Genomic DNA, 72,089 nt, shown 5'->3' with positions numbered 1-72,089 from the left:
TGGACCTCTGAATTGATGCACCCTCGTAGAAGTGTCAAATGGGAACTTTTGGGTCTTTAAATTTTTGGAAAATGGGCATCACTTTTAATTTCTTGGCCACCTCAAATGTAACTATAAATTTTGTAAACTCAGGCGTGTGACACAGAATCCACCTTGCAACATATTGAAGGAGGCATAGTCTCGGCAATCAACCCACGATTTTGTTGGCCCCACCGTGCACAAATGATCCATAATAGCTGCATGATTATAGTTCATCATGGACAGGCCATGTTGTCCAATCTACCAGGATTGCTTTGAAAGGGCCACATGATACTGTCACTACAAGGCATAGGCCCCTTTCTGACGAAAATACCGACGCTTTTTACATTAAATTTTTTTTTTTCACGAGCGCAAACGTCATTATTAAGGTCGTTAAAGCGTAGAAAAAGAAGCGTCACTATATAGAGATGCTGTTAAACGTCGCTATATAGCGACACTAATAATCGTCGCTATATAGCGACACTAGTAAGCGTCGCTATATAGCGACGCTTAACAGAACTTAAAAAAAAGCATTAGTGGGGCAAAACAGGGCCATAGCAAGCCCTTTTTTGCCCCACTAATGCTTTTTTTTTTTTGTAATTACAAAAAAAAGTTTTTAATAACAAAATTTCCCTTGCAAAAAGGGTGATACAAAATCACTCAAATGAAATGATCAAGCAACAAAAGCATATACATGTCGAACATATACAACATTGTTTGTTACAAAATTACCCTTTCGAAAGGGTGATACAAAATTGCTTAAATTAGCGGATATACAAAATGACATACATGGCGAAGTATATGCAAATTACTACTACTACTACTACTACTACTACTCATTCGAATCGTCCTCATTGTTCTCGTCCTCATCCTCATCTTGTTGGCCTGATCCTTGATCCTCGTGAGCTGTGCCTTCTCCTTGATCCTCATCACGTGCGTCTCTGATCCTTGGCCCTGGTGATCGCTTGCCTCTGGTGATGGGATGCTTGAGCTTTGACCCTAAGAGTGAACCATATAAATTGAAAATTAGATTGGAACTTAAAGAATAAAACAATTTAAAAAGTGAGATTACAAGTAGGAGTAGACTTATACCGTGCGAGCAGCCACCTCAACCCAATGGACCGTCGCTCCCATTGCCTCTTGCTCAATAAAGCACGGCTTTGTTCCTATGCAAAATGCGCATCGCGTCTCTGCATCTATAGGAAGACGGCCCATCGCAGCTTGATGTGGATCATATTTACGAGAGTTAGAGTTAGCTAAAGTGCATGTAATATGTAGTAAAACAAATAGAACAATACATTAAATGAGAAGAAGTAGACTTACAACGGTTGCCTCGAATGCCAACCATCCGCCTACACCAAAGTGCGAAGTACCTATGATGTCAAGCCATCTCTTCGCAGCCCTCCTCTGACCCTTGAACATTTCGAGATGGTCCCTATTATGCTTCTTGAAGAACTTCCAATCAGCTTTGTCTGCCTAGCTGGGTTTAGCCAACCCCTTTGTGATGGAAATACGCAAGGTTGATCTACGATGCTTTAAGACCAAACCCATGCGCTCTCGCATATAATTCTCATTAAACACCCAATTTGGCGGGTTAGGGTATTTTTGTTTGAATTCATCGATGACCGCCTGCTTCTTTAAGTCATCTTGACACCGCCCATCGGTAGCAATGGTGCTCTTGAAGTGATGGCTCATCAACCGCCTCATGGTAGCCATCACTGCTTTGCCCTTTCTATCTTTTATTATCTCTCCAGTAGTCGTGATTTGATAGGAGAGATCCTGTGATGAGTAAGGAGGACTGATGGTAGCAGAGTTAGAAGGAGTGGAAGTTGTGCGAGCGTTTTCGGAGTGAGTAGCAATGGTAGGAGAGGGCAAGGGACCTAACTGATACTATGTCTTTGGACCAAGTGGAGACCTGTAGGGATGTGAGTGTGCTGGCTCGTCTACATCTCTCGAGTCAGCACAACATAAGCTGCTGCTCCTACTCTTCCTTCCCTTATGAGAGGCACGCGCAAGTGATGACCCCTCGGTCGAAGGGGCACAAGGGGATGGCTGGGTAGTAGGTCCAGCCATTGATGTAGGGGAGGGAATTGCTGAGGTCCTCTGAGAGAGCAAAGAGAAGAATCTCGTTGCCTCCTCATCGCTCATCTACACTACAAACTCATCGGGACTCCCGACAAAGCCATGCACGGCTAACAAAGGAGTTCCCCAAGGGATAGTCGTAGTGCCACATCCGAGAGGAGTTGGACCAGGGGTAGTCGCAGTGCTAGGTCCGACACGATTCGGACCCAGGGTGGTCCCCTCAGGTGTTGCCTGAGAGGAATCAAAGTCCTCTGGAGCATATAGATCATGATGTCTCCTCCTGCGAGGCTGTCCGTACTCCTCAAACGTGTGACGTGATCCCATGTCTAACAGTGACACAAACACGAAAACAAAAACAAAAGACAAATATAAGCATAGGCAAAGGAAAAGAGGAAGAAGAGGGAAAGGAAAAGAGATTGGACGAGGGGAAAGAGAGAAGAAGAGGGAAAGGAAAGAAGGAAAGAAGAGAGAAGAAGAGGGAAAGAAGAGGGAAAGAAGAGGAGAGAAGAGGGAAAAGAGAAAGAAGAGGAGAAGAGGAAGAAGAGGAAGAAGAGGAAAAGAAATTGGAAGAGATTGGAAGAGGGGAAAGAGAGAAGAAGAGGGAAAGGAAAGAAGAAAAGAAGAGAGAAGAAGAGGGAAAGAAGAGGGAAAGAAGAGGAGAGAAGACGGAAAAGAGAAAGAAGAGAAGAAGAGGAAGAAGAGGGAAAGGAAAGAGGGAAAGAAGAGAAAGAAGAGGGAAAGAAGAGGAAGAAGAAAAGAGGAAGAAGAGGAAAAGAGGAGGGAAAAGAGGAGAAGAGGAGGGAAAAGAGGAGGGAATTAAAATAGAAGAAGAGGAGGGAATTAAAAGAGGAGACGAGAGAAGAAGAGGGAAAGGAAAAAGAGATTGGAAAAGGGGAAGAGGAAAAGAGAAGCATGAGCATATGTCTCCTTCTCTTATGCTCATGCATAAGCATAAGCATGAGCATATGTCTCCTTCTCTTATGCTTATGCTTATGCAAGAGAAGGAGACATATGCTCATGCTTATGCTTATGCATGAGCATAAGAGAAGGGGGAAAGAGAGAAGAAGAGGGAAAGGAAAGAGGGAAAAAGAGGGAAAGAGAGAAGAAGAGGGAAAGGAAAGAGGGAAAAAGAGGGGGAAAGAGATTGAAAGATTGAAGGAGAGAAGAAGGAAAGGAGGGAAAGAAGAGGAGAGAAGAGGGAAAGAAGAGGAAAGAGAGGGGAAGAGAGGGTTCCTATGCCCATCGTTGCAGCTAGCACTTAAGGCACTAGCTGCAGGCCAATGCAAATAACAAAAATAACAAATGGAAGAAAGAGGAAGCACTTACTTGGAATATTACATCCCGCTTGGTGTTTTGTGGATTGACCCTACAAAGGAGAAGGGTGGAGAGGGAGCACAAGAGCTAGGAGAGGGGTGAGTAGTGGTGAGGAGTGGAGAATAGAGTGGGAGGTCATCAAAAATATGTGGGAGGAGAAATTACCTTGCTTACAATAGAGATTAGAGAGTGCTAAAGAAAGCGCCGCATGTCACGTCGGGTTTCGGTTTTAACCCACAGCATTGTTATAGAGCGACGCTTTTTTGTCGCTATATAGCGATGTTTTTAATTAAAATATAGCGACGGAACAGAGCAAAACATCGCTATATAGTGATGCTTTAAGACATTTTATGTTCTAAGTTAAAAAAGAAGCTCATAGATGCTCTTTTATAACTGTTGATATATTTTCTTGCCACTTATGTTGTGATTTTATAAGTGTAGATGGAAGGGACGAGTGGAAGACCATCCGATGATGCGCCAATGCCCGGGAGCACAAAGTGGCTTACGGAGAGGTTATACTATCATTGCACTCATTGCAAGCGAGAAGTACGATATCAACGTCATATTATCATGCGCCACTTGCGGATGTATGGGGAGGAGACCGAACCAGTACCCACTGTTGGTGTTGCACGTGTTGATGGATTATCAGTAAGTCAAACCTATTTAAGTTCACGGTTAATATTGGATACCAGGAAATACAAGATCTTATATTTACACGAAATCTTAAAACAGGATGAGGAGGCTGACGAGGGTACGCATATACCTTCACACTTTGAGCAGGACTATAGTCTCCTGAATGATGACGAGGGTATGGTTGACATGATGGATTCTATTTTTAGGGGCACTACATCCCATGTACATGTGATGTCAGAGTCTGAGGTCAAAATGTGAGAGTTGCAATCAACACAATTTTACAAGGGTGCTAGGATGTCTAAACTACGTGCTTGTCTCTCAATCTTGAATCTGCAAGTAAAGTATGGGTGGTCGGATACAAGTGTCTCGGCCTTAATGAGGTTAGCTCTTGCATTAATTTGACTCATTATTTGGATATTGTTTGTTTTGAGAATCATCATGTATGGATTAGTGTACCGAATCATCATTGTTCGAAGCCTATGTATGTTTGAATTGTGATAGGTTGCTCCAAAAGATGTTGCCTGCATGCCCACATCAAGAGATGAAGCGAAAAAGATGCTAACAACAGTGGGTATGGATTATGATACCATCCATGCTTGCCATAATGATTGTATTCTCTTTTGTTGTGAGCATGGAGATTTGGCTAGTTGTCCAAAGTGTGGGGAACAATGATATAGAGATGACTTGCAGGGTGAGCAGATACCGATAAAGGTCTTGAGACACTTTCCCATCATTGCAAGAATACAACACATGTTCTGATGCAAATCCATAGCGGAGTTGATGACATGGCATGCATCTCATCGGTCCATTGATGACACATTGAGGATTCCCGCAGATTGTGCAGCTTGGAAGCACATAGACAATCAGTGGCCGGACTTTGCAAGGGAGCCACGCAACTTACATCTTGGGCTCGCCATGGACGGCGTGAATCCTTTCGGGTTATGCTCGACATCTTGGTCGACATGGCCCATAGTCATGATGAATTACAATATCCCACCATGGCTAACAATAAAAAAGGGACACCTCATGCTTGCACTACTTGTGCCAGGCCGAAAGTACAAGGCAAAAAATATGGACATGTACATGGCACCTTTGATAGAGGAGTTACAGATACTATGGAGAGGAGTGCGGGTCTTTGATATTTCCAGAGCTCCTAGACATACCAATGATATTTTGGTCAAGGGTATCTTGATGTGGACCATGCATGACTACCCAGGATATGGAGAGTGCGCAGGTACGTGGTTGTGTCTCTACATGTATAATGTAGGATTATGCTTTTATGACTCTCTTTCACACACATGTCTTATACTAACTCATTCATGCATGCATGCAGGACTTGTTACAAGTGGGTACCATGCTTGTCCTATTTGTGGACCGAGTTTGAAATCTCTTGCACGCTACTCCAAACATATGAGGAAAAATGTTTATGAAGGTCATGCTCGATACCTTCCGCTTGACCATCTCGCACGTGGAGGTCAGCTTGATCCACCACCATCATATTTGAAGGCAAGTGACTGGATTCAAGCTTGGAGGGCGAATGGAGAGGAACCTCCTCGTGGTATGAAGAGGCTATCGATCTTTCACGAGATTTCTTATTGGGATCAGTTACAAATCAATCATCTCTTGGATCCCATGCATATCTTCAAGAATGTGGGGGCTACTATTTGGGCACACTTGGTTGGCTCCAAAGACTCGAGAGGAGTGTGAGAAGACTTGTGTGCTATGAATAAGATGTCTCGTTTGTGGCCCCAAGTGCATGCTTCGGGATAAGTTGTCCTCCCAAAAGCAATGCGGATCCTCTCTATGAGGGAGGAGGTAGCAGTCAAGGCAGACAGTACCTCTTTTCAAACACCGACAGGGTACATGTGTTGCTTGAAAGGAGCATTTTCAAAGGACAATAAGCTTAGTGGGCTCAAGTCCCATGATTAGCACAAGGTCTTACAGGTATTCTAAGCTGTAGAATTAGTGTACCGATAATCATGATGCAGTAGCATAATTATGATTATGTTATATTGTTGACATGACTTCTTTGTTGCTTTGATAGTTCATCCTCCCAATTACAATAAAAGGGTGCTTACAAGAAGATGTTAGAAATGCTTTATTCAAGATCTGTTGTATTATGAGGTATGCTTACTATCAAATCACATTGATTGCATTTTCTTCAATTTAAGCTGATTAATCTATAGACTAATCATGAAAATATCTAACATGGACATGTGAAATAAGTGGATATCTCAAAAAGAGATCTCCATATCGAGCATCGAGAAGGCTAGGGTGGAATCCATCGAAGCCGTATTCTTGCTTGAGAAGCACCTTCCCTCGAGCATTATGACAACTCAAGTCCACTTGCTTGTGCACATAGTTGATGAGGTGGCTATTACAGGTACCATTCATAGTCGATGGCAGAGGGATGGCTTGTGCAAGAGCCATTAGTATATATCATGGAGTTTCTTGCATCCACGGATCCCATATGCCGCAAGCTTGGCATAACAAGGATGATGCACATCGTTGGTGAGGTTCCCCAAGGAAAAGGGATTGAAAGAAAGATGAGCAATGAGCAAATGGAGAAATTCAATAATTTTTGTATCCTCAATAGCCCTAAGATGTAGAAGTGGATTGAGAGATATGAAGTGGCCAAAGCAGAAAGAATAAATGCAAGGACGAGATTCAGAGTAATGTACAAGTGATCACAACCATATCCACGGGATCTGGCTCTTCTCCCCACTCACATATCACTTCATTGGCTACAACTGGCTCTACATAAAGCCGAACGTGATGGAGAGACAATAAACGAGCACGAGCGAGAGTTATCATCTGAATGTATGGTGCATGTAAGTTTCTTACCTCTTGACGTAATTAAGTAATTATTTGTGGCAATATACGCTATAAAATAGATGCATCTTCATTGTTTTAATGATGCTCTTTTATAGTACAAAAAGTACAGTGCATTATGGTCATATGGACGAAATTTTCACGTGGAACACATCGATTCAAAGAGAGTCACATATGATTGTGGAGTCATGGCTAACTTCACACAAGCTAGCCGAGCAAGTGCTTCGGATACCAATCTTCTCTCCTCACAGTTGGATTATTATGGAACCATACGTGTAATCTATGAAGTTGATTTCAGACGATTTAGTATTTTCATTCTTGATGTAAAATGGTTTAGAACTATTTACAACAGTCCCCATGTGACTGTGAGCAAAGATAGTAGCGGTTTCTTTGCAATAGACTCTACCAAACATTGGACTGATGAAAGTGATACTTTTGTTCTTCCCGAGCACTGTGAGTAGGTGCATACTAATGATTTTATTAATTGAAGCTTTTGTTTTTAAAGATCCATTGATACATGTACTTGAGCATAATTTCATATATATAATTGATGACATTTGGCACCCATCTTCAATATAGGTGGTTTTTCATCTCGATGAATCTAGCGAAGAAGATGAAGATCACAATATGAGCCAAGAGGAAGATGCGCATAATGACATCGCACAGGAGGAAGATGGAGATCACGATATTGAGGAAGAAGACAACGATCATCAAGAATCACCATACTTTATTGAAGAATATGATCAAGTACTTTTAGGTGAACATACGATGCTCGAGTACGATGATGATATAAGAGATCAACTCGGTATAGAGTTGGAGATAGACTTGTTTGGTGCCTTAGACTTGGCTCAAGATGAAACAGTTGATGTAAATGCTCTTTATTGATTTTTTTCATCTCAAACTTGGACATGAATATATGCGCTTCAAAGTCTTGATGTACATGCTCTCATATTTTTATTCTCTATGAGATCAAACATGTATGAAAATTTAAAAAAATTTGTCATTGGAAAAAACTAACTTTTAAGGCTGATATGAGTAAAAAACCTTTCTGGAAAATGTCACTATAAAATAGTATATCAGTGTCACTATATAGCGACACTTAAAAGTCGCTATATAGTGACATTTGTAATAGTCGCTATATAGTGACATTAGGCACAGTGTCGCTATATAGCGACACTTAAAAGTCGCTATATAGTGACCTTTGTAATAGTTGGTATATAGCGACGTTTGCCTAATGTTGCTATATAGCGATGCTTTGCAGGACGCGCTTTTCATACCGATGATTAGCACCCTGCGCGTGCTAAACGCGGTATGTAAACATCGCAATAGGATCCATGTGTAGTAGTGTATGCTCCTCCTTTGTAATTATCGCTTTCACATTGCCTGCCTCGTGAATACTCTAAAGTTGAGAAGTGCATGTGTGGCATGCAGCACTCATGTGGCACGTGAGTTGTATGACATGCTCGGCATCAGCATCAGGTACATAGAATTTAATTTATCAGAAAGAAACAATTTGTGTACAACTTGACATATAATATTAAACCATTTTTTTGGCATCTATAACCAATTTGCAATAATTGTATTAAAGGTTTTTTTTATTGGTGTATTGAATTCATATTCGTTTCCTTTTCAATTCTAGTTAATTTTATTTATGATGGTATATAAAAACAATTATCATTCAGTTTACATATTCAATGGAGTATCCAATCAATTCTCATAAAGCGTAACAGAGTGTTTTACTAGTAGTCCCACAATGTCGATCATCCTCGGCATCCTGATGATCATCGCCAACATGGTGCTAGGAGTCACTATCATCTAAGAATGCTTTGTGGTTTTGTATCACCATGGCCTACACATTTTATTGGGGGCTCAAGGCACCCACCAGCCTCTACTCACTGTCGCATGATCCGTCTTGTGAAAAGACTATATGGATATTGTATGGATATTGCCATCTACTGGGATATTGTATGGATATTTCCATCTACTGGATTTTTTTTTTCCTTAGGCCCACAGTTTATGGATATTGCCATCTACTGGATATTGTCATGTACTTGCTTATTTTCTCACCAGGCCCAATTTATATGGATATTGCCATGTACTGGATATTGTATGGATATTGCCATCTATTGTCTAATTTTTTTGCTGCGCCCATTTTTTTCGAATATTAATGTTTTCAAAGATGCAAACTACATATCGTGGAAACTAACATCTTGTAACTTAAAATGTATACAATATTAACAATGCTAATGATTATAATAATGCATTTTTGTCAAATTCTTATTGCATAGAGGTTGAAGTACTTGACTTGGAATGGTCATACCATGAATTGGTATTGTAAATAATGCAATGCTATTATCACACGATTCACAAAACATGTGCAATTGAAGTAATTAACATGGATGTCTAAATAATGAAATGCTATTATCATGTGACACATTATGCCAAATTATTATTATGAAGTTGTTAAAGTAAACTGTAAGTAAGGTGGATGTGTTGGAAACTGGGTTGCAGGATTGTCAAAATATGACGTGGATTAATTGTAAATAATGCAATGCTATTATCACATGATTCACGACATTGCATTATCATAGGATTAAAGAAACATGTGCCAGCAGCACTAGAAGTGCAAAATTAGTTTCACCATATGCAAACCAGATTGGCAACATATACTTCCGAGACTATAGTCAATTTAAAAGAAGGTTTGCAATGCCCCAAAACACTACTATTGATCAACAAACCCCAAAATGGAAGCAACAATGGCCTCGGCTCTCGGACCCTTGCATTTTTCATTTCCTCTATGCACATCACCCAAGAAATGCAACCTCATTATGAATCAAGAGACACTGTATTCTTGATGGCAAATATTACATATCCATTATCTGCCATCTATCATCATAACACTATTCTCCAGATTTGCGGCAACTTTGACCAAGTCTGTAGGTTGTTTTGTGCCTTCCTCAGTCTTCCTCACTCCATGTACGATCGATCAAAACCCCACCCAAGTGAACGCACTTTGACATTATACTTCACCTAGTTTGTATCGTGCACAATATTCTCTCATGTGATAGCAGATTTTGGATGTACCGAATCACTCCAATGTGAAAAAAAAGAACCAAATACGGCTAAGGAGGAAAAGAAAAAAGAGGTGGAGAATATAAAGAGGAAAAGAGAGAAGGAAAAGCGAGAAAAAGAGAGAAGAAAAGACAGAGGACTGAATATACATTTGGCTTCTCTATATAACTTCAATTTTAAAGTAATAATTCGCCGTTTATCTGTCCTTGGATACAATTTCTTCACTCAGCTGGATCTTATAATTTGAAAATGTTGCATTTAGTTGGATTCAAAGGTTCTATTTTCTTATGCTTGCTTCACTCATGACATGCGATTAGATGGTAATTCTAACCATGTCATATGTTCTTATAGTCTATCTCAACTTAATGCTAGTTCTCATTCTAAACTATTGTTATTATGGCTTGATAAACTGACTAAGTGCTAATCTAAGCTTGTGAACTAGATGCAAAGTCATTATTATTACAGTCTGATTCTAGCTCAATGCTAATCTGATCCTGTGAATTAGATGGTCCCTCATGCATAGCCATTGTTATTATAGTCTGATTCTGATTGAATGCTAATCTGAACCTATGAGTTAGATGGTCCCTCATGCATAGTCATTGTCACTAAAACAAGCTCGGTGGTCGTTGGGATTAGTATACTGTTTGGGATTTACATTTTCCCTTGTTTGGGATTTACTAAAACAAGCGTGGTGGTTATTTGGGATTTACTAAAGGTTATATTTTGTGGGGTCAGGTAATCCTAAACCAACACAAATGCATTTCATTGTCAGTGCCTACCTCCTCTAGCCTTAACTAGTGTTTGAGCTGACCCAATCACAATTGCATGATGTTCCAACCACCGCGTTGGCTTAGGACAATCACATTAAGTCCAAGCCATCCTGGGTCTAGTGTTTGAACTAAACCAGCCACATGCTTTCATGATATTCCAACCACTGGCTTGGTTTAGGATAATCACATAACTAGTGTTTGAGCTGACCCAACCACGATTGCATGATGTTTCAACCAATGAGCTGGTTTAGGATAATCACATTAAGTCCAAGCGAGCATGGTTCTGGTATTTGAGCTGAACCAGCCACACGATCGCATGATATTCCGACCACCACGCAGTTTTAGGACAATCACATTAAGTCCAAGCCAACCTAGTAAACTATCCCAAAGCTTAATCACAAATGACCACCGAGCTGGTTTAGGCAACCATTGACTTGCGTTGCATCAAGAAATGAAACAAGTAACCTATCCCAAAGCTCAATCACAAGCAACCACTAGGATGGTTTAGGCAACCGTTGACCTATGTTGTATCAAGCAAGTTATGATGTGCTTGTGAAACATCTTGTATCCCATCTGCTTTCTACAGATGTCCTTGTTATTTGGAGAAACTCTGGAGAGATGCATGAAGAGTGAAAACAATGCCTGACATCTCAATCCGAGTAGTCTATGGGCTTCAACAGAATGCAAGAAAAGGAGAGACAGCCTAACTATAGAAGTCATTGCAATAGTGGTGACGTTTTGGCATGAAAATACAAGGTATTGGAAGGGTTGTCACTCTATGAACTTTAGAATGCAGGCTAAAGATTGTGAAGACTCGAGAATGGTATTTATGTGAATGGCTTGATGTTGTTTTCTCGAATCCTACCACCAATCATAACATCACAACTCATTTTCTTCGTTCTGATGGCAATGATTGAATGCGTGCATCTGCAACAACTGCTTCTTGCTGTTGCTCTACAAGGAGTCTTCTGTTCCTTGTGCCCTGATGAAGCTTTTCAAATTTTCTATCTCATAGCCTTTGTTTGCTTCTCTTGTAAACCATGCTGAGCTACATGTTGTCATGGCAACGATCAATGAAAGATGACAATGCCAATCCAAAACAAAGAGAAGCTAGCTGGTGAGGCAAGCAAAGAATAGAAGACAACTTATCGAAAAGAAGACAATGGAAAACCAAAGTTTCCACAAGGTCACGTCAAGGTGCATGCGGGTTGTAGGGCATTTGTAGGGTGAGGCAAGTTGCAGGTACTTAATCTCCATGATTTGATGGGCGGGAGGTGTGAAAATTCAAAATCCACAGGAGTAGCGAAATTTTAGCTGTTGATTTTCCACCCTCCGATGATACACGTCAGTAGAATTGGATATCCCAAACAAGTGCAATGCGGCCTAAAATTCTTGAAAACACAAATAGGCCAAAGGACATGCTATCGGGTTTGGTGCTATGTATTATTAAATGCAATGACCTTTGGCATGCTTATGAGCCATATGGAAAGAAAGTGCATGGAAAAAGAAACAATTCAAAGTTGTAAATAGTGTTGGATTGATTAAAATATCTTTTCACATGCACAAATTGCACTTTTCCAACTCCTTCCATTCTAGGATGAATCTAGATACCAATACCAACAACTATCAATGCTTTGAACCACCATGTACTAGTCCCAATAGTTTGGATTCCAAATTTTCAATCCGTTTTGGTTTTCAATAAATCAAAAAAACGTTATGGAGCGTGCCCTCAAATGGGTATGCATCACTTTAGCACAACATTGGAGGCCCATTAACCCATGCATAATGATCTCATTTAGGTGTGTGATCCTTGGAATAAGGAGAAGATCATGTCGTGTACTTTAGAATGATTACTTGGTTGCATGTATGTATAGAACAAAATTTTGACGTTTTTGAATAAGTTGCTATATCCTGTAGTCTTCAGGATGCATGCTTCACATGCAACATAGCACTTGTTGTTAGATATGCTCAATGCCTCACCCTCCTGGTAACCACCAGTGGTCCAAGGTGCTCAAGTTGTAAGGCCCCCATATGAGGAGAAGCCATATGTGATCCCGGGACACTGGATGGGTCCTAGGTAGGGTAGGTAAGCTGGTAGCACAACAAGGCCCATTGTGTGAGAGCCCCTTGCTCTCGCTGGGGTCTAGGGGCCAGCTGGCCTGAGATATTCCCTAAATATTCCATGGATGACTAATTGGTTCCACCAACTAGGTTGACTAGTCGGTTCCACCGACTAGGTTGATTAGTCAGCTTCACCGACTAGATTGACTAGTCTATTCCACCGATTACATTAATCTGACTACGACCCTCATAGCCTATAAAGAGGCGACCTTCCCAATCCATTGCATCAGATCAAATCAGATCTTCCTGCTAGTAGCTCTTCACCTAGTATCTGTCTACATCGCCATCTAAGCTCCATTGTGGGAGTGCATGGGTGGACGTAGCCATCATTTGTACTACATCAGTATTGAAAGAAAATTTTGTTCATCTCCAATGTGCTGTATACTCTGTATTCTTTGTTTAGTTTTCCGCTATGCCATGTAATTTAACATGGTATCAGAGCTCAAGTGGCTCTAAGGATCAAAGAGTAAAAGAGAGGCGAAGGTTTCAATAGCATATAGAGTGATGGCATTAGGAAGCAAGTCGAGTTAAGCAGTAGCTGCAGCAACAATCCAGGCATTGAAGATTCACCCACCAGCCTTCACTACTAGATGGTATGAACTATACTTTGTGGAAGTTTAAAATTACTGCTATTCTAGATTTGTATGAGCTTCTGGAGACAATACTAGGGACTGACCCAAAACCACAAGAAACCCCTAACCCAACAAATGTGGGGAGAACAATACCTCCTAATGCCAACCTTCTATGAGCTTGGAAATGCAAGAACGCAGATGCTTTGTGTGCCCTCGTTAGAAGTACTGCTGATATTGTTTTGACCTTGATTCAGCATACATCTAAGGCAATTGTGGCTTGCAACATATTGAAGAGTTAGTATGAGACACGGAATTAGACTATTCTCCAAATTTGCGGCAACTTTGACCAAGTCTGTAGGTTGTTTTGTGCCTTCCTCAATCTTCCTTGCTCCATCCCTCAGGGGGGTCACTATGTATAAACCCTCTATATCACGTGCGTTCAAGGCCTATATTTAAAATCCCTTATCTGTAAATTTTTTCATTAATAAAATGTACCCCTTTTCTATACAAATCTGTAAATTTTTTCCGAAACTATTTTAAATAGTCCCTTATGTATATTTATTTCTGTAAATTTTAGAAATAAAAAATATCCTTTTGTTGAACTCACGTGATAGGGTTACATATGATGAGTGACCCCCCCGAGCTCCATCCACGATCGATCAAAACCCCACCCAAGCGAACGCACTTTGACATTATCCGTCCCTGGATACAATTTCTTCACTTAGCTGGATCTTATAATTTGAAAATGTTTCATTTAGTTGGATTCGAAGGTTCTATTTTCTTATGCTTGCTTCACTCATGACGTGCGATTAGATGGTAATTCTAGCCATGTGATATGTTCTTACAGTCTATCTCAGCTTAATGCTAGTTCTCATTCTAAATTATTGTTATTATGGCTTGATAAACTGACTAAATGCTAATCTAAGCTTGTGAACTAGACGCAAAGTCATTATTATTACAGTTTGATTCTAGCTCAATGCTAATATGATCCTGTGAATTAGATGGTCACTCATGCATAGTCATTGTTATTATAGTCTGATTCTGATTAAATGCTAATCTGAACCTATGAGTTAGATGGTCCCTCACGCATAGTCATTGTCACTAAAACAAGCTCGGTGGTCGTTTGGGATTAGTATACTGTTTGGGATTTACATTTTCCCTTGTTTGGGATTTACTGAAATAAGCGTGGTGGTTATTTGGGATTTACTAAAGGTTATATTTTGTGGGGTCAGGTAATCCTAAACCAACACAAATGCATTTCATTGTGAGAGCCTACCTCTAGCCTTACCTAGTGTTTGAGCTGACCCAATCACAATTGCATGATGTTCCAATCACCGAGTTGGTTTAGGAGAATCACATTAAGTCCAAGCCATCCTGGGTCTGGTGTTTCAACTGAACCAGCCACATGCTTGCATGATATTCCAACCACTGGGTTGGTTTAGGCTAATCACATAACTGGTGTTTGAGCTGATCCAACCACGATTGCATGATGTTTCAACCAAGGAGCTGGTTTAGGATAATCACATTAAGTCCAAGCAAGCATGGTTCTGGTATTTGAGCTGAACCAGCCACACGGTCGCATGATATTCAAACCACTAGGCTGTTTTAGGACAATCACATTAAGTCCAGGCCAACCTAGTAAACTATCCCAAAGCTCAATCACAAACGACCACCGAGCTAGTTTAGGCAACCACTGACTTGCGTTGCATCGAGAAAAGAAACAAGTAAACTATCCCAAAGCTCAATCACAAGCAACCACTAGGATGGTTTAGGCAACCGCTGACCTGTGTTGTATCAAGCATGTGTATGATGTGCTTGTCAAACATCTTGTATCCCATCTGCTTTCTACAGATGTCCTTGTTATTTGGAGAAACTCTCGAGAGATACATGAAGAGTGGAAACAATGCCTGACATCTCAATCCGAGTAGTCTATGGGCTTCAACAGAACGCAAGAAAAGGAGTGAGAGCCTAATTGTAGAAGTCATTGCAATAGTGGTGACGTTTTGGCATGAAAATACAAGGTGTTGGAAGGGTTGTCACTCTATGAACCTTAGAGTGCAGGCTAAAGATTGTGAAGACTCGAGAATGGTATTTACATGAATGGCTTGATGTTTTCTCGAATTCTACCACCAATCATAACATCACAGCTCATTTTCTTCGTTCTGATGGCAATGATCGAATGCGTGCATATGCAACAACTGCTTCTTGCTGCTGCTCTACAAGGAGTCTTCTGTTCCTTGTGCCCTAATGAATCTTTTCAAATTTTCTATCTCATAGCCTTTGTTTGCTTCTCTTGTAAACCATGCTGAGCTACATGTTGCCATGGCAACGATCAATGAAAGATGACAATGCCAATCCAAAACAAAGAGAAGCTAGCTGGTGAGGCAAGCAAAGAATAGAAGACAACTTATCAAAAAGAAGACAATGGAAAACCAAAGTTTGCACAAGGTCACGTCAAGGTGCATGTGGGCTGTAGGGCATTTGTAGGGCGGGGTATGTTGCAGGTACTTAATCTTCCATGATTTGATGGGCGGGAGGTGTGAAAATTCAAAATTCACAGGAGTAGCAAAATTTCAGCTGTTGATTTTCCCCCCTCCAATGATACACGTCAGTAGAATTGGATATCCCAAACAAGTGCAATGTGGCCTAAAATTCTTGAAAACACAAATAGGCCAAAGGACACGCTATCAGGTTTGGTGCTATGTATTATTAAATGCAATGACCTTTGGCATGCTTATGAGCCATATAGAAAGAAAGTGCATGGAAAAAGAAACAATTCAAAATTGTAAATAGTGTTAGATTTATTAAAATATCTTTTCACATGCACAAATTGCACTTTTCCAACTCCTTCCATTTTAGGATGAATCTAGATACCAATACCAACAACTATCAATGTTTTAAGACCACCATGTACTAGTCCCAATAGTTTTGAATTTCAAAAAATCAAAAAAACATTATGGAGCTTGCCCTCAAATGGGTATGCATCACTTTAGCACAACATTGGAGGCCCATTAACCCATGCATAATGATCTATTTAGGTGTGATCCTTGGGTTAAGGAGAAGATCATGTAATGTACCTTAGAATGATTACTTGGTTGCATGTATGTATAGAACAAAATTTTGACGTTTTTGAATAAGTTGCTAAATCCTATAGTCTTCAGGATGCATGCTTCACATGCAACATAGCACTTGTTGTTAGATATGCTCAATGCCCCACCCTCCTGGTAACCACCAGTGGTCCAAGGTGCTCAAGTTGTAAGGCCCCCATATGAGGAGAAGCCATGTGTGAGCCCAGGACACTGGATGGGTCCTAACTTGCATGTCAAATGAGGTCTATCAAAATGAGACCCTTGATGGTAGAAAGGTGATCTATGTGACTCTAGCCTATGGCCTAGGCAGGGTAGGTAAGCTGATAGCACAATGAGGCACATTGTCTTGATTGTGTGAGAGCCCCTTGCTCTCGCTGGGGTCTAGGGGCCAGCTGGCCTAAGATATTTCCTAAACATTCCATGGATGACTAGTTGGTTCCACCGACTAGGTTGACTAGTCGGTTCCACCGACTAGGTTGACTAGTCGGCTTCACCAACTAGGTTGACTAGTCTATTCCACCGATTACATTGATCCGACTACCACCCTCATAGCCTATAAAGAGGCGACCTTCCCAATCCATTGCATCAGATCAGATCAGATCTTCCTGCTAGTAGCTCTTCACCTAGTATCTGTCTAGATCGCCATCTAAGCTCCATTGTGGGAGTGCATGGGTGGATGGAGCCATCATCTGTGTTACATCAGTATTGAAAGAAAATTTTGTTCATCTTCAGTGTGCTGTGTACTCTCTATTCTTTGTTTAGTTTTCCTCTGTGCCATGTAATTTAACATGGTATCAAAGCTCAGGTGGCTCTAAGGATCAAAGAGTAGAAGAGAGGCGAGGGTTTCAATAGCATATAGAGTGATGGCATTAGGAAGTGAGTCGAGTTCAGTAGCAGCTGCAGCAACAACCTAGGCATTGAAGATTTGCCCACTAGCCTTCACTACTAGATGGTATGAACTATACTTTGTGTAAGTTTAAAATTATTGCTATTCTAGATTTGTATGAGCTTCTGGAGATAGTACTGGGGAGAATAATACCTCCTAATGCCAACCTTCTATGAGCTTGGAAACGCAAGAACGCACATGCTTTGTGTGCCCTGGTTAGAAGTATTACTGATAGTGTTTTGACCTTGATTCAGCATACATCTAAGGCATCTGTGGCTTGCAACGTATTGAAGAGTTAGTATGAGACACGGAATTAGACAAGGATCCAAAATGTGGAGAATCAGCTCATAGAGCAGCTGAGAAGTTTAATGAAGGAGGGACAGTGGAGGTGTTCATAACTGAAATAAAAAATCTATGTGACCAGATGGTGGGTGCTGGGATACAAAAGACTAGCAAAGAGCTAGCTCCGTGGTGTCTCCAGATATGTCCACCAAGGTTTGATGGACTGGTAACAGCACTTAACACTCAGGTGAGACCCCAACCATTGACATTTGAGTTCTATGCTTTACTTATGGAGGAGTAATTGAGGCTTACAGGTTGAGATGGAGGTGGCAATGGGGATGCTACGTTCTCTCCCACTGTGAAAGGCAAAGGTGGTTCCTCCACCAAAGGTGAGTCCTCTACTAGTGGTGAAAAAAAGAAGAAGGGCAACAAGAAGAAGTTTCAGGGAGAATGCTTCTACTACAAGAAGAAGGGCCATGTGATTGCAGATTGCCGGGTCAAGAAAGTAGATGAAAAGAATGGTACCCTAAAGAAGACAGATAAGGGGAAAGAGACAACTAACATAGCAGAAGCAGAGCTGGATATATTTCCGGCCATTGAGGAAGAGTGTTCCTCAGTTCAAGAAGCTTCAACCACTGATTCATGGGTGTTGGATAGTGGTGCCTCCTGTCATATGACCTACAAGAAGGGTCTATATTGTTCCATGCAGTATCTACAGGAATTCGAGGTATATGTTGAAAGGTGCTAGAGTGCCAAACCACTTTTGGCCTGAGGCTATCAATACTGCAGTTTACATCCTTAATCGCATCTATACAAAGGCACTCAAAGTTAAAACACCACATGACACTTAGAGTGGTAAGAAGCCATCCGTCTCCCACTTCAAAACGTTTAGATGTGAATGCTATGTGCATGTAGCAGACAAAGAGAGAAACAAGCTACAACCAAAAAGCACCAAATGTATCTTCTTAGGCTATTATGATGAGAAGAAAGCCTATAAGTTGTATGACCGAGAGGCAAAGAAGATCATAGCGAGCTGCGATGTGGTGTTCAAGGAGCAGCCACATGCAGTGGAGGCAGAGAAGAGCTCTTCCAGTTTATCATCAAGGGAAGAGGTAATTCACTATGGATCTATCCTAGGAGCTATAAAGAAGGAGGAAATATTAGATGATGAAGGTATAAGTCACCAACCTATTGTTACACCACCAGAAAAGCCATTGCCGTGATGGGTAAGGTAGCTCTACAACCATGATAACTAGATGCCTATGTCTCTTGAGTAGCATGCTGGACCAAGGCGGTCTGAAAGAATCGAGGAGCAAAGGAGGGCTTCTCCTCACATAGTTAATGTGGCCTTGATGGCTGATATTATTGCAGAAGTAAAGGAGCCTGCAAATTTGGAGGAACCACTTGCAGAGCGAGATTGGAAAAATGATGTGCAAGTAGAATATGATAGCATCATGAACAATGAAACTTGGGAGTTGGTAGATTGACCACCTAACAAAAGGGTTATTGGCACCAAGTGGGTTTGGAAGGTAAAGTACAAGGCCAGTGGGACTTTGAAAAAGTACAAAGCCAGATTGGTTGCACAAGGATTTTTTCAGATTGAAGGGTTTGACTTTTAGGAATCTTTCGCTCCGACTACCAGAATGACCACTATTCGCACAATACTATCGGTGGCTACTCATAAAAAGTGGCTAGTTTATCAAATGGATGTTAAATCAACATTCTTGAATGGTGACCTCAAGGAGGAGGTGTACATGGCTCAGCCACCAGGGTTTGAGGCCCCTCATTCTGAGACCAAGGTATGCAAGCTAAAGAAGGCCTTGTACAGGTTGAAACAGGCCCCAAGAGCATGGTACCAATAGATAGACAAATTCTTTCATAAATTAAACTTCAAAATATGTGCCTCAGATGCTAACTTATATGTGTATAGGAAAGGTGAAAAATATGCTATTATTGTTCTATATGTGGATGATCTCCTTATTATAGATGACTATGAAGACATGATCTAGCAAACTAGAAAGGCGTTAAGCACTAAGTTTGAGATGAAAGACTTAGGCTTGATGCACTATTGTTTGGGGATTGAAGTCTGGCAAGAGCCAGGCAAGATCTACATCTCTGAGCAGAAATGTGCAAGGGAGATCTTGAAGGCATTTGGTATGTCCGAGTGCAAGTAGATAGCTATGCCTATGGAGGTAAATGTGAGGCTATCTATGGAGGATGCCTCACCACTAGTAGACATCATGAGGTATAGGAAGTTGGTCGGCAGTCTCATCTATCTGTGCAACACAAGACCAGACATCAGTTTTGTTGTTGGCATTTTGAGCAAGTTCTCCAATAATCCCCAAGAGAATCATTGGAATGTAGGGATGCAAGTGCTTAGGTATGTGAAGGGCACTCTTGATTATGGCATCACCTATGGTATGGGCACTTCCTTGGCTGGTCATTATGACTCACATTGGAATGGAGATATTGATTCCAGGAAATCAGCTTCTGGATATTGTTTCTCTTTAGGTTTAGGTATCTTCTCTTGGATCAGTAAGAAACAACCAACAGTGGCATTGTCTTCTACCGAGGCCGAGTACAAGGCAGCATGTTAAATGTTGCATGTGAAGTGGTGTGGCTGAAGAGGATCTTATGACACATGGGAGTGCAAGAGGATGAGGCAACTATGCAGAGGTGCGACAATCAAAGTTGCATGGCCATTGCTAAAAATCCATTGTTTGATGCGCGCACAAATCATACAAAGATTCAGTATCACTATGTGCATGATTTGATCGAGGACGGGATAGTGGAATTGGTCTACTATCCACAATAGAGCAAAATGGAGCAAATATCTTCACCAAGGCACTTGGGAAGAATCAACAGCTTCAGGGTCATCTTCAGAGACTCGGCATTCGGCCGAGAAGGTAGTTCACCTATGGGTGGACATTGAGGGGGGGTGTTAGATATGCTCAATGCCCCACCCTGCTGGTAATCACTAGTTGTCCAAGGTGCTTAAGTTGTAAGGCCCCCATATGAGGAGAAGCCATGTGTAAGCTCGAGACACTGAATGGATCCTGACTTTCATGTTAGATGAGGTCTATCAATGAGACCATTGATGGTAGAAAGGTGATCTGTGTGAGTCTAGCCTATGGGCTAGGCAAGGTAGGTAAGCTGGTAGCACAATGAGGCACATTGTCTAGATTGTGTGGGAGCCCCTTGCTCTCGCTGGGGCCTAAGGGCTAGCTAGCCCCCAGTTGGGGGGTCCCAGGGATATTCCCTGAATATTCCATGGATGACTAGTCAGTTCCACCGACTAGGTTGACTGGTCGGCTCCACCGACTAGGTTGACTGGCTGGTTCCACCGACTATGTTGATCCGACTACCACCCTCATAGATATAAAGAGGCGACCTTCCCAGTCCATTGCATCAGATCAGATCAGATCAGATTAGATCTTCCAACAAAGATCTTCCAGCTAGTATCTCTTCACCTAGTATATGTCTAGATCGCCATCTAAGCTCCATTGTGGGAGCGCACAAGTGGACGGAGCCATCATCTGTACTACATCAGTATTGAAGGAAAATTTTGTTAGTCTCCAATTTGCTGTGTACTCTATTCTTTGTTGGGTTTTTGTTCCGCTGCGCCGTGTAATTTAACACTTGTAATGCTTTAATGGTCTCATTTAAAATGCTTATTTGATATTTATTTGCTCTCATGTTCAATTTTGGAATGTGTACTACAACTTGAAGACAAAGTTTGCTGAATTCCATTGAGTAATGCATAAGCTATGGGTAATGCAAGACACCCATATACAAAAAAGTCCCTGAGCCTAGTCACCAAAAATGGCTACACCCACGCAAACAATGACACTATAACCCGCTTATTGTCACCTCTATTGGGATTTCCATGACAGCTCGATGGATGGAAGGGGGTTTCAAGAGATGTGGTGTATAGGTTTGGTTGAGAAATTTGGTTTGCAAGGCTGATTCCACTTGAAAAATGCCATTGACGAGATAGGAGCACAAATGGGAGAGATTAGCATTACACTTTGAGATATCCAAATAAACGGAGAATCATGTAACATCCCAACTTCTATGAGTTATATTCAATTTTATTCATCTTATCTTGCCATGCCTTTGAAAGAATGTTCCTCTTCTAAGGTCCAATTCTTTTGTAATGGCCATCAAGTTAAAATTGTTGGAATCTAGATCCTAAGCCTAGGCGATAATATGGACTACACTCGAGGGAAGATAAAGGCCTACATTCAAAATATGGACACATGGCACTGAAATGGGTCCCAAGTGGAAAGAATTAGTTTCAAGAGAGAATTCTATAAGGTTCTTAGAAGATCATGGTAAAAAGGCATGCCATACTTTGATGAGGAAGGTACAGGAGCACTACTCAATGCAATCCATGGTTAGGTGCATCTAAAGCATAAGCCATCTATTTATGAAAATATATCGCAATGATGCTAAATGTAAGTAGGGTGGTATGCATCTCATGTGGTAGCTAAAATTTTCTTTTGTAACATGTTTGCAAAGGACAAATATGAACTTTCGGTGGGATGATCCACTAACAAGTTCCAGGTTGAATTATCTCTTACTTGTAGGTTCAACTCAAGTAATATAGAGTTGCATGGCATACACATATATGCTTGTCCAAGCCATTATGGAAATCCTTGACCTTCTCCAAAGATTTCACTCGTGGGTGTCTCCCATGATGAGCTCTAAGAGATAGTCATAAATGTCTCCTTTTGTGCTTATTTTTCTAGTTAGCATATAGTTGCACACAATACAATAATATAGTCAGTGGGGGTATTAGAAGTAAATCTACTTAAACAATGTCTACACTCTTTCCATGGCTTTACCTCATGGAACATAGGCAAAGTGACAATGGAATATGGGGGAATCTCTCTTAGGTCTATCCCATTAACATCATTAGCAATTCACTCCAATTTCTTGCCTTTGGATATGGCATATCAAAGCAAGTGTTTAGACTCTTTAAAAATGTCTAAACTCTTTGCATTTCTTTAACATGGAATATGGGGGAAATCTTTTTAGGTGTCTATCTCATGCATAGCATTAGCAATGGAATTCAATTTCATACCCTTTAACACTAGCTATCAAAGCAAAGTGTTTTGGTCATATAGTTGTATTTTAACTCCATTATTCCAATAAAAGATATTCGGATTGTCAATGTTTAATGGATCACAATACAATGAGAAAATGCCTACTGACAAAAAAATCATCTTTTGAATCTCAGTTGCAAATATTGAAGTAAATGTATAAGAAAGGACATCGATCATGATTTGGAAATCCATAACCTTAAAAACCATAGTGAGCTTGTTCTATATAGACATAAACTTGTAGCTACCAACTAAAGCCTTGCTTTTTTAATTTGCATATATGGGACAAAGCTACAAATTAACAATTCATGAACCCACTAGGAAACAAGATAGTGGCCTATGTAGAGTGCACCAATTGCATTAATCAAACTCCATGAATGTCTCTAGAAAATGGCCCCTCCAGGTCAGCATTTCCCTTTTACTTCACATTGATGTTTCAAGCATCACCATTTGAAAAGAAAATGTTGAATTGATGTTTGTGACTGGGTTCTTTTTGGTCTTTAGTCTCCTCTCCTTCCCCTTTCCCCTCACAAATCCTCTTGGCTATCCACCTCCAAATGCATGTTTTCCTTCTCCCTAGATATCTAATGATCCTTAAAAAGATTACAAGATCTAATATTCGCAATTGTTCCAATGGTTATTTGATTGAAATACTATAGATGGTTGCTAGCTTGTTAAATTATAGAGCTTAAAAGTTGAGATTAAACTTAATAGACACTTCTCGAGGGGGATCACTATGTATAAACCCTATATATCACGTGCGTTCAAGGCCTATTTATTAAACCCCTTATCTGTGAAATTTTCATTAATAAAATGCCCCCTTTTCCTATTCAATCTATAAAATTTTCTTCAAAATCCTTTTTACAACACCCTTCAATCTATGAAAATGTAAGAAAAAATGAAATTAAAATTTTCCTTATGTTGAACTCACGTGATAGTCACATATATTATTTAGTGACCCCCCCCAGAGACACTTTCACATTCTAATCTCAAATACCACACACATACACATATACAATAGAGGTGGCATTGAAAAGAGTTTCACTCTTGTATGATGGACTATTATTTTTTGAAATGACAAGTTTTATATGCTTTTTACTTTTTATGTATAATATTCTTAACAAAATCTCACACAATAGGTTTTCTTCTCTTTAGAACTATGATACGCCAACATTATAAACAAAGTTTTAGTCATATATATTGCCTTTAAGAAGTGGAGAATAAATGTTTAATAAAAGATGATGCTCATAGATATCATCATAACCTTGAGGTCCAAATCATAAATAAGGGAGATAGAATGGTCTTTAAGTGCCCTTTTTTATCCATTCAAGAAGAATATGATTCTTTACATTGAGTGTCCTTTTATATGTACTTTCTTGGGAGGATAACGTGCATTGTATGATGTCTAGCTAAGCACATAAGTAGTGAACATCACCTAGATTGTAAACTATCGTAGGCTATGCTTGAGTACAATTATTTCCTTTGGAAAAATTGTGTCATGTCACATATTGAAGGAAATGGTATTAGTGCTAACACATAGCATATTTGTTATTAGATACATTTGTTTCTTTATATTATGTGACTCTTTTTGGATTCTTGGTGTGGATGTAAGCAACCCTAAGCAGTGCTTAAATTTGCTGCCCATATTGAGCTTCATTAGACTTTTGGGCTTCATATGACGCCGAATAATTTCAACAGCCCAGCATTCGTGAAACTCAAGCCTATCTCCAAGACTTCAACATATAATATACATACATATAGTTACTAGTTAGAATTTATCTACTATACTATTAATATGTATCCCAAAGAATCTGAGTCCCCCTGCTCTAGAATCTCGAGGCCCTGGCATCAGTCTCGTAGTCCGTGTATGAGCTTAAAAACGGATTTGTACGCAGTGTCATCTTCATTTTGAAGCCTAAAATTTTTTCAAACACTTCACGGAATTTTTTATGAAGCGTAGAGGTGTGTAGCAAATTTAAGCACTGACCCTAAGCTTTCGTTGATGGCTCCAAAGCTTGGATAATTGGGTTTTGTTAAGGTTTGGGCCACGGAAAATTTTATTTGGTTTAAATTATGTTGCTCTTTTTTGTGATTGTTGCGGTGCCTCTAAGCAACCTTCCGTATTCTTCGTAAATGGGAATTTCAAAACAAAGCCTTTATTGCTACAAGAGAATGTTTGACTTTTCCGCGAATATATGCGTTTCTGAGCGGCAACCACCCTAACAAAGCAAGATACCGGCAACGAATCATCCGCCCACGAACCGCGATGCCGTCTTGACCAACGATGGCCATCTTGAAAAAATTCGCACCGATCTCAAAACAGCGACGCTTGATTCAGCTCATCGGTTCTCTTCGATTCGAAATGATAACAATTCGCAACCTCCACTGCGACCTAGAGATCGAATAATTCGATCTCAAATCCATTATCTTCCCACACATCCAGGTACTCAAGTCGAAGGAGCAAGGTATACGGAGTTGCGGAAGTGGCGGTAGATGATTATGCAAAGGGGTGGCAGTCGTGTTATTGGTATAAAGGAAGGTCGCTACATCATTACAGGTAACGGGGCGCCGGATGTAGCAGTGGGCAATTGGAGGTGTAGCAAAGACATTTAGTATGGGACGGCTGGAATACCATGACGCATCAGCGGCGAAAAGTTAAAGGAAGGACCCAAGGGAGGGGGAGCAGCCGCGGCACAGCTGAAAAAGACGAGAGTTGATGAGAAGGAAGGCAGAAAGAGAAGCATCTATTATCATAAGAGAATCACCAAGGAGAAGGAAAGAAAGTTGAAAGGAGTCATAGTGGGCTGGTTTGGAACGCAAGCTTGCCTTCGTGGCAGTATGCCGAAACAGCAAGCTGTACACATCGAAACAGCAAGCTTGTGCTCTCCTCTTGAGCACCCAAACGTGGGCAGCTGTCCCGGGGGGTGTGATGCGAGATTTCGTTTAGCCGATTTTCGTTCATCAAGCTCACTCTAGTAGCGAGCTGGCAGCCTTCTGTGTGTAAAGGACCTTAGACCGCAACAAATGGGTAAGCTGAAGCAGGAGAAACATCAGCAAACGCCACTGTCCTAGCGCTCCTGCGCTCCATGTAAATGCGAGGTTAACGCCCTAGATAAATGGAGATTAAGGAATAATCTGAGGTTTTGCTCGTTATAAAAGGCGCTGGCCCTTAGCCGCCATTATCAGTAGTCTGCCACCCTCAGCTCTCTCTAGGTTCCAAGGTTGTCTCTGGCGAGAAAGCTTTCCATAGAGTTCCATCCCCACACGGCAACAGCTCATTACATAGCCTTGCTACCCTCTCTCTACGTTAGATTGTCGCCAGAAAGCTTCCCGGTTTTTCCTTGCTTAGCACAGCCTCCCAATTCCGCCCTCCCCAAGCATGGCAGGTGTCTGGGTCTTCAACCATCGTGGCGTCGCTCACCTTGTTCCCAACCCCAACCCCGACAACATCGACAAGTCTGAGTCTCAACCAAGCAGGCGCGGTAAAGTCCTCGTTTACCTTCCCTCCAACCAGATCATCTCTTCTTATGCTCTTCTCGAGCAGAAGTTGACGGCCATCGGATGGTCGCGATACCCCAACGAGGAGCCCGGCACCATCCAGTTCCACAGGGGCCACTCCACCCATCTCATCACGGTGCCCAGAGATTTCAGGAGATTCAAGCCAGTGCACATGTTCGACATCGCGATCAAGAACCGACAATATTTCGAGGTCCGCGACCAGTGATCAACTGGTGGAGCTTCTATTTCAATCAGCGGTAGTTTTCTTCCTTCCATGTTGTTTCTCACTGTTCATGGAACTATAGATGAGTTTCTAGGTTTCGATTGCGGTAGCAGAAGTTACCCTCATTATCCAAATTATACTTATAGTTGGACTGTAAACGTGCCTTTGGAAATGCATAATACCCTGCTATTCTCGCAGTATCAACATGTGTGGCTCTACATAGTAGAAATGGAGGTTTAAAGTTCTCAATCATGTGTTTGGTTTGAGAAGTCTATCACTTGCTTTACGTAGTCTCTCTTCCTATGCACAGTTTTGCACTTTCGCCCTCTCTCTCTCTCTCTCCACATTTGCTTTTCTTGAGAGGCGAGTTGCATGTGCTGACAGCACGTGTCTTTGCAGGGACATGCATAGCTTATGGGGACATGAAGATATCTAGGAGCATGGTGGACTTTGCTTGGTAGACTTTTTTACATGTACAACAAAGCTTGTAACTTACACGCAGTCCATCAAATCTACGATTTAAAGTTTTTCTTGCTAACGATGTTAGAGAGATTTCATAAATGATAGGCTTCCCATTTCATGATTGAGGTAAATTACTTTTTTGTTTGAGTCCTTCTTTGATATTGCAAGCAATGCTGGGTGGAATTAAGTAGAAGAAAAACTTTTGGTTGGTTATTGTAAGCTAAGAACATTTAATTTATGATAGCTTAACCATTGATGCTGAGATAATCAAGATAATTCAATGTGTGCTCAAGCGTGCTCGTCTTATGTTGATTTATTCATTATATAAAACATGGGTGACTAAATGGGACAAAATGTGACCATTATTTTTGTTGTCTACATGACAAAAATGAATGGGCCTAAAAATAAGTTTACAAAATAAATTGAGGCTTTGCTTGACAACAAATGCTCCAATGGTTTTCAAGGAAAGGGAAAGTAGTGGTGGTTAATATGTCATATCACATAACTTTAAGAGATAATTACAAAAGTAAAGCTCATAACACTCGCCATTCAGCTAATATGTACTGAAAGTTTTGAGTTTTTTCCAAAATGAATAAATAAATACTTGACATATCCAAACTAAAAGGCCCTTCTAAATAATTGCTCTACATGTATATATTCAAACCAATTGTTCCTTTGAATACCACTTTTTGAGCTTCGTACATACAAACCAAACGAGGCAACCAATTGAGAGCCTTTGCTATGGTTTAGGGAGTGTCCTATATTGCGTTGCAATTGTATGAGTACATATCAGGGCACACTCAATAACTCTTCAATTTAGTTGGAAAGACAAACGTTTTGAAAAAATGCACTCCACAATTATGAACTATTGCATGGTGGTCTGATATTTGTGATATTTTTAGCTTACGTCAACCATAAATAAACACACTAGATAAAACTCCATTGATGCATGTGCAATGCACTTGACATATATCGAGCATTATTTATCATTTTGAATTGGTTCTTTATCAAGTCAGTACCTCACAATGAGACCCCTAAGAATGCCAAAGATGGTTCCATTTCTTAACACATAGCATTATACCTAGTAGCCAACCATTTTGCGTCTTGCCTTTTGCTTTTTCCAACTACTTTGGGCCTCTTTGCATTTGTTGGTGATGTGTACAACCGGAGGCTACAAAACAAAGCCATCAGTTTTTAACAAATTTTGACATATATTGCTTTTGCAAAAAAAAATTTCTTCTCTCGCACTAGTAAATTTCAAATAAAGTACATATTGCACACCCATGTCCTACCAGAGGTATGCAAAATGTTCTCGTTGCATTCTATGACTTGTCACTTTCAGGATTTCTACTTCTTTTTAAACATTACTTTCCTTGTTGCATCAATCTTGACTTCTTTACATTCATACATATTTACCGTTGAGGGACATTCGCCCCCAGGGCCTACCCACGACATAAGGATTGGGAAGAGGAGCTTTGAGCATTGCAAGCCCTGGTATGTAGAGAGACCCAAATACTGTGTTGCTGCAAAGCACACATAGACTTTGACCTAGCCCACCAATATTTGAATGACCTGATCGAGATGTGGTCTTACTAGAGCATTTCTTCATCAAGATTGATGTCCATGTCTTGCAATTGAATGTTCCATAAATTGGCGACTTATATCCTTTATGTGTGTGTTGCAAGGGCAAGTAGGTTTAACACACTATGTTTTGTGTGGAAGCCAATGATTTGTCCAAAGGGAGATTATGAGTGGCACAAATTGAATGCATTTGTGGCAAATTCCCATGGTATGGTGTGAAGTAGAAGCAATTTATATGCCCTAATGAAATAAAAAATACAACGTTGTTGTTGTACAATGGAGGACATTTGAAATGGTTGATGTTATAGGACCAGGTAAGAAGAGATGGCTATTGTCAAACAACACCACATCATACCAAGAGCTTATTGACTACATTAAAGTGAAATCCATCTTGAAATATGTTCTTCAAAATTTCATAGCATGCTAGAAAGGCAAGAAATTCAAGACGTGCCTTGCCAAACTTTCCAAGGACACAATTATATCTAGTATGATTGATTGAAGCTTGCTAAAAATTAATCTACTAAAAAATAAGATGAAATACAAGGTGCACAATGATGGAAACAATTTTGACACGTGTCATCTACAACCATATATTGGATTCTATGATTGATACCAATATTCTAGTAAATCCAAGGAGTTCAGTAAAGTTTAGCACACATACCATTTCTAAATTTTAGATGACCTAGAACAACACACCTTGTCTGTCCAACATGCTTTTCTATTGCATTGGGATTGGTTATCCAAATATGATCCCCAAGTAAATAAAATGATAAAAAATATACTATTACTTTAAAAGCAAACTAGAAAATCTAAAACTATTAAAAAACCAAAACTTTAAAAGGCAAAGCTAAACAAGCCTTTTAAACCAAGCATAAAAAGCAAACCTATGAGAAGGAATTGAATTCGTCTTCATGGGGAATCAAGTGCTAGGCTCATCTTGTTCTCTCCCTTCCTAGATCTCCAATGTGTACCTAGGGTGGTTTGAGAGCTTTAGGACAACGTCTTAGATGGGGTAGTTCTTGGAAAACACTCCTCCACCCTTGCTTAGCTAATTGCAAGCAAAAAAGTTCAAAACTATGTCAAAATAAGAGGTCCCGGGAGGCTCCCCATCCCAGTTTTGTCCTAGCAATGTGTACTTAACTATGTAGGTTTTAAAATTCCATTACCAATTCAACTCTCCATAGATTCCACACACAAAAGTTGGATTAGAAAGAGGTCTTTTTTTTTTTTTTTTTTTTTTGCTCTTCATGCTTTTGGGGGGATTGCTCCCTCCCCCCAAAGCATGCTTTTTTGGGGGGATTGCTTCTTCCCCCCATTTTTGGCGATTTCCTCCTTTCCCTCCACCATCCTCATCTCCTTCTTCCTCGTCGTCGGCTTCCTCTTCCTCCTCGTCGTCGGCTCCCTCTTCCTCCTCATCGCTGCAACGCCTTCGCCTTCCCCCCATTTTTGGCGATTTCCTCCTTTCCCTGCACCGTCCTCATCTCCTCCTTCCTCGTCATCGGCTCCCTCTTCCTCCTCGTCGTCGGCTCCCTCTTCCTCCCCGTTGTGGCTTTTGTTGCTCCTTCTTTCCTTCCTCGTCGTCGGCTCCCTCTTCCTCCTCGTCGTCGGCTCCCTCTTCCTCCCCGTCATGGCTTCTGCTGCTCCTTCTTTCATCACTGCAACGCCTTCCTGTCACGGTTTCTGGTCCTCCTTCCTTCATCACTGCAACGCCTTCCCATCGCGGTTTCTGCTCCTCCTTCCTTCATCACTGCAACGCCTTCCCGTCGCAGTTTCTGCTCCTCCTTCCTTCATCACTGCAACGCCTTCTTCCTCGTCACCTCTATCTTCCTCCTCATCGCCCTCAACGCCTTCTTTCTTCTGTCCGTCATCTTCCTCCTCGTCGCGGTTTCTGCTTCTCCTACCATCAGAGCCCTCGTCCTCCTTCCTTCCTCGTTTCGTCCATCTTCTTCCTCATCGCCCACATCGGTATAATTACTCCAGCAAGAAAGACAACTTCTACAATTGCTACAGCTACTCTCTCTTTAGCTCCTACGATGGCTACTCAATCATTCAAGTAAGAAAACGAAAGAAATCGAAAGTGTCCCTAATTCTTGCATGTTCTCCATTTTCTCCATTTCGGAACACCACGATTTGAAAGAAAGAGTCTTGTAAAAGTAGGAATCTCGAAGTGTGATTTGAAAGTAGGGTCTTTAGTATATGATTTCACTTACATATCTTCAAATTTGAAGTTTGAATTCTGTATCTAAGATTTTGAATTTTGAATTTTGAATTTTGAATTTTGAATTTTGAATTTTGAATCTAAGATTTTGAAATTTTCAGATTTGAAATTTGAATCTTAAGATTTGAATTTTAAATTTTAAATGGGGAGATTTGGCCATGCGGCCAAATCTTCTGGCTTCTTTCAAAACATACAACATTTGGTCGTACAGCCAAATCTCCCTAGATCTTGGTGATTTCAAAGAAGCTATAAAGATTTGGCATCACAACTAAATCTTCCTAAACCTTGCTGCTTTGAAAAGATTTGGCCACACAACCAAATCTTCCTCGACACTCGTGATTAGAAAGAAGATAGCAAGATTTGGCCGCATGGCCAAATCTCCCTCGACCCTCGTGATTAGAAGAAGCTAGTAAGATTTGGCCACACAACCAAATCTTCCTCGACACTCGTGATTAGAAAGAAGATAGCAAGATTTGGCCGCATGGCCAAATCTCCCTCGACCCTCGTGATTAGAAGAAGCTAGTAAGATTTGGCCGCATGGCCAAATCTCCTTAGACCCAGGTGATTTAAAAGAAGCTAGAAAGATTTGGCATCACAACCAAATCTCCTCAAATCCTGTTCCCTAGACCCTTGTGATTAGAAAGAAGCTAGCAAGATTTGGCCGCACAGTCAAATTTCCCTAAACCCTCGTGACTTATAAAAAGCTAGAAAGATTTCGCATCGTAGCCAAATCTCCTCAAACCTTAGTGCTTTGAAAAGATTTGGCTGAATAGCCAAATCTCCTTAAACCTAGTGCTTTGAAAAGATTTCGTTGCACGGCCAAATCTCCCCAAACCTGGTGCTTTGAAAAGATTTGGCTGCATGGCCAAATCTCCCCAAACCTGGTGCTTTGAAAAGATTTGGCTACATGGCCAAATCTCCATAGACCCTTATGATTACAAAGAAGCTAGCATGATTTGACCGCACACAAATCTCCCCAAACCTTGGTGCTTTGAAAAGATTTGGCAGTATGGCCAAATCTCCATAGACCCTTGTGATTAGAAAGAAGCTAGCAAGATTTGGCCACACGGCCAAATCTCCCTAAACTTGGTGCTTTGAAAAGATTTGGCCGCACGGCCAAATCTCCATAGACCCTTGTGATTAGAAAGAAGCTACCAAGATTTGACTGCACACAAATCTCCCCAAACCCTCGTGCTTTGAAAAGATTTAGCCGCACGGCCAAATCTCCATAGACCCTCGTGATTAGAAAGAAGTTAGCAAGATTTGGCCGCACGGCCAAATCTCCCTAAACCCAAGTGATTTAAAAGAAGCTAGAAAGATTTGACTGATTTGAAAGAAGCTAGCAAGATTTGGTTGCACAGCCAAATCTCTCCAGACCCTAGTGCTTTGAAAGAAGCCCACAAGATCTGGCCACAAGGCCAAATCTCCCCAAACTTTGGTGCTTTGAAAGAAGCCCATATGATTTGGCTACACATCCAAACCTCCCCTTCCAGTGCTTTAAAAGAAGCCCATAAGATTTGGCCGCACGGCCAATTCTCCCTAGTGTGGCCAAATCTCCCTAGAATCTAGTACTTTTTCAAATCTACTACTAGGTCTAGTGTCAATTCTAGATTCTATTTCAGATATGTTTATCGATAATGTGTTTTGTCTAACTTTAAAGATTATAAAGATGATACTTTGTATATTGCTTGGGTCTTTTACAAGAAAGACACAAATGTGAAGAAGGTTGAGAAAGTTGTAAGTGGATTTACAGAGAAAAGCATACCTTGGTACTTTGACATATATAGTATTGAGGGAGCACAGTTGACACGAGTTCACTTATTTGTTTTGTTACCTAATAAAAGTGCATACACTTGTGTTGGATCGGTACATCAAATCACTGAAGATGTGGTTGGAAAAGAGGGAGATATTGGATTGTTGATCATTATAAATCAAAATAAGAAGTTTCTCTTGGATCCCAGTGATTATGAAGCATCTCGTATGAAGTTTGATGTAGATGACAACATGCACTCAAGAGGCTGGATAAGTGTTGAATCAATTGATGGAAATGAAATTCACACAGTGACAACAATCATTCAATCATATCGCAAAGTTTCAGCAACATTAAAGAAGCGTAAGAGTGGGGAAGATAGTGGGGAAGGAACAAAGAAAGGTAAATCGACTATGGTTCAAGCACCAGGTGGTAGTGGAGAAGGAGCAAAGAAAGGAAAGCTAACTATAGTTGATCTACCACAAGAAGGAACACCTCGAGAGGGTATGCTAGCCATTGTGGAAAGAAGCAGTGGTAGTGAATTGGAGCCAAGTGGAAAGGTCATAGGAAAAAAAGGGCAAAAGAAACCATCAGGCTTGGTGGAATATGAAAAATACTACCCATTCGGGTTGCATGCAACATTTTCAATTCCAGTTGCAAGATGTCAAAAAGCTCCTCCAAGCTATGTATATAGAGGGTTGAACAAAGAGCATGTGGAGAAGCTTGCTGCAGACTTCGGTTATAACTCTAGGCCTCCTGCTACTGTAGCGGATTTAATGCCTTTCAATCCTGAAACAAAGCAGCCCCTAGAAAGGGTAGATAAAAAGGATTTAACCAAGTGCCACTACTGGATACTATTTGGACAACATTCAATATATGCTGCTAAAATATTCACATCTAATGATGATAACAGCATGGCCCAAAGAAAGAACTACTACCACACCCGTCAGGCGAGGATTGTAGTGAATTGTCCCGCACGCGTTTGTGTGGAGATATCAAAGATGGCAAACCTGGAGTCTCAAAATATCTTGAGACAATGTCCATACATTGATATACTTAAGCAGGTGAGGGGACAATGGATTCTCTTTAACAGACCCAAGAAAGCACAACAAGGGCTTGCAAAAGGACATCCAGATCGTGAGAATTGGGATGTAAGTACAGATTTTAATTATGAATCATTTTTTACAAGTCGGTTTTCTTAATTATTGCATTCTAATGGATTCATATATTTTGTAGGCTTTCATTGACACTGGCAAGGTAACATTGGGCAATAGCTTTGCCACGAAGGATGTACATATGATAATCACAAGTGATGCCATTTATGATGGTTGGATCTCCATCCTTGAGGATTACATTGCAGGCAAATATTCACAATATGGAAAATGCCGTAGGCAACCCATAGTCTCAATGTTTAGATGCTTGCGTGGATTGAGTGATGATCAAATTGGTCAAATTCAAAATGACATTAAGGAAGGTAGAGTAGTCATAGCTAAAACAAAGACTGATGCCATGATTCTTGATATTGAAGGACGAGCTATGCAGATCAAGAGAGATGCTGCACTACAAGAAGAACTTTATATGTTTATATCGGCAGAACGGCCTTCTTTAATGTTAAAAAATTGGGATGAGTGCAGATCACATTTTAAAATTACTCCAGAATTGTATCATCGGATTCGTGGTTGCTCTAACTCATGGTTAAAAGTGAAGCTTCAACAGGGCAAGGAAACTCCACCATTGCCTGATGCTGCAAAGGGGTATCTGAGGTGGATTATGGGACAAAGTGAAGGTGCAAGTCATGGACCGAATTCCACCCGGCCTTGGAGGTTCTACACAATCGGTTCAAACATGGAGGGAATGGAATTTATACATAATGTGTACCAAGAGCCAATGGCAATAGGGGTTGCCTTTTTGGATGTAATGTATGGACCAAGCAGAAGTAGAAATTGGAATGAGGATCGCTTTGAGTGTTTGTTGAAAAGCTTGACGACAATCGCTTCTCCCCCAGTGCAATTCCTTCTTGTGGTGTTCTTGACCATGGATCATGTATCAAGTTTGAAGAATGCATTAAATAAGGCATGCGGACAATATAAAATACACTTCGGTTGCCTTAATTTTGAAACTACAGATATATTTGTCACTGGATCTATGGATGGCTTAATTGCCTGTGTACTGGTAAGCAAGGAAAAGCATTTCAACGATATTGAGCGCTATACCAATGCACAATGTAAGCCATCAATATATGTTGCAGATGAAAAATATGAAAAATCAAGTGGTGCAGAAGAATCAGGTGATGAGGATGATGATGACGAGGAGGATGATGATGAATTTGACATTGAATTATCCTTGAAAAGAAAACGTTCAAGTATCATGAAAGACATGATCATGGGTTTCTGTCGAGAAGATGAGTATGTATTGGACTTGTTCTCTGAGGGGCTTGCTGCAATAGAGTCTCTTTCTTGTAAGAGGCGTGTTGTTTCAGTTGTTGAGACTTATGAGGAGTTGGCAAAGGTTGAAAGTATATGTTGCATGTATGCTTACAGTAATCATGAAATTCGACAATGGGCTGGCTTGCAAGAACCAATATTAGCAATAGAGGGGGTATCAAAAGAAGATGATACAATTGAAGGTGGAGGGGATAAAGAACCAGGACAAAAAGAGCTTCAACCCTTCAATGAAGAGCAGCGTGAGCATTTACAAAAACACGCTTCAAAGTTTTGGGAAACAGAAGAGGAAGCATCAGGTCCTTGAAATTGTCCTTTTATATGGTGTTCGTGTTTTCCATATGTTATCTTGCTATATTCTCCATATGATGTATTAATTTTGTTCCAAAGATCTTTTAATATTACTTGGAAATTCATTCTATCTCATTGCCATAATTCAAACATTCATATGTATTCTTGAATATGTTTAATTTTCTATATTTCATGAAAAGATGTGTTTGCATGTTGTAATACCTTTGGAGTGTGATACACATCCAAATTTATTTATGAGTTCATAAATGTTAAAAAGTGTGTTGAGTCTTGATCGTGATGAATGAATTAGTGTAAATTATTGTTTCTATCCTTATTCACTTCATATGAATGCTCAAATATGTTTTGGCTGCTTGGCCAAATCTTTTCTTAGTGGGAACACTCGGGCAATGCTAGATAATGTTGGACTCCACTCTATATATTATGCAAAGGTTTTTGGCATTGTAAGGATATGTAGTTTTGGGGATTAAAATAACTTGAAAGGGTATAGATTCAACAACTTTAGGGGGTATACTAAGCATATGAACATGAATGCTTTCTTTTTTTTAGTATTCCAATTTTGTTTTGAAAAAGAAAAACATGAATGCTTTCACACAAACAAATTGCATTGAGAGCACACAACCTAAAGTTTGACAATTTGGTTTTCCATCTCAATATTTAGTTTGTTTCTACTTATGAATTTCATTTCCTTGTTTATCAACAGATATTGGCCATCTCAATTTCACATCGCTAGAAGCATTGCCTGTACATGTGATACATGATCCAATGATTCATTATGTGCCTAATATGAACATTAGCATGCAAGTTCCAAGCTCAACATGGTTGATTGAAAATGTTGACGATGCAATGTCTGCAGTTAATGTTCCATTGACAAATGTGAATGCAAGCTTAGAAGGTAAAGGAGAAGATGCAATGTCATTGTATGAAGCCAAGGTGCAGGAAGAAATCTTAGAAGGTAAAGGAGAAGACATAATGTCACCCTCAGAAATAATGTCAAAAGAGGTGATAACAAAAATAAGACTAGCGGTGATAATAGATTTGAAAGGGTTATTGCTCGAGCGTTGTTTTTCGAAGTCAAATAAGCATATGAGCTTGCACAATGGGAAGCATTGGCTTGTTCTCCATCCTGGGTGTTTAGAGTTTCTACAATGGTTGCTCGATCACTACCATGTTGGCATTTGGTCCACTGCAGGAGAAAAGAAAAGGGCATGGTGCAACACATGCTGGACACTTTGGAGCATCATGTTAACAGAAAGTTACATTTCTTCATGGTTTGGGGTGCGATGGCATGCCACAAGCATACAAAGAGTAGAATCATTCGACCAGATAGGATGAATGTGGAAGCGGAGTTTAAACCATTGATGAGAGTGTGGTGTTGTTTTAAAGAGGAATGCAAACCAGCAAGAACAATGTTCATTGATGTTTCACCTTACACGGGTTGTGTTAATCCAGCAGAAAATTGCATTTTCCCTACAAAATTTGATATAGATTGTGGTGATTCTATTTTGCTTCATGAGTTATTACCATACCTACAGATGCTAGATGATGCAGTAGATGTGCGTAGTGCCATCTCTTCTAACAGATTTGGTCAAGCTCCGATTGTCGAAGGGCATGATATGTTCTATTATTTTCAACCAGTGATCCTTGAATTCAAAGAAAAAAACAAAGAAGTTCTCGAAAGGATGAATGTCGAATCTCATATGTCTACTCGTAGTTCAAAAAAAGACATAGAGAAAGGTATTACTTCACCTATAACCAAAACTAGAGTGAGAGGGACTTGTCCTACTACAAGAAGTATGGTGCATGCTCAACATGTTACATTGAATGAAGAGGAAGAATGCATGCTAGGAAAAATTGCCAAAATGGGGCCATTGAAAGATAGTGAGGCAAAACGCTTTGCTATGGTTCTTGGATGCAAGGAAAGGGGAATCACTGCCGATGTTGCAAGGGCATTCTTAGCCAACTTGATTCAATTTTATTGCATAGACAACCATTAGGGAATGTGAGTGATCTTGTTAATTAGAGTTGTAGACACAAATGCTCAACTAAAACATTTGTACCTACATTCTGATTTATATTTGGACACTATTTGGTTAGATTCAACTAGCAAAACATTATGTTTCAATTTGTTTTGTGAAAGAATTAATAGACATTGAGTTAGTACCTTGTCCAAAAAATGCTATGTGCTTTGTGATGTGAGTTTGTATTCCTCCACTAAAAGAATGATTCTTTGATTTTAAACATATGATAGGTGTTGCAGATTGTCCTGAAAAGTTGAAGAGCTATCTTATTACAAATTTTGATCCTGCATCCAATGGCTTATGGAAACATAAATTGCCCATACCCATTGAGCACGTGTTCGAAATGGATGGCATCCATTATGAAGTAAAGAAATCAACAATACTTGGGGCAGGATATGGTCTTTTTGTACATACGAGCATCAAGAAAAAACAAGATTTGATGGTATATAATGGTCCAAAGTATGATTATGATACTTGGAGATCTCTCCTCAAGTTTTTCCCAAGGATGAAGACTTATGGAATGTTTGAAGATCCATTCATTGAGCCATTGACAGATGTGAAATGTACTGTGGGAGATGTATTGTATGGAAACATTGCTGGATATATAAATAGCTCAATGTATTATAAAGAAAGAACAAATGTTATATTTGTATACATCCCTAAACTACCACCTTGGGCTCAAAAGTCACAAGGAAATTTGAGTGCCCATGGCTACATTACTGTGTAAACCATAAAGGATATCTCCTTCGGAGATGAGCTACTTTGTGAGTATGAATACTAGTATGGAATTGTTAATGATTATGTTAAACGATGTGGTGCAAAATTGGCTATGTGTCAATGGTTTTGATTATAGCTCTATTGTGATGGAGAGGTTCATGAGCTCTATTGTGATGGAACGGTGTTTTTGAACACCACATTTATATGATGGATGTCAAAGCTCTACCATAATCCTATTGCATATGTCAATACTGCAATTTATCAACATAGAAACATATGCATTTGACATTAATTTGATACATCTTATATACCAAATAAAAATTAACAGTTGTTGCAAGTTTAATTTTGTTTTTGAAGACCACAGTTATATGATGGATGTCAAAGATCTATAACAATCCTATTGCATATATCAATACTGCAATTTAATTTACTCCAATGAATCTTCCTAATGCAACATCTATAAATTGGCCTTTGTTTGTGGTTTTGATGCATACAAAACAACAAACATCTTTCTTTCACTAGCAAATCAACAAATTTTTTGGCCATGGAGCCATGTTCACATCTATTAAGGCCTTTTGCCATAGCAACATACAGAAGATTTTTGCTTGGGTTTCTAGGAATTGGGAAAGTATTGTGCATGGTCCTCAATGGAGCTAATGTTTCAATAAAAAACATCAAATTTTACTTTTGAAGTGACTATATTTTATTTCATGGGAATTAGGATTTTCCCAAATTCTCTAATATAGTGTTAATTATGGTTATTTCTTTTTGTTGTCTGCTATCAATAAACTGGTAGAAGAGTGTTTGGACAGAAAGATGAACACTCATAGCATTGATCTAGGGCATGAGGATCAAAAAGGTTGATACTTTCATAGAGTCAACAATATTTGAAGAAAAAGCAAAAGCAATGAAAAAATATACTTAATGATAAGAAGCTTTCTGATACGATGCCACCCTCCCGCTTTCAATCTCCATAAGTTGATCACACCATCTTGCACTCAGTATTTATGTTCCCTTGGATTGAACACACTGGCATATCATGCTTTTACATTCCCACATGAAGAAATAAGATATTCAATCACACAAAGCAAACTTCTTTAACTATGGCGCTCCATAAAAATTTAGATGAAGAGGAGACCCAACACCCATCGGTCCTATCCATAAAAACCAAGAGCACATGATCCTTGTTGTAAGCGTCAATTTTTAGGGATCAAGATCTTATCTAATCGATGCCAAGTAGAGTCTCAATCTAGTCATTAAGAGTAAGTTAGCCCAATCTACATGCTTTTGTAGTGATAATTATATATGTTCTACAAACTAGAAAGTTGATTGAGAAAATCACTTGGACAAAAGGTTATCTATCATATGAAAGCAAGTTTTTATTTCTACTAGGTCATCAGTGATGAAAACAAGAGTTTAGCGCTTCAGCACTTGTGGTTTTGTGGTCCTTTTGCAAAAGCAAAAGCCACTGATGCTTCACATATATTAAGCTAGTTTTTATTTAGTGCATCCTTTATTGACCAGTTTCTTAGTTAGTTCATTACTTGCTGAGTACTTGATTGTTTTTCAGTAATCACTATGACATACATCTATGTGTTGAGCTTTCTTGCCTGATGGTATAGAGATAAACCAACTTTCTTTAATATTGTACATGATTGGGAACCATGATATCATCGTAGTTCAGTACAATGCTTTGATATTTTACTTAAAAGATTATGTTATTTGTATTCCACTACATTCATATGCTCTGATACCATGTTGAGAGGAAGAGAAAGAGGAGAGAGATGGACACAAGAGTTGTGTTGAGAGGAAGAGAAAGAGGAGAGAGACCAACACAAGAGTTGCTCCCAAGAAAGTGATTCTATTCATAGATCATAGGCTTATATATAGTTGAGGACTAGGCTGAGTTAGGGCAAGCTATATATAGCTCTAACATGGATATGGTCAGATGATGTGCCCTTTGAGATTAAATGAGACTATGGATTCCACTTTGTTGTGAGTTTAAATCCCTCATGAGTCAAAAAATGCTGTGGATTTTTTTGGATCCAATCATGGCAAGGTGAAACATGGCTTATGTCTGGCACCATTTATTAAGCGAGCTCTTTAGCAAAATTAGTTAACATGCCCTCAAGATGAGTTGTAGAATTCCCACCATGTAGCAACTTGGATTACATCTAACCTCTCCACAAGGGAACATTTAACATGCAATAAACAAAGCCTCAACAATAGAAACACAATAGCTTTCCTACTTTTGTAGTGCGTGCATCATGGTAGATTTTAAGAAGTGTGAAGACATTGCAAGTGTGAAACAAAGGTAACTACTCTAAATTCCCCCTCTACATAGTTCATGTGTCTAAGAGACACATACTGAACTAGTTTTTGTATCAAAACGAAACATAAGGTGAAAGCAGCATTTAAGGATCATTGAGGATGTCACTTGCTCTTGTGCAAAAGCACCATCACCATTCAATGTCCTAGGCTATAAGAAGAAGACCAAGTCCCATCATCAAACTTCACCCTCAAGCGAGTTATGTCAGGCCTCAATTTTGAAGGCTAGCCTAGAATGTCATTTTAAATAGTCATCCTTCTAGTTTATATATTGTTGATCATTTTTTAAGGGATAAGCCTCATAGTGGAGTTGTGCCACTCTACTTTGCAAAGATGTTGTATGAAAAGTTCGTGCTCGACATGCCTATAGAATTTGTCTCCCAACCTAGAATACGTAGCAAAAATTCATCGCAACCAAGGACAGCCGCTACCACCGCTATCCTCGTCATTGCATCACCCAGACTGAAAAAGGTTTTTGGAAACAGAGCTATTTGTAAACTCCACCGGAGTGCGAATGATGAGCAACATAGAAGTTTTAGGACCTCTTAATGTAGAAAAATGACTTGATTAGGTGAGTGCAGTACATGCCATTTTGTTTTGTTTGTACTCATAGTTGTTAGATCATACATATAGTGGACTCATTAGCCATGTTTTGCATCTGTGTAGTTTCTGTGACAAGCTTTGAACTATTTATGAATGTGCGTGAAGCCATGGGAGATGAACGTGTAGAGGGGGGTGACGGTGCAAAGGGTCCACAACCTGCGACACAAAGTACAACAAGGGAAGATCTCATGTTTCCAAGCATCATAGTGGGTGATGCGACGTCTGAATATGGATGAGTGATGAGTGAGAACGTGCGGTTTCTTGCTGAAGTGAATCGCTTCAATGCAATGCTCAAACAGATAGGATAGAGGCAAGACCTTGAAAATGCCTACGAGGACCAATGCCTCATCTCCACTTCATATTCTCAGCAAGGATGACAACACTCCAACACATTGAAGACAAAGGCCATGGTTGTTAGAAAACCCTCCCTCCTTCCCATGCGTATTACCTTTGTGGATGATGGGCCTTTATGTCCAATATGCCAAGATCGCTTTGATACGACGACCGGATACTATGCGCTCTCATGCCACCATCGGTTTCATTTGGTATGCTTGGCAAATACATTAAAGCTCAGGAGCGCATGACCAACCTATAATGCTCCTTACACCAAGCAATTGTATGATGTTCTTGGCATCGAAGCAACATTTTATGCAGATCCTCGGTTGCGAAGACTGTAGTTCTCGCATAGGTTGTATGACATATATCAATTTTGTTAATGGATTTTGGAGATGATGCGATGAATTATAAAAGTTAGCATGTTGTATTTGCAAATTACTATTGTTTTTGCATTCATTTTTATCGAATAGAACTTTTAGTGCTGTATTTTAATTGTTACAATATACTTAAATGTTAAGCGATTTTAATTCTTGTGTTTTTACAAATCAATTTTCCTCAAATGTACACCCATCAGGTAAGCATGTTGGTCATCTTGCTATCCATCCTGGCTACCCTCGTGTTTATGGTGTTGATGTGTGACCTGTTTACCATTCTTTTGAACAATTGCCAATGATGCATTTGTTCATGTGGACCTCCGAATTGATGCACCCTCGTAGAAGTGTCAAATGGGAACTTTTGGGTCTTTAAATTTTTGGAAAATGGGCATCACTTGTAATTTTTTGGCCACCTCAAATGTAACTATAAATTTTGTAAACTCAGGCATGTGGCACAGAATCCACCTTGCAACATATCGAAGGAGGCATAGTCTCAGCAAATGATCCATAATAGCTGCATGATTACAGTTCATCATGGACGGGCCATGTTGTCCAATCTACCAGGATTGCTTTGACAGGGCCACATGATACTATCACTACAAGGCATAGGCCCTTTTCTGACAAAAATACCAATGCTTTTTACATAAATTTTTTTTTTCACAGGTGCAAACGTCGTTATTAAGGTCGTTAAAAGCATCGAAAAAGAAGCATCGCTATATAGCGACGCTGTTAAACGTCGCTATATAGCGACACTAATAATCATCGCTATATAGTGACACTGGTAAGCGTCACTATATAGCGACAATTAATAGAACTTAAAAAAAAGCATTATTGGGGCAAAACAGGGCCATAGCAAGCCCTGTTTTGCCCCACTAATGCTTTTTTTTTTTGTAATTACAAAAAAAAGTTTTTTATAACAAAATTTCCCTTGCAAAAAGGGTGATACAAAATCAATCAAAATGAAATGATCAAGCAACAAAAGCATATACATGTCGAATATATACAATATTTTTTGTTATAAAATTACCCTTTTGAAAGGGTGATATAAAATTGCTCAAATGAGCGGATATACAAAATGACATACGTGGCGAAGTATATGCAAACTGCTACTACTACTACTACTACTACTCATTCGAATCATCCTCATCGTCCTCATTCTCATCCTCGTCTTGTTGGCCTGATCCTTGGTGCTCGTGAGTTGTGCCTTCTCCCTGATCCTCATCACGTACGTCTGATCCCTGGCCCTGGTGATTGCTTGCCTCCGGTGATGGGACGCTTGAGCTTTGACCCTAAGAATGAACCATATAAATTGAAAATTAGATTGGAACTTAAAGAATAAAACAATTAAAAAAGTGAGATTACAAGTAGGAGTAGACTTATACCGTGCGAGCAGCCACTTCAGCCCAATCGACTGTCGCTTCCATTGCCTCTTGCTCAATAAACCATGGCTTTGTTCCTATGCAAAATGTGCATCGCGTCTCTGCATCTGTAGGAAGACGACCCATCGCAGCTTGATGTGGATCATATTTACGAGAGTTAGAGTTAGCTAAAGTGCATGTAATATGTAGTAAAACAAATAGAACAATACACTAAATGAGAAGAAGTAGACTTACAACGGTTGCCTCAAATGCCAACCATCTGCCTGCACCAAAGTGTGAAGTACCTACGATGTCCAGCCGTCTCTTCGCAGCCCTCTTCTGACCCTTGAACATTTCGGGATGGTCCCTATTATGCTTCTTGAAGAACTTCCAATTAGCTTTGTCTGCCCAGCTGGGTTTACCCAACCCCTTTGTGATGGAAATATGCAAGGTTGATCTACAATGCTTCAAGACCAAACCCATGCACTCTCGCATATAATTCTCATTAAACACCCAATTTCGCAGGTTAGGGTATTTTTGTTTTAATTCATTGATGATCACCTGCTTCTTTTAGTCATCTTGACACTGCCCATCGGTAGCAATGGTGCTCTTGAAGTGATGGCTCATCAACCGCCTCATGGTTGCCATCACTGCTTTGCCCTTTCTATCTTCTATTATCTCTCCGGTAGCCGTGATTTTATAGGAGAGATCCTATGATGAGTAAAGAGGACTGATGGTAGTAGAGTCAAAAGGAGTGGAAGCTGTGCGAGTGCTTCCAGAGTGAGGAGTAGCAGTGGTAGGAGAGGGCAAGGGACCTGACTGATACTGTGTCTCCGAACCAAGTGGAGACCTGTAGGGATGTGACTGTGCTGGCTCGTCTACATCTCTCGAGTCAGCACAACATAAGCTACCCCTCATACTCTTCCTTCCCTTATGAGAGGCACGCACAGGTGATGACCCCTCGGTCGAAGGGGCACAAGGGGATGGCTGGGCAATAGGTCCAGCCATCGATGTATGGGAGGGAATTGCTGAGGTCCTCTAACAGAGCAGAGAGAAGAATCTTGCTGCCTCCTCATCGCTCATCTATGCTACAAACTCATCGGGACTCTCGATAAAGCCATGCATGACTAGCAAAGGAGTTCCCCGAGGGGTAGTCGTAGTGCCATGTCCGAGAGGAGTCAGTCACAGTGCTAGGTTCGACAGGAGTCAGACCCATGGTAGTCCCCTGAGGTGTCACCTCAGAGGAATCAAAGTTCTCTGAAGCATATAGATCATCATGTCTCCTCTGCAAGGCTGTCCGTACGCATTAAACATGCGATGTGATCTCATGTCTAACAGTGACACAGACACAGAAACAAAAACAAAAAACAAATATAATCATAGGCATAGGCAAAGGAAAAGAGGAAGAAGAGGGAAAGGAAAAGAGATTGGAAGAGGGAAAAGAGAGAAGAGGGAAAGGAAAGAAGGAAAGAAGAGAGAAGAAGAGGGAAAGAAGAGGGAAAGAAGAGGAGAGAAGAGGGAAAAGAGAAAGAAGAGGAGAAGAGGAAGAAGAGGAAGAAGAGGAAAAGAGATTGGAAGAGGAAAAGAGATTGGAAGAGGGGCAAGAGAGAAGAAGAGGGAAAGGAAAGAAGGAAAGAAGAGAGAAGAAGAGGGAAAGAAGAGGGAAAGAAGAGGAGAGAAGAGGGAAAAGAGAAAAAAGAGGAGAAGAGGAAGAAGAGGGAAAGGAAAGAGGGAAAGAAGAGAAAGAAGAGGGAAAGAAGAGGAAGAAGAAAAGACGAAGAAGAGGAGAAGAGGAGGGAAAAGAGGAGAAGAGGAGGGAATTAAAATAGAAGAAGAGGAGGGAAAGAGGAGGGAATTAAAAGAGGAGAAGAGAGAAGAAGAGGGAAAGGAAAGAGAGATTGGAAAAGGGGAAGAGGAAAAGAGAAGCATGAGCATATGTCTCCTTCTCTTATGCTCATGCATAAGCATAAGCATGAGCATATGTCTCCTTCTCTTATGCTTATGCTTATGCAAGAGAAGGAGACATATGCTCATGCTTATGCTTATGCATGAGCATAAGAGAAGGGGGAAAGTGAGAAGAAGAGGGAAAGGAAAGAGGGAAAAAGAGGGGGAAAGAGATTGAAAGATTGAAGGAGAGAAGAAGGAAAGGAGGGAAAGCAGAGGAGAGAAGAGGGAAAGAAGAGGAAAGAGAGGGGAAGAGAGGGTTCCTACACCCATCACTGTAGCTAGCGCTTAAGGCGCTAGCTGCAGGCCAATGCAAATAACAAAAATAACAAATGGAAAAAAGAGGAAGCACTTACCTAGAATAGTACATCCCGCTCGGTGTTTTGTAGACTGGCCCTACAAAAGAGAGGAAACATACCATTTTTCAAATAAGATGTTAGAGGAAGGAGGAGATTACAAAAGCAACTTCTCAAAAAGATTGGATTGAGGAGACAAGGAGAAAGAGAAGGAAGAGAGATACAAGAAAGACTAGAAGAGGTGAGTCTCCTTTCTTGAAATCTCGTTTTTTGATTCAATCTTTTGAAATCAAGCATGAAAACTAGTACACAGGTTTAGCAATACAAGGAGAAGCACTCACAAAATGAAATCTAACAAAAAACCTACCTACATTGTTGAAAGAGACTCACCTCTTGAAAAACTTCCTTTCAAGAAACCAAAGAGGGAGAAGGGTGGAGAGGGAGCACAAGAGCTAGGAGAGGGGTGAGTAGTGGTGAGGAGTGGAGAATAGAGTGGGAGGTCATCGGAAATAGGTGGGAGGAGAGATTGCCTTGCTTACAATAGAGATTAGAGAGTGCTAAAGAAAGCGCTGCATGTCACATCGGGTTTTGGTTTTAACCCACAGCATCGCTATAGAGCGATGCTTTTCTGTCGCTATATAGCGATGTTTTTAATTAAAAGCGTCACTATATAGTGACGGAACAGAGCAAAATGTTGCTATATAGTGATTCTTTAAGACATTTTATGTTCTAAGTTTTAAAAAAAGCTCATAGATGCTATTTTATAACTGTTAATATATTTTCTTGCCACTTATGTTGTGATTTATAATTGTAGATGGAAGGGATGAGTGGAAGCCCGTCCGATGATGCGCCAACGCCTGGGAGCACAAAGTGGCTTATGGAGAGGTTATACTATCATTGCAGTCATTGCAAGCGAGAAGTACGACATCAACGTCATATTATCATGTGCCACTTGCGGATGTATGGGGAGGAGACCGAACTAGTACCCACTATTGGTGTTGCACGTGTTGATGGATTATCAGTAAGTCAAAGCTATTTAAGTTCGTGGTTAATATTGGATACCAGAAAATACAAGATCTTATATTTACATGAAATCTTAAAACAGGATGAGGAGGCTGACCAGGGTATGCATATACCTTCACACTTTGAGCAAGACTATAGTCTTCCGGATGATGATGAGGGTATGGTCGACATGATGGATTCTATTTTTAGGGGCACTACATCCCATGTACATGTGATGTCAGAGTCTAAGGTCAAAATGTGAGAGTTGCAATCAACACAATTGTACAAGCATGCTAGGATGTCTAAACTACATGCTTGTCTCTCAATCTTGAATCTGCAAGTAAAGTATGGGTGGTTGGATACAAGTGTCTCGGCCTTAATGAGGTTAGCTCTTGCATTAATTTGACTCATTATTTGGATATTGTTTGTTTTGAGAATCATCATGTATGGATTAGTATACCGAATCATCATTGTTCGAAGCCTATGTATGTTTGAATTGTGATAGGTTGCTCCAAAAGATGTTGCCTGCACCAAATACCATGCCCGCATCAAGAGATAAAATGAAAAAGATGCTAACAACAGTGGGTATGGATTATGATACCATCCATGCTTGCCATAATGATTATATTCTCTTTTGCTGTGAGCATGGAGATTTGGCTAGTTGTTCAAAGTGTGGGGAACGATGATATAGAGATGACTTGCAGGGTGAGCAGATATCAGTAAAGGTCTTGAGAGACTTTCCCATCATTGCAAGAATACAACACATGTTCTGATGCAAATCCATCGCGGAGTTGATGACATGGCATGCATCTCATCGGTCCACTAATGACACATTGAGGATTCCCGTAGATTGTGTAGCTTGGAAGCACATAGACAATCAGTGGCCGGACTTTGTGAGGGAGCCACGCAACCACAACAACACAAAGCAACTATAGACGCACTTGGTAGACGCGCAAAATAGCGGGCGCGTCTATAGGCGTTGCTTTAGTAGAGAAATTACAGGCGTGTCTATAGGCACGGCTAAACGCTCGTCTATTTGCGCGTAAATCACCACGTCTATTTGCGCGTTTGACCTGAGAAAATACGGGCCTGTCTAACATCCCATTTATTAGCGCATCTATTTGCGCGTGTATTTGCGTGTTTATTTGCGCATTTACTTTGAGACTCAGATGCGCATTTAGACGTGTAAATAGACGCGCTCCAGAGAATAAAGAAAGTGAGATTTTGGTGTACATCATTGCTTTCCAAACATTGCCCATGATTACCAAAGCACATAATTTTTTGCAAGCCCACATATACAAGAATTAAGTGAAATGAGGAGAATGAGACAATATGTAAAATAGTTTTGCCAATATCAATTGTGGGGCTACGGTTCAATCTCATCCTCAATGAGATCAACCCTTGCCAAACTATCTACTTCAAAATCCAAACAAGTGTTTAGATCTACAAATACATTCAACCCACTACTACTTGTGCCACTCATGTGCTCATCGAAATCAGCATCTCCAATGGTAGGCTCATCCTCACGGGTAATGCCGGCCTCAATATCTATATCTCCTATCTCATGATCATCCTCCTCTCTTGTATCACGGTCATCATCATGTCCATGGCCATGATCATCCTCCATATGCTCCATATTAGTAAATGTACTATACATCACTTTGGAACGTGGCATAATAGGTATGACATGCCACCATCTATTATTATCCACCATTGGTTGATAGACAACCTAATTCAAACACAAATACAATCATGTTACTTTTCTTGCATCAAATATTTAAAAGCGAGTATTTTTATGTGTGTGCACAGTACCTGTTCACATTGTTGCGGTAGTACTAGTGTGTCCTTCCTACTTTGCCAAAAATTTGTGGAGTCAATAGTTACAAAGCCACTTGCATGGCGTTTGATTGTTGCATTAGGGCCTCTTTCCACCATGTCCTTAAACCACTTTACATCCAAAACATACACAAAGAAGCGTCGAAAGTCAAGCATAATGATATCTTGGATTATGCCACAATAATCATCCATGGCTCCATTGGCTCCCTCAAAGCTAGCAATGACGCCGCAATCTTGTCTCTCTTAGGTCTATCCCATTAATAGCATTAGCAATTCACTCCAATTTCTTGTCTTTGGATATGGCATATCAAAGCAAGTGTTTAGACTCTTAAACAATGTCTAAACTCTTTGCATTTCTTTAACATGGAATATGGGGGAAATCTTTTTAGGTGTCTACCTCATGCATAGCATTAGCAATGGAATTCAATTTCATACCCTTTAACACTAGCTGTCAAAGCAAAGTGTTTTGGTCATATAGTTGTATTATAACTCCATTATTCCAATAAAAAGATTCTGATTGTCATTGTTTAATGGATCACAATACAATGAGAAAATGCCTAATGACAAAAAAATCATCTTTTAAATCTCAGTTGCAAATATTGAATTAAATGTATAAGAAAGGACATCGATCATGATTTGGAAATCCATAACCTTAAAAACCATAGTGAGCTTGTTTTATATAGACATAAACTTGTAGCTACCAAATAAAGCCTTGCTTTTTTAATTTGCATATATGGAACAAAGCTACAAATTAACAATTCATGAACCCACTAGGAAACAAGATAGTGGCCTATGTAGAGTGCACCAATTGCATTAATCAAACTCCATGAATGTCTCTAGAAAATGGCCCCTCCAGGTCAGCATTTCCCTTTTACTTCACATTGATGTTTCAAGCATCACCATTTGAAAAGAAAATGTTGAACTGATGTTTGTGACTGGGTTCTTTTTGGTCTTTAGTCTCCTTCCCCTTTCCCCTCACAAATCCTCTTGGCTATCCACCTCCAAATGCATGCTTTCCTTATCCCTAGATATCTAATGATCCTTAAAAAGATTACAACATCTAATATTCGCAATTGTTCCAATGGTTATTTGATTGAAATACTATAGATGGTTGCTAGCTTGTTAAATTACAGAGCTTAAAAGTTGAGATTAAACTTAATAGACACTTCTCGAGGGATCACTATGTATAAACCCTATATATCACGTGCATTCAAGGCCTATTTATTAAACCCCTTATCTGTGAAATTTTCATTAATAAAATGCACCCTTTTCCTATTCAATCTATAAAATTTTTTTCAAAATCCTTTTTACAACACCCTTCAGTCTGTGAAAATGTAACAAAAAATGAAATTAAAATTTTCCTTATGTTGAACTCACATGATAGTCACATATATTATTTAGTAACCCCCCCGAGAGACACTTTCACATTCTAATCTCAAATACCACACACATACACATACACAATAGAGGTGGCATTGAAAAGAGTTTCACTCTTGTATGATGGACTATTATTTTTTGAAATGACAAGTTTTATATGCTTTTTACTTTTTATGTATAATATTCTTAACAAAATCTCACACAATAGGTTTTCTTCTCTTTAGAACTATGATACACCAACATTATAAACAAAGTTATAGTTATATATATTGCCTTTCAAAAGTGGACAATAAATGTTTAACAAAAGATGATGCTCATAGATATCATCATAACCTTGAGGTCCAAATCATAAATAAGGGAGATAGAATGGTCTTTAAGTGCTCTTTTTTATCCATTCAAGAAGAATATGATTCTTTACGTTGAGTGTCCTTTTATATGTACTTTCTTGGGAGGATAATGTGCATTGTATGATGTCTAGCTAAGCACATAAGTAGTGAACATCACCTAGATTGTAAACTATCGTAGGCTATGCTTGAGTATAATTATTTCCTTCGGAAAAATTGTGTCATGTCACATATTGAAGGAAATCGTATCAGTGCTAACACATAGCGTATTTTTTATTAGATACATTTGTTTCTTTATATTATGTGACTCTTTTTGGATTCTTGCTGTGGATGTAAGCAACCCTAAGCTTTCGTTGATGGCTCCGAAGCTTGGATAATTGGGTTTTGTTAAGGTTTGGGCCACGGAAAATTTTATTTGGTTTAAATTATGTTGCTCTTTTTTGTGATTGTTGCGGTGCCTCCAAGCAACCTTCCGTATTCTTCGTAAATGGGAATTTCAAAACAAAGCCTTTATTGTTTCCCGCTACAAGAGAATGTTTGACTTTTCCGCGAATATACGCATTTTTGAGCGGCAACCACCCTAACAAAGCAAGATACCGGCAACGAATCATCCGCCCACGAACCGCGATGCCGTCTTGACCAACGATGGCCATCTTGAAAAAATTCGCACCGATCTCAAAACAGTGACGCTTGATTCAGCTCATCGGTTCTCTTTGATTCAAAATGATAACAATTCGCAACCTCCCCTGCAGACTAGAGATCGAATAATTCGATCTCAAATCCATTATCTTCCCACACATCCAGGTACTCAAGTCGAAGGAGCAAGGTATACGGAGTTGCGAGCATGGCGGTAGATGATTATGCAAAGGGGTGGCAGTCATGTTATTGGTATAAAGGAAGGTCGCTACATCATTTCAGGTAACGGGGCGCCGCATGTAGCAGTGGGCAATTGGAGGTGTAGCAAACAGATTCAGTATGGGACGGCTGGAATACCATGACGCATCAATGGCGAAAAGTTAAAGGAAGGACCGAAGGGAGGGGGAGCAGCTGCAGCACAGCTGAAAAAGACGAGAGTTGATGAGAAGGAAGGCAGAAAGAGAAGCATCTATTATCATAAGAGAATCACCAAGGAGAAGGAAAGAAAGTTGAGAGGAGTCATAGTGGGCTGGTTTGGAACGCAAGCTTGCCTTCATGGCAGTATGCCGAAACAGCAAGCTGTACACAAATGCGTTGACTCCCGGCGCATCGAAACCCCTCCCAGCTTGTGCTCTCCTCTTGAGCACCCAAACGTGGGCAGCTGCCCCACAAGCAAGACCTGGAGTCCACCATGGCAAATATGATGTCTCGGGGGGTGTGATGCGAGATTTCGTTTTGCCGATTTTCGTTCATCAAGCTCACTCTAGTAGCGAGCTGGCAGCCTTCTATGTGTAAAGGACCAAATGGCATCCTCCACCGCAACAAATAGGTAAGCTGAAGTAGGAGAACCATCAGCAAACGCCACTGTCCTAGTGCTCCTGCGCTCCATGTCATGTGGCTTGGTTAAATGCGAGGTTAACACCCTAGATAAATGGAGATTAAGGAATAATCTGAGGTTTTGCTCGTTATAAAAGGCACTGGCCCTTAGCCGCCATTATCAATAGTCTGCCACCCTCAGCTCTCTGTAAGTTCCAAGGTTGTCTCTGGCGAGAAATCTTTCCATAGAGTTCCATCCCCACACCGCAGTAGCTCATTACATAGCCTTGCTACCCTCTCTCTACGTTAGATTGTCGCCAAAAAGCTTCCCGATTTTTCCTTGCTTAGTACAGCCTCCCAAGTCCGCCCTCCCCAAGCATGGTAGGTGTCTGGGTCTTCAACCATCATGGCGTCACTCACCTTGTTCCCAACCCCAACCCTGACAACATCGACAAGTTTGAGTCTCAACCAGGCAGGCACGATAAAGTCCTCGTTTACCTTCCCTCCAACCAGATTATCTCTTCTTATGCTCTTCTCGAGCACTCCTCGAGCAGAAGTTGACGGCCATCGGATGGTCGTGATACCCCAACGAGGAGCCCGGCACCATCTAGTTCCACAGGGGCCACTCCACCCACCTCATCACGGTGCCCAGAGATTTCACGAGATTCAAGCCAGTGCACATGTTCGACATCGCGATCAAGAACCGGCATTTTTTCGAAGTCCGCGACTAGTGATCAATTGGTTGAGCTTCTGTTTCAGTCAGCGATAGTTTTCTTCCTTCCATTTTGTTTCTCACTGTTCATGGAACTAGATGAGTTTCTAGGTTTCGATTGCGACAGCAGAAGTTACCCTCATCCAAATTATACTTATAGTTGGACTGTAAACGTGCCTTTGGAAATGCATAATACCCTGCTATTCTCATAGTATCAGCATGTGTGGCTCTACATAGTAGAAATGGAGGTTTAAAGTTCTCAATCATGTGTTTGGTTTGAGAAGTCTATCACTTGCTTTACGTCGCACCATTTTAAGAATGATACACCAGTCCATATACAAAAGTCAAATGCTTATAGGAACACTCCCTCGCTATTCTCTACACTGCTGTGCGAAAATGCCCTCTAGTCTCTCTTCCTGCGCACAGTTGTGCACTTTCGCCCTCTCTCTTTCTCTCTCCACATTTGCTTTTCTTGAGAGGCGAGTTGCATGTGTTGACGCACGGCACATGTCTTTGCAGGGACGTGCGTAGCTTATGGGGACATGAAGATATCTAGGAGTATGGTGGCCTTTGCTTGGTAGACTCTTTTACATGTACAACAAAGCTTGTAACTTACGCAGTCCATCAAATCTACGATTTAAAGTTTTTCTTGCTAACGATGTTAGAGATTCTTGCTACTGACGTTAGAGAGATTTCATAAATGATAGGCTTCCCATTTCATGATTGAGGTGAATTAGTTTTTGTTTGAGTCCTTTGATATTGCAAGCAATTTTGGGTGGAATTAAGTAGAAGAAAAACTTTTACTTGGTTACTGTAAGCTAAGCACATTTAATTTATGATAGCTTAACCATTGATGCTGAGATAATCAAGATAATTTAATCTGTGCTCAAGAGTGCTCGTCTTATGTTGATTTATTCATTATATAAAACATGGGTGACTAAATGGGACAAAATGTGACCATTATTTTGGTTGTCGAGATGATGAAAATGAATGGGCCTAAAAATAAGTTTACAAAACAAATTGAGGCTTTGCGTGACAACAAATGCTCCAATGGTTTTCAAGAAAAGGGAAAGTAGTGGTGGTTAATATGTCATATCACATATTACCAAAGTAAAGCTCATAACACTCGGCATTCAGCTAATATGTACTTAAAATTTTGAGTTTTTTCCAAAATGAATAAATAAATACTTGACATATCCAAGGCCCTTTTAAATGGATGATCTAGGGTTACCTATTTTTTTCTGCCCAAAAAAAATAAATCACTAAGGTCTGTGAAATTTTTCAAATGTGGAATTAGGGTAAGAACTCTTCTTTAATACATGGCTAAATATTTCTCAATGATCTTATATTGAAAGAGGTCAAATCAAGTTGTGATTCCCTAATCGATTCACACATGTTGCATCCTTATCTTTCTTATATGAAAAGTAAAGCTAGTAGCTATAAATATATCATATAAGGATGATAGCCTTTTTCATATAATTTATTTTTTCAACCTATAACATCCTGCAAAGAGACTGGTTATTTTAGTGCCAACACTTATTACTTGGATAATTAAAGAGTTAACGATAGGTTAGATATTCAACCTTTGCAATGTTTTTGTAAATAATGCATCAAGTCCTAAGTTGTTTACATCGAAGAAGTGCAAAAGTAAAAAATCCTACTTAAAACATGCAGTTGGGTGGCAATTATAGAACCTCCAGTTACAAAAACACTTTTAATAAATGACTTCAAAACCCCCATGTAAATGTAAATTTCTATGAGATTATCATATCAAATGCATGTCGTGGGATTACATATCTTGAGTGATGCGCTCAAGGCTCCAAGGCTATATTTTTAGGCTATAATGACTTACAAATGTATGTCCAGACATATTGGATCATGAAAAAACAAATGAAATCTTCCTACCAAAGTAAATATACATGTTGAACGTTAAGCAATTGAGGGGTGCACTTTGTTCTTTCAACCCTCTCCAAACTCACAATTGAGGGGAGGTCACTCAAATCTACTGATGGATAATAGGCAGCACAACACTTTCACCATCTTTGTATTCTTTTTCCACCTATATACATACATATCCAAATAGATACGGGCCAATGTATGATTGGGTCTAGCCATTTTTTGTGAGGTTTAGGGATAAATTGCATGTGTATAACTTGCTCGATTTGTAACTCATGTATTTTTAAATAGAATTTAACAAACTTGGGGTCTAAACTAATATACACTTTTTGAACTTGAAATTGATATCAAAACATCACACAATTAGTATCTTGAATGTGATCATAAAACTATTGCAAATGCTATAAATCCTCGAAGCATGCATATTGGACTGTATAGGAGATCCAAAATAATTCAAAAACTTAAATAATTGCTCTACACGTATATATTAAAACCAATTGTTCCTTTGAAATACCACTTTTTGAGAATCGTACATAAACCTCCTTCTCTAGATCTGCCAGTTTCTTTCTGCATTCAAATTCAAAATGGCCATCTATGTTGCAATAATGACACTTACCCTTGCATCTCATGGGCCTGGGATTCATAGATGTTCTCGGTGCTGTATGGGAGATCATTACATGATCGTTGTTTCTCGGTACTGTGTTAGAGATCAATGCATGATCGTTGCTTAAATTGGTTGTCTTTATAATACCCAAATCGATCCTCATAGTCTCTTCCTCATAGAGAGCATTTACTGTTTTCTCCCAGCTAAGATTCTTGTTAGTCATCAAGGAACTTTTGAAATTATGCCACGAACTAGGAAGTGACTGATACAACTTGAGCTTTTGTTGCTCAAGGGGTACTTTGTAATCATCTCCTGAACAAGCTAGCTGATTAAAGAGTTCTTTCATCATGCATATGTGGGTATGCAAATCCTTGCCATCTTCATAATGCATATTATCAAGCTTATGAAATATATGCAATATTTTAACCTCAGAGTGTTTCTCATACCTCTGAATGAGCCAATCCCAGAGGATCTTGCTTGTGTCGCATGAAGCCTCTAGAATGATCTCCTTTTTCAAGCTTAGCCCAATTGTAGCTAAAGCTTTATCTTCTCTAGCCTACCACAACTTGGCGTCTCTGTCAGCGTTAGGCTTCAACTCAGTTCCACTCACAATGGTGAAGTATCCTTCACCCTTGAGGTATAACATCATCATGCGTTTCCAAGCATGAAAGCTTGTTCCATCGAAGACAGGAACTAGGCGATGGAGGGAGCTGAACGTAGAGGACGACATGACTGAATAGATGAGCAACCTTACTCTGATACCAATGAAACAATTCACAACATAAACCAGAATACGAAAGACATAGTTTAGAGTTTTTCATATTTTACGTAGAATGTATACATGCTCTTATAGAGCTTGATCTCTCAATCATCGCCTATGATTTAGGCAGCAGGCTTGTGCAATCTTTGAATGCTCAACCTCCCTCCATGTGATACAGGGTGGTGCTTGCAATAAATACGTGCACGATGTCATCACGTGAAGTTCTATCAATCTCTACGTGCTTCGCCTACTTGCCGTTACCTGAAATAATGTAGCAACCTTCCTTTATGCCAATAACGCTACTGTTACCCATTTACATAATCATCTACCGCCACCCTCGCAACATCGCAAGCGACTCTCGGAACGCAAGACCTCCGTCATGAAAAGGGGGCTACAAATTAACACGTTGGAGGCAAATTATCTATTCCGCAGGGGACGTTGCGAATTGTTATCATTTCCAATCGAAGAGAACCGATGCGCTGAATAAAGCATCGCTTTTTTGAGATCGCTGCGAATTTTTTCAAGATGGCCATCGTTGGTCAAGATGGCATCGCGGTTCGTGGGCGGATGATTCGTTGCCGGGATCTTTCTTTGTTAGGGTGCTTGCCCATATTGTTGCTCTAGAAACGCATATATTCGCCTTCATGCGTAAATGTCAAACATTCTCTTGTAGCGGGAAACAATAAAGGCGTTGTTTTGAAATTCCCATTTAAGAAGCATACGGAAGGTTGCTTAGAGGCACCGAAACAATCCCAAAAAAGAGCAACATAATTTAAACCAAATAAAATTTCCCGTGACCCAAACCTTAACAAAACCCAATTATCCAAGCTTTTCAGCCATCGGGGTTCCTTACATCCACAGCAAGAATCCAAAAAGACTCACATAATATAAGGAAACAAATGTATCTAATAACATATACGCTATGCATTAGCACTAATACCATTTCCTTCAATATGTGACATGACACAATTCTTCCCAACTTAAGCATAACATATACGCTATGCGTTAGCACTAATACCATTTCCTTCAATATGTGACATGACACAATTCTTCCCAACTCAAGCATAGCCTACGACACTTTCCAATCTAGGTGATGTTCACTACTTATGTGGTTAGCTAGACAATTGGATTTAGAAGAAAACCAATTGGATCTAGAAGGTGGAAAGTGGAAGGAGAGGAGACTAAAGACCAAAGGGCACCAAGTCACAAACATCAACTCAACATTTTCTTTTCAAAAGGCGATGCTTGAAACATCAATGTGAAGCAAAAGGGAAATGTTGACCTAGAGGGGCCATTTTCTAAAGACATTCATGGAGTTTGATTAACGCAATTGGTGCACTCTATATACGCCACTATCTTGTTTCCTAGTGGGTTCATGAATTGTTAATTTGTAGCTTTGTCCCATGCAAATAAAAAAAGTAAGGCTTTATTTTGTAGCTATAAGTTTATCTCTATATAGAACAAGCTCACTATGGTTTTAAGGCTATCGATTTCCAAAGCATGATCGATGTTCTTTCTCACAAAAAAAGGCAAAGCAACTATAGACATGCTTGTAGATGCGCAAAATAGCGGGCACATCTATAGGCATAGCTAGAATAGTGAAAATACGGACGCATCTATAAGAGCGTCTATTCATGCATCTAATAGCGCATCTATTCGCACGTTTGCACTGTGAATTAGACGCGGATTTAGATGCCTTTATAAACGCAGAACAAAGAATATAGAAAGTGATATTTTGGTGCAGGCTCATAAATGTGCATCGCTGCTTTCCAAACATTGCCCATGATTACCAAAGCACATAATTTTAATAAAAATATCAATGCTTTTTTGCAAACCCACATATACAAAAATTAAGTGAGGTAAGGAGAATGAGACAATATGTAAAATAGTTTTACCAATATCAATGATGGGCTATGGTTCGATCTCATCCTCAATGAGATCAACCCTTGCCAAACTATCTACCTCAAAATCCAAACCAATGTTGAGATCTACAAATACATTTAGCCCACTAATACTTGTGCTACTCATGAGCTCATTGAAATCAGCATCACCAATAGTAGGCTCATCCTCATGGGTAATGGCCTCAATATCTGTATCTCCTATCTCATGATCATCCTCCTCTCTCATATCACGGTCATCATCACCTCCATGGCCATGATCATCTTCCATATGCTCCATATTAGTAAATGTACTATACTTTGGAACGTGGCATAATAGGTATGACATGCCACCACCTATTATTATCCACCATTGGTTGATAGACAACCTAATTCAAACACAAATACAATCATGTTATTTTCCTTGCATTGAAGGTATCAAATATTTAAAAGTGAGTATTTTTATGTGTGTACAATACCTATTCACATTGTTGCGGTAGTACTAGTGTGTCCTTATTGCTTTGCCAAAACTTTGTGGAGTCAATAGATACACAGCCACTTGCATGGCGTTTGATTGTTGCATTAGGGCCTCTTTCCACCACATCGTTAAACCACTTGACATCCAAAACATACACAAAGAAGTGTCGAAGGTCAAGCTTAATAATATCTTGGATTATGCCACAATAATCATCCATGGCTCCATTGTCTCCCTTAAAGCTAGCAATGATGCTGCAATATTGTGTGTTTCTCTTATCATCAGTCCGTTGTGTCTGAAAATGCTTGCCCTCACACCATATAGCATTGAACATAGTACACTATAACAAGACAAAATCAATTACATAAGTAATCTAAATTGTTGAAAGCTCCTAACTTATGCATAACATTCTATATACCGACCTTGCTCATGCATCCCCGAGCATACTCCCATTCTTCCATTGTGATATGCATCCCCTCGTCTCTCTCTGCTCTCTCCATTTCGTCAAGTACCCAATCCACATGAATATCCTTTGGAAGTGTGAGATCTGTGGTATGTATGAAAGAGGGCCCTTTGTCCTTGTCTTCTTGCCTTTGCATCCTCATATCTTGTCACCCATCTTTTCATCACATCACTATTAAGCATGCAATTAAGGTTAATATTATTAAGCAATTCCATGTCTATTACTTTGCTCCATCCTTTTCCTTGAGGCACAATAGAGGTCATCCTTAGGTCTTCATCATCTCTTCATAGTTGTGGGAGAGAGCTATCCACATCAACAAGAAACTCAAAAATATATACAAGTGACTCTTGTACCAACCAACCCTCGGCCATGCTACCTGCAGGCCTTGCATTTTGTCTCACAAAACCCTTCAAGAGCTTCATGAAGCACCCGAAGAAGAACAACCATCGTGGATGTACAGTGTCGCATATAGCAATCTCATCCACCAAATGCACTATGAGATGTAGTTGGCTTGTGAGAATACAACGTGGAAAGGTATCCTCCACTAAACAAACCACCTCCACTGACATAACTCGAGCATTCTCAAGCATGGTGGGATCTATTTTCTTTGAGCTGACATACCTAGAAAGAAAAAAGTACACCATATTAGCGATATGAAAACCTTGCATAGAGCATTGATATGCTTCACATTTTGTATCCTATAAAGTACCTCACAAGTTGCCCATCTTGTAAATACAATCCTTCACGTCCTTTGATGCACTATGACAAATGCCAGTAGGTAGTATGAACTAAACACACGAGGAATGGTTGCTTAGTTGCTTCTAATTCACTCACAAATTTGGAAGGAAAAAGATATTATGCACATAAAATACTTGCTTGGAGCATCTTGTGCCAATCATGAGATTTCAAGCCATATAATTGCTTTACGCCTCTTTTCTTGCTCTTTGTGAAGGCCCCCTTCAAACACCTCATGCATCTAGTGGTAGTACGAATTGTACTAATAGCTCGCTTCACCGCCACCATCTCTAGCTTTAATAACCTCCATGGTGCACGAGGTAAAAAGACACGCCCATTTGGCCTCTCTTGTGGCCAAGCTTCACGCATCCTCCCTATGGTGCGTAGATCCTCCCTTATGCCTATGGAATCTCATGTCCCATTCAAATGTTCCCAAATATTGGTAGATGCCACATTATTGAAGATATGCATGGGATCAAGCAAGTGATTGATCTTGAGGTGGGACCAATATGGTAGTCCATAAAATATGGAGCATAAAAAAAAAAGCTGGTGTTAGCGTGCAATCTTTATTTCCATTCAATATACCACAAAATAGTTACAAACCCTTACCGGCTCATGCCAAGTGGTGGAGTCATGGAACCGTCCCAAATTCTCATCCATAGTGAGTGACTATGGGGGGACTTCATTCCAAGGGTTGACATATCTAGAATGATTAGGTGGGAGAAATCGATGGTGATTCTCATAGATGACCTTATTCAATGCATCTGCCTGTGAGGCAACTAGCGAAGGACCACAAATAGGACATGCATGGTAACCCAATATTATAGTGAGACCTGAACAATAGATGTAATTAAGAGTTCAAGGTGGGTTCAAGGTGGCACATTGATTGCCTACTCATAATTAAAAGTTCAATGCTTACCTGAACACTCACCATAGCCTGGGAAGTCATGCATCATCCACAGTAAGACTGCTTTGCAATTGAAGTATTGTGATGAGGGAGGCCTACTCACATCATGCACCTCGATACCTCTCCAAAGTATCTCTAGCTCATTAATCAAAGGCTCCAAATAAACATCAATATTTTTGACCTTATGTTTCTTTGGAATTAGAAGGGATAACATAACATGTCCTTTCTTAATCGCCATAGAGGGTGGAAGATTATTATTCACTAATATCATTGGCCATACACTGTAAGAGGTGTGTTTGAGACCAAATGGGTTCACACCATCCATACCCAATCCAAGTCTCAAGTTTCTAGGTTCTTCCTTGAAGCTTGGCCATGTGTCTTCAATATGCTTCCATGCAAGAGTGTCTATGGGAGTTCTCCACTTGCCATCGGTTGATCGATGGGAGGAATGCCATGACATGAGCTCTGCAATGGATTTGCACTTGAACATATGTTGGATGTGAGGGATTATGGGAAAATGTCACAGAACCTTTCGAGGAACATCCAAAGTTTTGAGATCTGCTCTATATCTTGCCTCTCCATAAGTAGGACACTAGATCTTGTGTCCTTATGTCATCCACGAAACAGAACACAATCGTTGACATATGCATGGATGTGCTTGTAATCCAATCCTCCAAGAGAGGTCACATGTTGCCTTGCCATATCTCTTGAGGTCAGTAATTTATTCTCCCTTGGAAGCATTTTACACAATATCCTACACATGAAGACCATAAATGAGAAAAAGCATTTGAGTGATTGACCCACTAGCATAATTCACCATGTTTGCAAAATATACTTTAAGGGTACTTCAGTAATGCATTCAAACTTGCATTGCTCCATCCATAGATGGTCTGTAAGTTTAGTAACTCAAGAGAGGCACGTAGAACAGAGAATGTGCACCCCTCAAATAGTGGAGTCGATGCTATAGTAAAAAGATCATCCTGCTCCATGCTATCATCCCTACCTGAGGACTGATGGACATATAAATCCCGCACCATATCATCAAACACCTCCTCCTCCACGGCCTCATGAGGTAATGGCAGAGGGCTACTATAACCATCACTCCATGCATTCGTAACAGTCCCTCCTGAAGATCCCACTTCATATCGCCGACGCTTTGCCTCTTTATGATGAGCATAGGGCAACATATGCGGGTGTGGCACTGCTTCCTGTATCAAATTAAAAAAGGATCATATATCAAACACATGCACATCCATAGGTATCTCAATGAACCTTAACTCTTTAACACTTACCATGTTTACGGTTGCATCCCATTCTCCATACTTTGAGACATGATTGAGTGTAATTCCACGTACACAATACATGTTTCTTGACATCGATCACACATACATTTGATTTTTTGCTCCAACCACATTTTGCAATGGTGGATACAGAGGGATTCATCCTTAGTGGAGCTACTTTTGAAGATGAAGACATCCTACAAATAAACAACCCAAAAAATGTGTTCTTGCATGAATTGTAAATGTCAAAACTCTGTGTAGCATCTAAAAGCGCATCTAACACCGTGTATATACTATGGAATATGTCTATAGGCATGTCTAAAACACAATGTAGATGCATTGATAGACGCGCTTTTAGATGCACAGACTGCGAGCTAATTTTCAAACCTACTTTTAGCGTGCTTGCTTTCCTTCACATACTTTTAGCATCGCACGGCTTGCTTCACCCATTTAATGGGAATGTCCTTCCTCTACGTCAAACCAAGAGCTTGGTGTTTCTTTAAAAGCTCTTTACTGAGTGGTTTGGTAAAGATGTTTGCAACATTCTCTTTGCTATCACAATGCTGCAGTGTGATGTCACCAAGTAACACTCTTTCTTTGATGAAGTCCTCTGTGACATCAATGTGCTTTGTCTTGGAGTGATATACTAGATCCTTGGCCAATGCTTGAGCCGATTGATTATCATAGTAAACACCTATTTCATTAATTTTGGACTGGTGCACTGTCCAAATTCATTTTGTGAGATAATTTTGGATAAAACATTTAAAAAAAAGAGGCTCTTATAAAACAAAACATTGAGTCAAAAAGGAAGATTTTAAAAAATCAAATTAGAAAAAATGATGTGAGATGTTATTAAAACTAGAGTACATTAAAAATAGAGGACATCACATTGTTAAAAGAGACAAAGAGTAAGATTTTAAAAAATCAAATTAGAAAAAATGGTGTGACATGTTATTAAAACTAGAGTACATTTAAAAAGGAGCACATCACATTTGTACAAGAAGTAGATCATATAACTCAAAGCCATATGGTGTCAAAAAACACCTTACATTAGCTCACAGCCCTAGAAGATCTCATCTTGGTCTCTCTTATCTTCTCAATAACCCAAAGTCTAGAAGATCTCATCATTGGTCTCTCAAAACTAGAGTACATTTAAAAGAGAGCACATCACATTTGTACAAGAAGTAGATCATATAACTCAAAGCCATATGGTGTCAAAAAGCACCTTACATTAGCTCCTAGAAGATCTCATCTTGGTCTCTCTTATCTTCTTAATCACCCAAAGTCTAGAAGATCTCATCATTGGTCTCTCTTATCTTCTCAATAACCCAATCTTTCACTACCTCCACATCTGTATCCTCAACATAATTACATGCAAAGAAGTAATTTAAGTAGTCTTTATAATTTCTCTGTGAGGCTCTTATTGTTCTCTCAGCGTTCACATCAAATCGCCCATGACAAGAGCTATGATAACAAAGGTTTTTTAAGAAGTCTAAGAGATCTTGTCATGCTTTGATAATATGTCTTAAAAGTCTTTCACTCTCTGCTATCTTGAAAGTCTCCTCCCTCTCTGCATGCCTTTGTGCATCAAATTCCTCTCTTTCCATCTGTGTCAAAGGAGAACCTTGTCAAATTCTAGCCTCTCTCTGTGCTCCTTGGTCAGCAATCCATTCTTTGAGACTGTTAATTCCGAACTCCACGTCTTCGACAATGCCAAGGACATCCATGGGTGGGGAGATGATAAAGAAAGGGAGATGGACTAGGATGGAAGAAAGAAGAGAGTGTTTGTGGAAGGACTAGGATGGAAGAATACAAGTTAATGAGAAGCACTAGGATGGATGAAAGAAAAGAGTGTTTATGGAAGAACTAGGATAGAAGAATACAAGTTACTAGGATGGATGAAAGAAGAGAGTGTTTATGGAAGGACTAGGATAGAAGAATACAAGTTACTGAGAAGGACTAAGATGTAAGAAATAAGAGAGTGTTTATGGAAGGACTAGAAGAATACAAGTGCACTAAGGCACGATGTGTTCGCTATGATAAGGATAAGGGTTGGAATAAAGTGAGAGAAGCATTGGGAATGCTTACTTTAAGTGAGTGGAGACTGTCCAACTGAATAAAATTTTGCAGAGCACTGGGAATGATATACTTTAAGTGAGTGGAGCATTGGGAATTGATACTTTGGAGTGAAATATCTTACAAGTGAGAGAGAGAGAGAGCGATAGAAAGTGAGGAAAGACATAAAGTGAAAGACAAATACAAGTTAATCAAAAGGACTAGGATGTAAGAAATAAGAGAGTGTCTTGAAGGGATAGAAAGTGAGGGAAGAAGTAGAGTGAAAGATGAATACAAGTTAATCAGAAGGACTAGGATGTAAGAAATAAGAGAGTGTTTGTGGAAGGACTAGGATGGAAGAATACAAGTGCACTAAGTCACGATGTGTTCGCTATGATAAGGATAAGGGTTGGAATAAAGTGAGAGAAGCATTGGGAATGCTCTACTTTAAGTGAGTGGAGATTGTCCAACTAAATAAAATTTTGCAGAGCATTGGAAATGTTGTACTTTGAGTGAGTGGAGCATTGGGAATTGATACTTTGGAGTGAAATATATTACAAATATTACATCATCACATATTCATATCAAAATTCTCATCACACAAGGTTATATTTCCAAATAATAACATCATCACACATTCATATCATAAAATTGTGTGCATGAAATAAATATATAAATGTCATGACTAAATGCCACTTAAGTAATGAGTCACAAATTGGTGTATAATCAACAAAAACTACATCATGATTCATACATTGCAACAAATAAATGTCAACCATAATATTCATGGAATAAACAACATCATGAGAATATGCTCCTCATGCATATATACAAACACAACATCATACATGCATCACAACTCTTCTGATGCTTCTAGTGGAGACTATGGCAACTGTTCTGATGCTTCCAATGGAGGCTGTGGTGCTCTAGATGTACACTCAGTCTCTACTTCTTTTGTAGTATGTAGTGCTTTCGGAGTAGACTTAGTATCCTCTTCCTTAAATGCAAGCGGAGGCTATGGCAACTCTTCTGATGCTTCCAATGGAGGCTGTGGTGCTGTAGGATAGCAGAGAACCTCCAGCCATTGAGGAGGAACCATCCGAACACTGCCGGTCCAAGAGATTAGAGGAGCAAAGAAGGGTGCAGGAACACACGGTCAACCACAACTTGTGGGCAGTTTGATTTACTAGTGCAACATGCGGCCAACCATCAGCTTTGCAACTGGTGTACTAAGCAGGTTTTCCAATAAGCCCCCGGAGAACCATTGGAGGGCAGGGATGCGGGTGCTGAAATACATCAAAGGCACACTTGATTATGGCATCACCTATTCCCAAGGCAACATCTTGACTAGATTCTATGACTCGGACTGGAGACGTGGACAGCAGGAGATCAGTGACAGGTTACTGTTTCTCACTTGATCTGGAGCTATATCATGGGTCACCAAGAAGCAACCTACACTTGCTCTTTCTTCTACACAACCATATCCACGAGATCTAGCTCTTCTCCCTACTCACATGTCACTTGATTGGCTACAACTGGCTGTACGTAAAGCCGAACGTGATGGAGAGACAATAAACGAGCGCGAGCGGGAGTTATCATCTGGATGTATGGTGCATGTAAGTTTCTTATCTCTTGACGTAATTAAGTAATTATTTGTGGCAATATATGCTATAAAATAGGTGCATCTTCATTGTTTTAATGATGCTCTTTTATAGTACAAAAAGTATAGTGCATTATGGTCATATGGACGACATTTTCACGTGGAACGCATCGATTCAAAGAGAGTCACATATGATTGTGGAGTCATGGCTAACTTCACACAAGATAGCCGAGCAAGTGCTTCGAATACCAATCTTCTCTCTTCACAGTTGGATTATTGTGGAACCATACGCGACATCTATGAAATTGATTTCAGACGATTTACTATTTTCATTCTTGATGTAAAATGGTTTAGAACTACTTACAACGGTCCCCATGCGATAGTGAGAAAAGATAGTAGCGGTCTCTTTGCAATAGACTCCACTAAACATTGGACCGATGAAAGTGATACTTTTGTTCTTCCCGAGCACTATGAGCAGGTGCATACTAATGATTTAATTAGTCGAAGCTTTCGTTTTTAAAGTCCATTGATATATATATAATTGACGACATTTGGCACCCATCTTCAATATAGGTGGTTTTTCATCCGGATCGTTCTGATCCAAGATGGTGGTACGTGATCCAAGTTGCACCACGAAGTAAGCAAATTTTTGAAGATCGAGATGTGGATATGGAGATGCCACTACCAATGCCGGATCCAAAATGAATCTAGCAAAGAAGATGTAGATCACCATATGAGGCAAGAGGAAGATGCGCATAATGACATCGCACGGGAGGAGGATGGAGATCACAATATTGACGAGGAAGACAACAATCATCAAGATCAATCACCACACTTAAGCTTTATTGAAGAAGATGATCAAATACTTTTAGGTGAACGTACGATACTAGAGTACGATGATGATATAAGAGATCAACTCGGTATAGAGTTGGAGATAGATTTGCTTGGCACCTTAGACTTGGCTCAAGATGAAACAGTTGATGTAAATGCTCTTATTTAATTTTTCTCATCTCAAATTTGGACATGAATATATGAGCTTCAAAGGCTTGATGTACATGCTCTCATATTTTTATTCTCTATGAGCTCAAACATGTATGAATTTAAAAAATTTTGTCATTGGAAAAAACTAATTTTTAAGGCCTAAAAAAAAAAAAAAACCTCTCTGTAAAAACGTCGCTATAATATTTTGTCTCAGTGTCGCTATATAGCGACTTTTGGCAAAAGTCGCTACATAGCGATGATTTACGAAACCCGATTTTTATATCGACGATTAACGCTAAGCAGGCACTAATCGTCGGTACGTAAACGTTGCAATAGGATGCGTGTGTAGTAGTGATATTTTTTCATCAGACTTTGAAAATGTTTAATAAATTCTTTCAAACCTTTATTAAATGTTTAATAAAGGCTTCCAAGCCTATATCTATGTCAAGTGCTTTGTTCTTTACACGAACAAATATAGTTTTCTCCAATGGAGTTATTCTTTGTAATAAAGCATATGAATCACTCCATAAATTATTGCCATCCCCTAAGTTTTCCATTGCATCATTGGAATATTATTATGAATATAAATAAAAATGGTGTGGATTTGTGTGCCCTATCAATGCATCATCTCCTTTTTTTAAATGTGACTCTATGAATGCTATCCAATCAACCATTCTCTCTAAGATAGCTACTTTTTATTCCTACTTTTAAGAGCCTCCAATGTTTTTCCCAATTCGAGATGTCATATCCTCCAATGTCAAAACATCCCTTGACTTCAACTTGCCAGAGATAACCTTAATATTTGACCAATGTTGTGGGTGAGTGTAGCCTAAACATATATTTACCTTAATGGGAGTTAGTTGCAACCACTGATGAGGTGCATCTACAAGTTAGCAAGCAATTACCATATGTAGTTTGTTAGTTTTTTGACTCATGGATCTATCACGTAGTATTCCAAATGCGGATATGGTGTTGTTGATCGAACTCTATTTTGCCTAGTTCTATGCTCACTTTATATGCTTTTGTTACAAAAGCATTTGCAATATAAGAAATATGTAGTTGTTCACTTCAATTAATCATCTCTATGGCACTCAATCTTGAGTTGGTGTATTCTCTTTCGGAAGCTCTGAATGTATTCATGAAGATACCGTATGTTTACTAATAGGTAGACTTTGGGATCTAATCTCTACCTGTTACACTAGCGATCCTGCAAATAAATTGGGCATTTCGACCAAATGCAGCAAAGGAGTTGAAAGACAAAGTAGATGGGCAACATGTTGAAGCTACAAGTGTTCTACCCCCAAGGGATGGACAATTAGAATGACTTAATCGAATCTTGAAACAGTTGGTGATCAAAGAGATTAAGTCAACACAATCTGCGCCTACAAGCAATTCAACGTTGCAAAGCAATTAGTCATTGTTCAATTGCAAGCATTAGAAGAGAGAGCATATGGCTCCTTCGTGCAAATGGTGCGGAAGCAGAGCACATGTGGTAGAAAAAGCACACGCAGAGTCTAGTTGGTGGAACGAGAACCTTCAACACTTGTAGGGAGAAATCAATATTCTCTACTGTGATCTAAGGAAACTCAAAAAAACAGCTGTGAATGGTGGGAATTGTGAAGCACTTCCAGAGATTCTCAACAATGTGCAGGAATTAATCTGTGATTTGTAGTAGAAGAGGCGAGAATTCTTGGCCAGGGAATCAGGGAGTATTGAGGCGGGCATACATGAGTCGGTTCATTCAATATGGTATGAATCACTTTCCAGGCTATGATGCTCTGAAACAAGCTTTTCTGTCAAGATTCTGACAAGAGAAAACACTAGAAGCAATCCTCAAGAAACTTTGACAATTGAAATAGAAGGATCTATTGTAGAAGACTATGCCTAGAAGTTCCAAAATCTAAACCAAAGGCTAGCCACCACACGCAGAGACTACTGAGGAACAATTTGGGGATTACTTCCGCAAAGGGTTAAAAAAGGAATTGAGAAGTGCTGCAGCAGAAAGGGACATGTTGGCAGGAGCCAATGACTTTGACAACATGATCGCAGTGGCACAACATGTAGAACGGAGATTTGGTATGACTAAAAGCAAATCAAAGAAGGGGAAAAAGAAGGAGGCAGAGGATTCAGATTCGGATGCAAAGTCGTACGAGGACTCTGACATCGAGAGTGAGGATGATGATATGGAATCCGAGTCCAAGGAAGATGATTCAGATGCTTCGGATGATGAGGACATGAAGTCCAAGGGAAAAAGAAAAAAGGAATCCAAGAATGGAAAGTCCAAGGGAGCTCCAAGTCAAAGAAGAAGGCAAAAGCTTCCTCAGGGGATGACAAGCTAGAGAAAAAGATAAAAAAGCATTTGAAAAGTATGGGGCTATCAGAAGCCAGTTCATCTGAGAAAGCTCAATGTGAGTTTTGACTCAAACGGAAACATGATAGTGCTGATTGCTGGTACAATCCAAATTATAGGGGGTGGTTGCCTCCTCACATCAAGCTGTTGTAGCAACAGAACAACCACCTATAGCCGATTAAGTAGGGGTAAATGACAATGCTAACTAGATAAGACAACTAGCATATCAAAATTGGGAAAACAATCCTCGACAAGCCAATACAAGTACTGATGCACATAATTGCACATATTGTGGAAAAGCTAAACATAGACAAGGTCTAGGATGTGAACTCTAGTTTAAACATCGCAATGAGAGGGGCATCCCAATTGTTCAATACCAGACACGATCACAAAAGCAAAATGCACCTCGTCTAGGGCCAATGCTATGATAATACAACTTGAGCAGAGTGGGGTAGGGGAAGGACCAAGAAAATTGAAGCAGATAGAAGCACAAAAGAAGAAGGGTATGGAGCCAATATGGGCTATTTTATGTGATTGCTCAAGATGTCAGCAACAAGAAAGTGACATCTCAGAAGGACAAAATGATCTGGCAGCACTAGTTGTAACAAGGTCTAAAGGACCAATCCCAACGGAGAAGAAAATACCAATGGCAAATAAACGTAAACACCCAATTAATTGGGATGAGCAAAAGAAAGTTCGACATGAGGTTCTTAAAGCCTTGGATAAGGTGAATGTAGAGAAAATGGTTAAGTGGGCATTGATCAACACCACACAATCTATACATGCCCAAGGGAAAATGGGTGTATCAGTACAACCAGCAGAGAACAAGGTCCAACGTCAATGTGCAAATCTAGCAGTGATTGAGGTGGAACCAAAGGAAGATCAGGCTAACAATAAAAGGAGCATAGTACAACCTGAGGTATTTGATAGGCCAGATGACAGCCAGAAAGTAGACATTTTAAAAAATAAAAGGGCTTGTAAAGAGGCTCAGCAGAGGATTGGCGTGCTTAAGGAATCAGAAAAGGAGGTTACAAGGGAACAAGAAGAATTGTTTCATAGCCTACTCAAGGCAAAGATTAATATCACACTAGATCAGCTTCTCAATCTGGTACCAGAATTCAAAACGCAATTGTTGGCTAAGTTGTCAATTGACATGGGGAGCCTAATGGATAAGGAGAAAAAGGAAGAGGGAGAGTCTTTTGAAGTTGACCCAGCTGTGAATGCAGCACAGATAGAGGATGTGGATTATACTGTCCCACTTATTCAGTGGAATATAAGTCACAAATGATACTAGAAGTCCTGCTAGATGGTGGGTCGAGGATAAAGATCTTGTCTAAAGACCTTTACAAGAAATTCTACCTCAATGAATTAGAACCAACCCCCTTTTAGGTGAATATGGCGGACCAAAGAAGGGTCCAACCTCTGGGAATTCTATGGAATCAACAAATTGGAGTTTGTGGATTGATATTTATGGTCAGTTTTGTGGTCCTAAGATTGGAGGGAGATGAGCAATCTTATTCAATGCTACTTGGTAGGGCATGGTTTCGGGTAGCCAAGATCAAGCAGGATTGGGGGGCTGATAGGGTGACTCTATCAAAAAAGGAAAGAAGAAATTCAAGATGGCAATGGTTCCAATAAGAAATGTACCGAAAAGGGTTCAACCTTGGTAACTAAAGGCATTAACATGGTGGCTGAAGTGGAGGATGATGAGGAGGAACGGCTTCTGAAAAGAAATCCATCTCTTATGCCAATTTTTGAAGTGGATGTGCTGAGTATTCTTGATTAGTATAACAAGAGTCTTTCAAGGTGTAGTTTTCCAGCAATGGAGATGTCCGTAGTTTTGATCTCAGACAATCTCAGTTCGAAGGAAGCTAAAGAAGAAGGCAAAGAAAATAAGTCAAATGGAGTTTATGCAAACCAGTGGGAAGTTGATGATTGAGGAGAAGAAATAATTTTATGTTAAAACCAACATTCAAGCAATCATTGAAGCTGAAATAGCATTTGAGGATCACTTAAGGAAGTGTGCGAGAGTTTAGGAGGATGATTTAACTAAGATGAACCTTGGAATAGAACAAGATCCAAAGTTGGTACATGTTAGTGCTTTGTTAGATGCAACTTTTTCTGAAGCTTTGCATAAATTGTTATTGGAATTCAAGGATGTGTTTGCTTGGCACTACACGGATATGAAAGGAGTTGATCCATCTTTTTGCCAACATAGAATTAACTTGAAGAAAGATGCTGACCCAGTGGTTCAACAAAGATATAGAATGAATCCAAACTATGCTCAGAGGGTGAGGGAGGAAATTGATAAGCTACTCAAGGTGGGGTTCATTTATCCAGTTCATAAGGTAACTTAGCTTTCACCTATAGTCGTAGTACCTAAGAAGAATGGTAAGCTAAGAGTATGTGTTGATTACAGAAAATTAAATGCAACAACAATAACCAACCCTTTTCCATTAGCTTTTTGTGACACAATGCTTGACGCTATAGCTAGTCATGAAATGTATAGTTTCTTGGATGGTTTTAGTGGCTACAATCAGATAAGGATGGCTCCAGAGGATAGACAGAAGATAGCTTTCATCATAGAGTGGGGAGTTTTTACCACCAGTAATGTTATGCTTTTGGTCTTAAGAATGCACCTCCACATTTCAGAAATGGATCCAGGAAGTCTTTGCTCCTTACTTGACTACTTTCATCAGAGTTTTTCTGGATGATTTTTCGGTGTTTGACAAAAAAAATGAGCATTTGCAGCATCTGAGACTATGTTTTGAGAGATGTAGAATTGCAAGACTGAGTTTAAACCCAAAGAAATGTGCATTTGATGTAAAAAGAGATGTCTTGCTAGGACATATAATTTTCAAAGAAGGGATGACCATAAACCCACAAAAAGTGGAAGTCATTCAGAACGCCCCTACACCTAGAACCTTAAAGTAGTTATGACGCATTGTTGGGCAAATTAAGTGGCATAGCAGATTTTTACGGCATCTATCTCATGTTTGTGTACCTCTGACAAAGCTTACCAAGAAGGGGGAATTGTTTACATGGGAAGAACCACAACAAAAGGCTTTCATTCTATTAAAGAAAATGTTAGTGGTAGCACCCATCCTCAAACCACCTAACTGGAAGTTGCCGTTTCATATTTTTGTGGATGCTTCAGATGTGGCTATTGGAGTAGTGTTGATGCAACAATTTGTTAAAGGTTGGTTTCAGCCTATATACTATGCAAGTAGGAGAATGACAAAAGCAGAACAAAATTATAGTGTGACTCAAGGGGAAGCATTGGGGATGGTGTATGCTCTCCAAAAATGTTGACATTATCTGTTGGGAAATAAAGTGGTACTACATGTGGATCATCACAGGCACTTATTTATTTGGTGAATAAACCACAATTGTTTGGCCGACCAGCCAGGTGGATACTTTTGCTTCAAGAATATGATTATGACATTGTGCATACACCAGGAAAATAGCATGTTGTTGCAGATTATTTAAGTAGATTGCTCAGTGGTGAAGAACCTCTAGGGGTACAAGATGATCTACCTGATGCTCATTTATTTTCTATCAGTATGGAGGAAGGGCACGATTGGTATGATTAGATGTTGCTATTTCTGATAGATGGGGTGGTACCTCAGTCATTATCCTGAGATCAGAGGAAGAAATTTGTACGACAGAGTAAACCATTTTTGGTCATAGCTGGGGTGTTGTACAGGAGAGGCATTGATTAGGTGATCTAAAGGTGTGTCCTCAATTATGAGAGAAAAGATTTGTTGATGGAAGCACATGCTGGAAGTTTGGGAGGGCACTATTCGAGGGACATCACTGGCAAAAAGACACTTCAGGCCGGTTTGTGGTGGCCCACAATCTTGAAGCATGCTCATGAATTTGCCAAGACTTGTTTACCATGTCAGCGACATGGAAGATCAACTAGTGCAAACAGAATGCCACACCAATCCATGCTAACTTTAGGTCCTTTCTAGAAATGGGGGCTTGACTTTATGGGTCCTATCAAACCACCTACCAAGTATACTAGGAACAAGTATATTCTGGTGGCTACAAATTACTATACAAAGTGGGTGGAAGCAATTGCATTGAGGGATAATATAGCTACAAGCACAGCTAAGTTTCTATATTATAATATCATGACTAGATTT

General features: G+C 39.8%; 1 protein-coding gene and 1 pseudogene across 2 annotated transcripts; both read left to right on the top strand.

Annotated features, from left to right (window-relative positions):
• The first annotated feature begins 25,973 nt into the window (after positions 1-25,973).
• LOC147882311 (flowering-promoting factor 1 pseudogene) lies at positions 25,974-52,584 on the top strand (annotated as a pseudogene). Its single transcript, XR_015543891.1, has 2 exons — positions 25,974-26,531; positions 52,478-52,584. The product of XR_015543891.1 is annotated as a flowering-promoting factor 1 pseudogene (transcript).
• On the top strand, positions 51,625-51,977 carry LOC147882312 (flowering-promoting factor 1-like protein 5). Its single transcript, XM_087400219.1, has 2 exons — positions 51,625-51,722; positions 51,866-51,977. Exons 1-2 carry the CDS (start codon positions 51,625-51,627, stop codon positions 51,975-51,977), a joined length of 210 nt encoding a protein of 69 aa, XP_087256345.1.
• Positions 52,585-72,089: the final 19,505 nt, after the last annotated feature.

Source organism: Dipteris shenzhenensis, chromosome 29 (assembly GCF_047967505.1).
Source record: "Dipteris shenzhenensis isolate YYH24624 ecotype China chromosome 29, Dip_SZ_1.0, whole genome shotgun sequence".
NCBI classification, from domain to species: domain Eukaryota; kingdom Viridiplantae; phylum Streptophyta; class Polypodiopsida; order Gleicheniales; family Dipteridaceae; genus Dipteris; species Dipteris shenzhenensis.
This window is presented reverse-complemented; position numbering and strand designations above follow the sequence as displayed.

What these genes read in the sequence shown, in the direction of transcription:
- LOC147882312 (XM_087400219.1), top strand. Translation starts at nt 51,625, where the DNA reads ATGGTAGGTGTCTGGGTCTTCAACCATCATGGCGTCACTCACCTTGTT. An exon ending in TTTGAGTCTCAACCAGGCAG is followed by an intron (nt 51,723 to 51,865) that starts GCACGATAAAGT and finishes CTAGTTCCACAG; the next exon opens with GGGCCACTCCACCCACCTCA.